At 39.4% G+C, this 60,948-nt stretch overlaps 4 protein-coding genes across 5 annotated transcripts; 2 read left to right on the top strand and 2 right to left on the bottom strand.

Moving 5' to 3' along the window:
* Window positions 1-212: 212 nt before the first annotated feature.
* On the bottom strand, window positions 213-9,346 carry LOC119912049 (ADP-ribosyl cyclase/cyclic ADP-ribose hydrolase 1-like). Its single transcript, XM_038731025.1, has 8 exons — window positions 9,062-9,346; window positions 7,129-7,255; window positions 6,886-7,021; window positions 6,058-6,140; window positions 2,267-2,340; window positions 1,055-1,141; window positions 765-848; window positions 213-668 (listed from the first exon to the last, which is right to left on the bottom strand). The coding sequence occupies exons 1-8, from the start codon at window positions 9,235-9,237 to the stop codon at window positions 611-613; spliced, it is 825 nt and encodes a 274-aa protein (XP_038586953.1). The 5' UTR covers window positions 9,238-9,346; the 3' UTR covers window positions 213-610.
* A 1,290-nt stretch (window positions 9,347-10,636) lies between these two features.
* Window positions 10,637-17,007, bottom strand: LOC119912040 (ADP-ribosyl cyclase/cyclic ADP-ribose hydrolase 1-like). The gene is given in 10 exon segments (XM_038731017.1): window positions 10,637-10,811; window positions 10,986-11,072; window positions 11,933-12,025; window positions 12,113-12,186; window positions 12,329-12,391; window positions 12,393-12,412; window positions 13,949-14,084; window positions 14,207-14,333; window positions 15,087-15,210; window positions 15,316-17,007. Coding segments are annotated over 10 exon segments (933 nt in total). The 5' UTR covers window positions 15,425-17,007; the 3' UTR covers window positions 10,637-10,711.
* Window positions 17,008-24,899: 7,892 nt separating this feature from the next.
* LOC119912023 (inositol monophosphatase 1-like) lies at window positions 24,900-30,701 on the top strand. 2 transcript variants are annotated; one of them, XM_038731006.1, is made up of 9 exons: window positions 24,900-24,943; window positions 25,265-25,378; window positions 26,352-26,485; window positions 27,149-27,253; window positions 27,493-27,538; window positions 27,729-27,837; window positions 28,021-28,129; window positions 28,770-28,921; window positions 29,896-30,701. In XM_038731006.1, the coding sequence occupies exons 2-9, from the start codon at window positions 25,316-25,318 to the stop codon at window positions 30,012-30,014; spliced, it is 837 nt and encodes a 278-aa protein (XP_038586934.1). In that variant the 5' UTR covers window positions 24,900-24,943; window positions 25,265-25,315; the 3' UTR covers window positions 30,015-30,701. The 2 variants fall into 2 exon arrangements, with proteins under 2 accessions (XP_038586934.1, XP_038586926.1); XM_038730998.1 differs by lacking the exon at window positions 24,900-24,943 and having other exon boundaries at window positions 24,953-25,378.
* A 2,965-nt stretch (window positions 30,702-33,666) lies between these two features.
* On the top strand, window positions 33,667-41,783 carry LOC119912014 (inositol monophosphatase 1-like). The gene is made up of 10 exons (XM_038730989.1): window positions 33,667-33,798; window positions 34,864-35,031; window positions 36,045-36,139; window positions 36,316-36,455; window positions 36,627-36,731; window positions 37,250-37,295; window positions 37,392-37,500; window positions 37,844-37,952; window positions 41,237-41,388; window positions 41,569-41,783. Exons 3-10 carry the CDS (start codon window positions 36,077-36,079, stop codon window positions 41,694-41,696), a joined length of 852 nt encoding a protein of 283 aa, XP_038586917.1. The 5' UTR covers window positions 33,667-33,798; window positions 34,864-35,031; window positions 36,045-36,076; the 3' UTR covers window positions 41,697-41,783.
* Window positions 41,784-60,948: the final 19,165 nt, after the last annotated feature.

Below are 60,948 nucleotides of genomic sequence, written 5' to 3'. Positions count from 1 at the left end.
TGATCACTAACCAATCACTGCTTGTCATCACGTGAACTAAACGTGGAATATTGGTCACATGATAACATGTCTTTGTATAATGGGGGTGATCATAAATCCCTGTCTCTTTTCGAGTTTAACTTAATTGTATTTATTTTGATGTCTTTTTGGTATGGGTGATAAAATATGTTGATTTCACTCAGGCAGTCGTTATCACACTGTAGAATCCAAAGAAAATTTCACAAGCTATTAAACATTTTATTAAAAATCGTTTAAAATTCTGCCACCAGGTAGGAGTGAGATTGTCAGCTGAACGTGATTAGATAGCAGCACTGCAATTTTACCCTATGTACATGACAATCAACCGAAACTCTTTTTACACTTCCCCATCACATCCCGAACATTTTCAATAAAGATACAAAGGTGCATTATCATGTTTTTTAAAAATGATTCTGTGACATTTATATATAAAGACGCATTTCACATTATGTCAAACTGGCCCACAGGTAGAACATAACATTTCCAAAATACTTGATGATTTGCAAAGACTGAACAAAAACGAAAACGAATAGCTAGTTATAGCTAGTTGGTGTTGTGTCTCGTCTTTTCAGACAGTTTCATCTTCATATCTTCACCAACAGGCTCCACAGGGTTTCTCTGGGTGGGAGCTGCACTCCTGGATCTGAGCTCTGCAGAGAGAGTCAAACATCATACAGTCTAGAAACTGTGTGAGGACAGAAACATACACGTGATCATGTCCACTTACACAAACATGTTGTACTTACTCAGTCACTTCCTTGCAGTTGTATTTAATTCCTTTCTTCATCTCTTTCTGTAAATCTTTTAAAGATGCATTTGTGCAGTTTGTCCTGAAGAGGATACAGAAAACACAACTTTGGGATCAATTATCAGAGTATAAGCTTGTCTTTGTGTGTCATACCCTATACAGTCTATGGTCATACCCCAAAATTGAGCCACTGTGGAAGAACTTGCAGAACATTTATGTGATATCACATTCAAAATCAACAAGGACAATAGTGTGTCAGTAGTCTTGTTTATACAAAGAAAATCTTACCCAGTGTCCTTCTGTGTGACCAGAATAACATTCAGACTTGTCATCCTGGTGGAGTTGAACCTCTTCACCTCAATGCTTCCAAAAATACTGGCAACAAAAATAGAGTACAATTCAGAGAGTTTAAAGTTGATAAACAGCAGATATGGTTCTAAACTATACATTTATATTTCTAAAGTGCACAAGTTCTTTCATGTAATTTCCTTGCTGCAGAGCGCCTTAAAATGGGAAATTGGTCAGAGAACTAAATCCCAATGAAATCTGCATACATCTAAATGATTCAGAAACATGATGATTAAAGGGTAAATTGATACAAGAGTCACTCACTTGTTTTCTCATGTAATAGTTGTTTGATTTTTGTAGCTTTTGGGGTGTTTGTCTGACATAACAAGCTTTCTGCTGACATCAACTTGTGCTTTAGGAAAATTGTGATAGGCATTTCATAAAATGTTCGGACATTTTATTGACTCAGTGATTAATCAAGCAAATAATCTACAGATTAACTGATAATGAAAATAATCAGACCTCAACAGAAATAGTTTTGTTTTTACTAAATGGGTCAAAATGACCCTTACGTGTGGTCGTCTTGTGCTCTTTGTTACCAGATTACAACACAGATGACACAAAGGAACAAGATGCATAAGATGTTTTTATATTACGGCCCTATCCTGTCCGGTCCTGTAGTTCTCCAGGTACTGCCCTTCCCCCTCCTGCCTGGCAGCTGCAACTAGTGATTGGCAGCAGCTTCCCCTGATTCCCCAATCAGTACATAGAGGATAAGAGAACAAGGCTATGTGGCTGGTCTTGAGAGGGCGGCGTGGGAGGCTGGTATTGTGGGGCCAGCCTGTGTGGCTGCCGACCAGTGGGTTAGATGGTAGTAGTAGTAGTGGTGGTGGTGGTGGTGTTTGGGAGCACAGGAGTAGAGCTGCGTGGAGCTGTGTGCTTGCATACTCCCTCGGTAAAGTCTTTTGTTTGAGGTTTGTTATCTTGTTTGCACATAATCTGTATCCTGTTTCTTTTGGCTTGGCTTTCATTTATATTTGTTACTCCTCTCTTCACCTCTGGGCTTGAGCCACATGAAGATGTAACAGTGTCAAGATCTGATTAGCGTGTCTGTCACTGTCAACCTTTTTTCTTGCGTTCAGTAACCTCATGAAAGGGATATTTCTTCTACTGTTCTCACTAAAGCCGTGAAAGAGGTGCAGAGCAACTTACCTGACAGGACTGAACGGTGTGGCAATGGATCCATTTAGCATTGCTGTGACATCACCACATGCATTGTCTGCAAACTACAGACATGGAGATGATGTTAAAGAAAGTGCACTTTAGGTTTAGACTACAGACTCCCTTCAGAATGCTAAAATAAGCAAGATACTGTGGGAATCCCCATATGTAGAATAATCTGTTATTACATAAGAGAAAGAGGCTGTGTTAATATTAAAGTTACACTGACATATGGGATGGATCCACATCCCTTCTCCACGCTTTACATGTCTACTTTTTTTTGTTGTTGCCATAATTTTAGCCATCACTTTATTAAAGCAGCTATGGGACTCCAGTGAATAATCTTCTTATTTGCTATGATCCACCCTGCGCTGTGCTCCAGCTTTCTCCCACCGTCCAAAGAAAGGCAGGTTAATGGGTTAATTGCTGACTCTAAATTGCCCTCAGGTGTAAATGTGAGTGGTTGGTTGTTTCTGTGCCCTGCAACCGACTGGCTACCTGTCCAGCGTGTACCCCGCCTCTCGCCTGGGAAAGAGTGCTGAGATTAAATAAAAACATAAAACGATAGACAGAGGATTCAGGGCTGGTATTTATCAAGCTTCTCAAAGTGCCATTTTAGTCTTAAGTGCTGAGAATTCATGAAATTTACTCCTACTTTTAAACTTAAGAATAAAAGCAAGTTATCAAATTTCTCAAAGCTAAGAATCACTCTTATTCTCCCAGTTATTTAAGACAGCTTGAGAGGTCTCTCAAGTGGTTAGGAGTAGCCAGTAGGGCCTGTGATGGCACTGAGGAGACACAGACATGCGGAGAGGAGAGGAAGAATTCTGACAACGCGCAGTTAATAAGACGGGGTCGGAGCGCGCAGGCATAAACTTTGTCAGCGAGTTGGTGAAGGACGTCATCTCACCACTGACTTCACGCAGTAATGCTTTTCAGTTAAATTGAAGGTGGAGATGACTCTGTTTATTTGCCACAGGACAAATGCAGCAATGCTGACGATTTCACAACCATCAACAAGCCAAATAACTTTGGAAACAATTTTAGCACTTACAGCTCCACACACTGTCACACGTTTCATCGACTTCCCAACAACAGTGACCGTAACAACAGTAACCTCATGAAAGGGATATTTCTTCTACTGTTCTCACTAAAGCCGTGAAAGAGGTGCAGAGCAACTTACCTGACAGGACTGAACGGTTACAACACCGCCCGTAATCCGACAGAAGCAAACACAGTTCATATAGCCGGCAATACAGAAGAGAATTTGATGGCGCTCCAATAAAGATAAACCTTTTATCTTTCACTTATTAATGTGTAGGCCTATATCATAATGTATTATGTTAAATGTGTGTTGAATATAAACTATAAACTCCTCTTAGGAATTTCACCATTCAATGTGAATTTATCTGACAATATTCTTAGAGAAGGAAATCTATATAGTGATTGGTCCTTGGCGACATCATCATCCAAAATCCTGTTTGCGTGATACTTGAATTTGTGAAACTTTTTGGAAAACATGATCTCCTGTTGCCAAGCATGGTTTGCTTACCTCGCTATTTTAATCATGTCAACCAAACGTTTAAATCAAGGTGAAAAATAAATAAGATAATGGTCTGGTATGAAACATTGAGATATGTATGAACCCAAACTCTGTGGCTTCTGATAATGACTGAAAGATGAGGAAGAGATGCACTGATTGCTCTTTTATTGTTGTTGCACTCAAGTTTCATGCTTGCAGAGAAGAAACCCAAGAGGGAACAATACAGTAATATTTGTTTCTTAGTCTGTTTTTTTTCTCCTTCCCTTTTTGTTTTAAGGGAATACATTTTTTTTGTCCTCCACAGGCATATGTGTGTTATGCAAGGTTATTCAGTTCAGATTTTGTTTTTTAATAAATAATTAAACTTAAAATACTCTGTTTTGTTTGAGTCTGACACTCAGATTCTTAAATCTCTAACTTCTCTGTTTTTCTCAGCCTGTGTGCACCATAATCTTTGATGTGAAGTGGTGGGGTTTTTTTTTGTTCTTTGCCAGTCAGAGTGAAACTGTCAATTATAATATGGGTATGTTCAGACAAACACATGTAGGTAAAGGCTACAGGAAATCCACATCAATAAAAATAGTAACGTCTGCAAAAAAAAAAACATTGACACTTGAGATTTAGTCCTACACTTCACTCAAATTAGGACTATGATGCTTGATAACTAACTTTTAAGCACAGCTTTGAGCCAAGAATTGTTTTACTCTTAAGTCAGTTCTTCGCAGTGTTCTGAGTAATCCTGAGAAGCTTGATAAATACGGGCACAGTCCCAACAACCAACCTTAAAAACAGGAACAAGGAGAGATGAGAAAATAATTAAAAGGCAGACAAGAAACATGATAACAGACCAGACATAAGATAATCTACAGAGTAGACGATAAAACAAATGGCACAATAATTGAATAATAAAAACAATCTTGATAGTAGCAGAGCTACTCAGCAACTAAAAGTCTTGTTCTTGCTGACCTCCAGTGGTTGAAGCTGGCATCCTGCTGCAGGGATGAAGAAGCCAACCAGAAGCCTACACCCTGACATCCCTGTTTTGTGTGGTTACCGATGGTGCTGGAAAATTGGTTTTAAATTGAGCAATTTAAAAAAGTTCTACTATGCACCCTGGGCATGGAATAATTTGCAATAAGATCTCAAATTAGATTTTTGTTTTATTGTGAATTTTGTCATGTTGTATATGTAGCATTTTATTATGTTGTGTTTATGTATGGCTGCTACTTTGGCCAAGTTTCTCTTGTAAAAGAGATTTTTGATCTCAATGGGACTTCCTGAATAAAATAAAAAAATGTTTCCTGCTGTTCCTTTTGTGTGTAATTATGTTCACTCCCACTGGTTTTATTTAGTTTTACCCTCTCAGTCGTTGCTTGTTCATTGTTGCCCGAGTTTCATGTCTCTTGTTTTTTGGATTAATCCCAATGTTTCCCTCTGTATGCTTGGATTTATACTTTCTGTTGGATTTATGGACTAAGCACCAGTTTCATTGATTTGAAGTCATATTGCTATTGACCTGGTGAATGTTAGGGTTAGGCTTTTGGTCTCTACCAACTCCTGAGAGAAATAATTGGTACTCCGTAATTTTATACATTGTTATAATTAAAATATGAATAATAATAATATTATTGCATTTGCTTTAGGCATCTGTAATCTGCTGCATAATTTGCTGAAGAAAAAAACTAACCAAGATTTTAGACTTTTTGTTTCAGCTGCACTTTAAACTTTTCCTTATCACCAACTGTGTAGCTCAGTACTTGCTGTGAACACTGTGAATCTGTGTGTGAAGACATTTTAACTTTTAGTGTTTTTATCCTGTGCCATGCTTCAGTTTTATGCAGAACACTCTGTTTCACATGCTGTTTGTTTAAGATGGGTCATTTTGTGTTTCTACATGTCCATGTCCTTGAATCTGTGTGCGTCTTGTTTTTATTGAATATGTGGAAAAAACTGTTGGTAGTTTACAGAATAAAACCCAGTCAAACCAAACCAGGGCTCTGAATGTGTGGGTTGCTGCTGCTCGCCCAGGAGAGAGCACCACAATGTGCCTCCATGGAGACCAACACAAAGCCTCATTGATGAACAACCAGGCTGAGCGACCTTTTTCTTTTTCTCCTCTGCATCACAATCACATATATTGAGGATAGATTTACTTAATCTATGCTCTATGTTTTATTTTAAGCACTGCTTGATCCCAGGACTGTCATGTTTAACAAGTGATTTCTTATTACTAACTTACAGCTGCGGAGGCTTTGTTCCAGAATGAGCGAACAGTGTTGTTCTCACAGTCTGTCCATCCTGGGCAGCCGGTAGTGAATGTTTCTGGAACAACACACACAGATTCAACACTTTTCCTTTCTGCCAATTCAATGTGGTTGATAAGAATTTGCTTTGGTGGGCTGCTCACGTAAAACAAACTGAAACCTCAAGACGTCGCATATCCACACTGAGATAGAAAGTAAATGATGAATGACACTAGAGACATGCTATTAGCACCATGAACCAACTATAATGTGTACTATTGTGTACATACAACTACAGTGTCCTAAGGATGAGAATAATAATGCCTATGATGTTTTGAGAGTTAAAGGAGTTCAACATTTTGAGAAATACACATATTCATTTTATCACAGAGGATCAATAGCTGTCTTGAAGCTACAGCCAGTCGCTAGTTAGCTTAGCTTAGAACGATGACTGGAAACGGGAAAACAAATAGCCAACGTATACAAAATCCGGCTACCAGCACCTCTAAAACTCACTAATAAATTAATGTTTTATCTTGTTTGTTAAACCTGAACAAAAACCAAAGTGTAACACCAACTCGGAGTAACATGGTCAGGCAGAATGTTACTACGCCTGCAAGCTAACCATCTGTTTCTGCACATTTCCAGTCTTTGTGCTAAGCTAAGCTTAACTTGACGTGACTTCAGCTGCTTTAGGCGTGTGAGGTCTTTTGCTTAAGGGGTGAAAAACTAGTTATTTCCACTGATCACTGAAAATATGTTTTTAGATGTAGAACAGTAACTTTGACCAATTATGAGGTTGTCTCTTTCTTTAAGAGTCTTACCACTGCTGCCCTCCTTTCCACACCAGGTCAGACCATTCAGCACAGATCCCAACAGAGTGTCCTCCAGGGTGACAAAACAATCTCTCTTCTCAGTGAAGTCGTGGACCACATTCTTCGTTTTGCTCCAGAACATCATCTAACCCCCCCAAAAGTTCAAATCACATTGTTAAATGAGTTATTCTGCATTTTAACAGAAGTCTGGATAATGTGCACACAGACAGTCTTGTGTTGAGTGATGTTTACTCTGTTGCATGCAGGTTTGAAGGGGGCCGCTGCAATGAGAGGGTCATAGTCTTCCATAGGAACTTTACAAGGGTCCCGCCCTACATAGGCTTGTTCAAACGCACCCCATAACTTTTGACAGCTGTATCTGAAAAATAAATGACAGTGCTGCTTAGTCTCAGGAATGTGGATCAGCGTCATCCTGGTGGAAAAAGTGTTGGTGCCAGGCTGTGTTGAAGTAGTTCATTTACTAGATTACTGACAAACTTGCTAGTTTGCAGCAGCGGGGCATTTTCTCCAACCCTTGAAAAAAGAGAAACTATTTCAAGTAGGGATTTATGGTCAAGAAGCACCAGTCCATATTATTCGTTAATATTGGCCTAATTATGATTCATAATGCATAGAAATATTATAGTGCTTGTGGATCAGCCTCATTCTGATGGAAACCCTTTACTGACAAACTAGCTAGTTTGCATTTAACAGAAAGGGAAACAGGGTGTGTACTCCCTCACTTGAACATAAAATTGCTGTGCATTTCAATCTTAATTACTTTTAATTTACTCTGTAATCTTTAATCTGTTGGTTTTATTTATTATGTGAAGCACTTGTTTTTGTGAAAGTGATTTCTAAATAGTTGACAGGAGTAGCTACTCATGGTTGAAATGAACAGTTGCCCTATATGTCCTATTATATTTCCAGTCATTAGTGGCACAATTAAAATGAATAAAACTGTAAAGTGCTTTAGGTAGAGCTGGGAAATAAAACAATAATTAGAATTACTACAATATAATTTTTGTCAATAACAATCAAACAAATGTTCAATAAATGTTGATTTGAATCATGAACACATAGCACTTCATTTTTCTATTAAGATATTTATTTTGTTCAGGAAAAGTGAAAGATTTAACTTTATTTAACACATGCATATTTTTGGAAAAAAGATTTTATCACAGTTGTTTTGAATGTTCTACCTCAGATTTGTTAAGTGATCCACTGTTTGGCATAAGGTGTTTGTCATGTTTTGACCATTAAGAATAGTTTAAAACCACAAGTAACCATCTGGTTACTTCAAATTTCACTCAGGAGAAAAAAAAACTTCAAACTGAAAGAAATACTGACATTTATGGTGATAATTTTGTTTTTTATTATTATTAGCTGTAGGTAGTGGACAGACACTAACAATGTACAAACCTGTAAGAGTGCAGAAAAGAGGCCAGTCAATTAATAATCACTGACTGATACCAGACAGACCAACTCCAGACAGAACTTCAACTTTAGCATTAAATTTACATTCAGACATTTCTATTCAATTTAATTGGACTTTATTTGCATGGGCACAAAACCAAAGCAACTCTGTCTGCATGACTCTGCACTATTGTTACACCCCTCACACTGTTTCAATAAAGAAGTGAATCACAGGTACCTGCCAAGATTACTGAAGCTTGCAAGTGAGTACACACTGTAGCTCCCATTCAGTGAATCACAACTTCTGCATTTTGCTTTCTAGAGGTTGTGAGTTAACATGCACTCAGTTTCCAATTCATTAGGCATAGCTCAAAGTAACACGCTCTAATGTAAGTGTCTTAGAGAGGTGTTCATTCAACGTTTGGGGGGATGTAGTGAAGGTGCAGCTGTACTGCATAATACAGAGAGGTGTTCCTGTTATTTAGTCTACCATCTTTGACAAAATAATAAAACACCTGTTAGTATAAAACAGTACAGCTCAACAGCAGCACAAACTATTCCCTTTCATAATCATCATGAAGTTTATTGAATTAACACCAGAGTGTTTATGCTAACTTACTGCAACATGTATTTATTATTTCACATAGTCTATCTTAAATTACAATATTACTAATGTAATTCTTTTCAGTCTTCAAGTTGTGAGAGGAAGCTCTGTCGCTTTGGTATAGGCTACATGACATTCCCTTAATACAAAAATAGAAACGCTTACCCTTTGAACTTCTCACACCTAGAAATAAACGTTGTTTTGAGATGGTCTGTTCCCTGGTGGAGTGCCAGTCCCAAAGCAACGGCGACGACAGCAGTTATAAGAAAGACAGCGACACTTAAAATAAGGTAGCATCTCCTCCGTTTCTTCTGCGGAGGACGATCCTCTCCAGTCTCCATGTGAAAGCAGAAAAACTGAAACCAGTCAGCGGACGTGTGGGTGCCCAACTGTTGTTGATGTCGCTGGCTCCTCACACGTGCTCGGACGTCTATTTATGGAGGGGCGAGATCACTGTGCGCTCGTGCACTGGCTCATGGACTAGTAGGCTCGGCTCCAATAAGGACTCTTATCGGTTGTGGTGAAGCTGCCCAAACTGAGGTCCGAGGACCGCAACAAGGCCGGTAAGCAGCGGTGGAAAGTTGGCCTACAATAGGCCTACATTCAGTGTCAACAAAAACTCAACTAAAGGTAATTATTAATAGGTTAGTCAACTGTCTGCCATTAGGATAAAACACCATCACTTTGTTGTGTGTAACAGTGTGTAAATCATGAAGTTATACAATTTAATTAATTGTATTAATTTCATCAGGTGCCTATCACGTCTGTCTGCCTGACCGCTGGCTGCCAGCAGCTACACTTCCCCTTTGTCCTTGCAACTATAACTTCCACTGTCTTCATCTGCACTAGAAAAACAAAAAGGGCAAAAAAAGCGAGCACACCTGTTACTTTGTGGTGATAACAAGCTGTTGACCAGATTTCCTGTAGTCTCCCTGCTGTGTGCACCTCCAAAAGAAAGATCGAAGGATCAATATTTGATGTTTTATTAAGTTGTAATCAAAACTCAGCTTAAATCAAATTTTCAAACAGGACAAATGTTACAATTGTGTAGGCCTACTTGTACTGAGAATTGATGTTTTAGGAAGTAGGCCTTTTCAGTTCTCAGTAATATCCTGGGAACATACACGGAAAATTATATCATTATGATTACTCATGCATTAATATAATTGAATAAGCAAGGATTTGCCAGAGCCATTGTTTGTGGTGTTTAAAGTTGACTGCTCCTATTATTTAATCTTTTTGTATCAGGAATGTAGGTCAATGGATATTTAAACTAAGGGCATGTTGGGTAAAGGCCATGCAATTAAATGCTAATCAGCTACTGAAAGATGGTGGTGGGTGATAATTTAAATTAAGGTCATGGAATAGCCATCAATATTAAACATGTTGAAAAATGCTACAGACTTTTGAGAAGAAAGCAGAAGAATCAAAAAGCTTAACCACTGAAGAGGTTCCTCATATCTGTTTCGCAGGATGTGTAATGACATAATGATCCAATAACACAGGTAACAAATTCAAGTACTGTACTTAACTGCAGATTTTGATTAATAATATAAAAATGTTTACTTCCTGTCATCTCTACAGTAACATTACCTTGGCCTCCAAACTCATTGATCACCTTACCGTGTAATTTGTACAGTTTTACCTTGAAACAAAAGGAAATGTTGGAAACATAAGGGAGGAAGGGGGTGTATGTAAGGGTCATTAAGAAAACACTCCGTGCTTTAATTCAGGAAATCTTTTTGAGCAGCCAGTTTTATTTAATGCACTTCACTGACATACCAGGTCTGACTACATGGAAGGTCTGTGGGTGATTTAGTTAAGTGTGAGGCTCCTTCTGCGTAAGAGGCTGTCTGAACATATTTGGCAGGAGGACTCTGTGGGGTTGTGGATGCACTGAAGGATCATCAGGGTCCTGTGGACAGTTATAATCTCTGTTACTCCAGGGTACTTTTGTCAAGAAGTAGAGGTTCATCACGTCTGTATCAAGTCTCACACTTAATCTGTCAGCATCTGGTCACAAAACACTTCTACGTGCAAACAACCTACTGTGGCATTTAATTTGGAGGACTCGTTGAATATCACTTACTGGTCGTTGTCTGTGCAAGTCCAGCGGAAACCTCTTGAATGGAGGATCTGGATCAAATCTACAATGGATCCTTCACTACATGATTCTCTATAGAAGAAAAAACAAGGTACTTGATTTGTGGATATACATGTTAACCACTTTCCAATAAGTTACCATTTATAAAGGGTTTACAAGCTGTAGTTTATAACAATATTATCAATGGCTGATAATGATACTTTACAGCAATTATTTAAAACAACTCTTGGGTTGCCAGGGCAGAGTTCAGCCCAGACAAAACATAAGAAAACATTTATTTCAACAGAAACAGTGGTGCCTTCAACACCCTGTTGTGTATGCAAGCGCAATGCACTTTAGTTCCTTTTTAATATGGCTGTGTTTATATACACATCGCTGCTGATTGGGTGACACCTCTCTGACACATTCAACAAACATGCCTCAAAGCCCGTTGGGCGCCGCTGCATACCGTTTCGAGGAGACATGTCGTTCAACCTGGAAACAGTAGCAAAACGTTTTGAGATTGAACTTGCCCCAGGTTTAGAAAAATCTCTCAAGCAGGTGTTCGTTCTTCCTTTTGGGTTATAATTTAATTCAGCTCAGCTATATTATCATCATACAGGCATACAATGAAAGATATTGTTATTTAAGGACAGAGAAGTCATAAATGTTAGTAATCTGTTAATGGGTAACTTTGGTGAGTTTGAAGTCATGAATGTTAAAAAAGACACCTTTGCTTTGGAGGAACCTGCCGTTTTTGCAACCTGGCACCCAAAAGTTGTTTTTATTCACCGCTTATAACTGCTCCATAAAGCACTGATATGAAATCATTAGTTAGTGATTAGCTTCATTTACAAACCCTTAATAAAAAGTATCGTCTTGGAAAGTGGTACTGATTTATCTGAAAGCAACATTCTACTGTAAAACCAAGTATCAGCTGTTTTAATCCTCACATGAAGGGTCCCCCTAGATTGGTCACCACCTTTATATTGACATAATCCACCCTGGCTGGGTTCAGACCGTCCAGCTCAACACTCCCAAACATGCTGTAAGATTAAAAAAGATGTTATGCAAAAAAGATTAAACACCATTGATAAAAATATTTGCTTCATTCATAAAATTTTTTTTTTTACCTTTTCCTATTGAAGGCGTTGACAATAGACCCATTCAGTAATACAGTGATGTTGCCACATGCCATTTCTGCAAACTAACAAATGAGCACAGAAAATCACATGAGAGCAATATTCCACTGCTGCTTTAAAATGAGTGTGTTGCACATAAAGGATAAACAACACAGCTGTGTGTTCTTTATGTGCAACAGTGCTGAAACATTTGGACATTAAACTCACGCTTTGTGAGGCTTGCCTCCACAAGGAATACACTGGATGATTTCTACATGCTGACCACTCGGGGACAAGAACTGAAATCAAAACCTGTGTGTCAAATTCACAGCTGTCAGTTAAAATAAGCAGACAAATAGATAATAAAAAAACAAACGTGTTGACAGGCATCACTCAGCACTATAAAGGCAAAACATTTGGGAGTGCAGCTGCCTGGATTTGAATCCCTGTGCTACCAAGTTTCTTAATCGTAATCACTTTTCCCAATGAATACACTTTTTCTTATTAAGATTGTAAAAGAATGGTTCAGGAGATTGGTGTATATTATTGGTAAGTTGGCATATACAGTGTTAACTTTTAAGTTGTTATTGCGAACTTGTTGAGAAACTGTTGCCCTTTTACACATCCATCAAATACTGGGCAACATTAGTATTCATTTGCCAATGAGAATATTTACTCACTTTTAGCTCTGCTTTTATTTTCCACCGACTCCTGAGGGAAATAACTGGCTCTTTAGCTGCTAAATGCTCCACCAACTATAGACGCTACCTGTGTTTGTCTGCCCTGTAAAACTTTTTTAAAGCATTTTCACTGAAAATGGCTGCCTGCTGCTGCTTTATATTAAGTTGTAAGATTGTAAAACCAAAACATTGAGCTGAAAGACGCTAAAACGCTCTGTGGAACTGCAGAGTCAAGTGATCTGTGGGCATTATGAGCGATCCCTGTCATATTGAATTCGATCAATTGTCAATATAAAAATATGGATTAGTGCAGCTTTAAGAAACGGAAATGTTTTTTTCCCAGTGTCTGCATTTTATCATAATTTGGCAACAGCTGTAAATATACAGTATATTCCTGTGCCAACATCTTGTTAACTTTTACAGAGGAGCAATAGAAAGCATCCTGACTGGAAATATCTGGCATGGGATGAGCCAGGTCAGGTCAGGTCAGGTGGGCTCTTCAGCGGGTCATTAAAACCACTCAGAAGGTCAGTGGTACCCATCTACCGAGCATCAGTGATATCGGTGAGGTGAGGGGCCTGTGCAGAGCCCAAAGGACAGTTTTTTCGGTATATAATTTTATAATTTTTGTATCTAACATTTGCTTTGTAGCATAAAGGGAACTACAAACTGGATCTCATTTTACAACCCTGCATGTGGCAAATACATTTACCTTGTGTTCAGATAATGTCATATTTCGTGAATGTGGTTAATTACAACATAAATTAATGTGGGAAAATTTATATCATATGGTCATATGGTAAGAAGTCTATATCAATGATATCTCAAATGAGCTGAAAATAACATATTAAACTTAATAACTCATTAGTTAATGACTCAGTGACAGGAAATGTTATATCAATGAGTTAGTTACTGCAGTGTTTCCCAACCTGGGGGTCAGGACTCCTTCCAGGGTTCACAAAATAAATCAGAGGGTTTGTGTGATAATTAATTGGACTGGAAAGAAGAAAAGTGTTGCTCTGCCCTTTTTTCCTCAGACTTTTCTCTAATCTTTGCTTTTTTTCCTTGTGAATGTCTTTGAGCCAAAGAGCTTGAGAACCACATGGAATTAGTACAACCATGTTTCAATTGTCTCTGTCTTGTTAAAACCAGAAAAGACGTAGCCTACCGGAGTCTTCCTCTTGTCCACACCAGATGAGGTCGTTGAACATGTACCCAGCCAGTGTGTCCTCCAGGGTCCAGAAGTGACGTACAACAGCTGCGTAGCTGTGCATCAGTGTCCTGGTTTTACTCCAGAAGAGGAACTGAACAGAAGGAAAGGGAAATATACAGAAGCTTAACTGAAAGAGTTTTCATCTAATGAGGTATCAGTGAAGAATGCTGAACATATCTCTAATGTGGGAGCTAACATCTCCCTCTTGCTCACCCTATCACAAGGCCGGGTTTGTGGCATTGCAAAAAACATCTGATCGTAATCCTCCACTGTCACATTACACGACGACTGACCGACAACCGCCTCCTCAAACTGTCTCCAGATGTCCTCACAGTCAAACCTGTAAAGATGAAATATATCTTTATGTTTTTTTTTTAAGGAAACAGCGATCAATCAATGAATCAATAGTCAGATAATTAGTTGATTAATTGTTAAATATACCATAATTCAATTGTTTCAGTTTCTCAAATGTGAATATTTCCATTCTTAGATTGTTGAGTTAGTTTTCTGCTATTGTAAACTGAGATATCTTTGTGTTTTGGACTCTTGTGGGACAAAACAAGACATTTAACGAAGTCACCTTGGGCTCTGGGTCAAGTCAGACGTCAAGAACTAAAGCTTGGGTTTCAAGACCTAAACAAGTCATAATATGCTCTTTGCGAAATTCAATGGCATTTCAAAACATGAACACAAATACCATTAGTTGGTAGATTATTGAAATGTAAACCATGAAAGCCTCACAGCCTTTGGGATCCTAGAATTTCCATAAAATAAAACGTGTTTTCATACAAAGCACATTGGTACATGCCCCAGTTCCACAGTAACCATCTTTGTCTCAATTTCTTTCCACAGAACCACAGAAAAGAAAAAAGACTCATTCAACATCACATCAAAATGAGTATTACCGCCCTGCACGTGGGCTTTAATTCTGATTTGCCTGATACTGTGCTTGGTCTTTAATATGCTGCTAGAGCTAAAGTTATTCTGCTTTGGGGTTCAAGTCTTTCACGTTTTGAGGCTGAAGTCGCTGGTTTTAAAGTCAAAGGTCAGTGATTGTGTGTTATGACTCCAGTATAACTCATCAGTACATTACCTCAAGCTTGGGTTAACCAGTGTGATGTAATTGTAACACCTTCCAACCACAATGTGTTTAATGTTGGGGGTAGTCCCAAGCCGCGCTCTCAGTTGACCAGGGCAGACCAGCAGCATAATAAACCCTTTCAAAAGGACACAAAGATAGAAGAAAGAAGTCATTATCTATCTAAATTGGGACGGACACATAAAAAGACAGAAAAAACTGCATGTCAGGTGGAATTACGTACATACTGTCAGGCTGATCGTTACAAAGGGCGCGGATGTTTTTGGCGAGCTCATGATAGTGAGACCCCGCGACGCTTCACTGCACTTCAGAAAACATGCGTGTTTGTACATGCTTTCATCCGGATTACTGTAGATAAACAACGAACAACATTTTCTATCAGTTTTGAATGTTCTACCAGGCCAGCAGATACTTTCCTGGGGTCCTCACAAGGAGTTTGTTTGTTGCTGCGTGACTGAAATCTAATTTTCTTGTGGCATGAACAAAACTTCACCCCGCATTTTAAAAGAGCTGTGAAACCGTGAAGCTTTTCAAACACCCTCCAGGAGATTCTTGCACATGATGACCTTTAGAAAACAATAAATCTCCCGGCATTTCAAGGAGATACACAAAAGATACACTTTCTTTGTTTAATTAGTCTTTAGCACATGCAATCATTAAATACCGTGTGAATAAAGATGCACACATGCCCAGTTTTGTAATTCAGTGACAACATAAGTAAATTCTCACCATTTGCCATGCAGAAGGTTAAATGACAACAAATGGCTTCATAGTCGTGATGTTGAATGCTCTGCTCAGGTCAGATTCCTACTCAAATGGAGTCTCGTTGTGGTGTGATCTGTCCTCAACCATCCCCTCAGGACTAATTGTTGTCATACCCGGTCTTCATAGGTCGACTAACACAGCTCCATCCCAACCCACAGAGACATTCTTACAATGTTTTTTCCAGCCTCCTCTTGGGAAGAGATCCACATGACTCTTATTATGCCGCCATTAAGAATCTCCCGACATAAAGTGTGTGCTGTTCTATGGGACCTGGTGCCATGACAGGCTGAAGGAAGAAGTCTATGTTGCTGTTTTGTGTTACTGGACACAGGGCGATGTGTACGTCTCAAAAGCAGCCTGCAGTATTATGTTGAAGATAGTACATAGATGTTATTATGTGAAGAAGTCGCGGGTGGAAGGCAGCTAGATCAGGTTTTTCTGTCAAACATGAGAACATGAAACTGTTCATCAGTGTGACAGATATGTATCCTGGAGGTTCAAAGCAATTTTCATATCTCATAAAAGGTCGTCTTTCTTCTATTTCCATATCTGTTGCTCATGTTCAATTTACTGCAAATAACTTTACTTTTAATAACTTTAATTATTTTTTGGTAAAATTTTTAATGCAGGACTTCCAATTGGCTATTATTCCATTGTGGTACTGATACTTTCACCTTAAAAAAGAGGACTTGAACACTGACTCCAACTCCTAAATGAACTTACTTATATAATACTTTCTTTTAGCTTACTGTACAGGTTTTACATTTGCTTTGTTCCCTCTAAGCAGACTGTGCATTCTCAATATTAGACCTACCTGAGTGCATTTTGCAGTAACCTGGGAAGATTCATGCATATTATTAGTATGTAAAATAAAGAATCACAGTGACCAGTCTTGTTCCCCTTTACCTGGAACTTCTTGTCAGGTTGTGACACAAAATGAAGAGAGGATGCATCACTAACATCTAGTGTTTTCATAATATCACCAATTTTCCAAAAGGGGCATGCTGAAATTAATGGTGCATTTCCAAACTATAGTAGAGCATGACGTAAACAGACGTCCACAGGAGGTCTGAGTGACCTTTGCTCACTTGTACACTGACTAACATGAAGGACTTTCCATCTTAACACAAGATCAAACACTTCTTTACTTTGGTTTTTTCTTTACTTTGGTTTTGTGCTAATATATGTAGCATCCAAATAAAATCTGTCATGAGTCCAAAAGAGTCTTTAGGCAGTTTCATGTTATGTAATTTGTCAACAAATTGCTCTCAAATTGTGATTGCCTGAGTGTGATTCTCATTATACTGCCTGTTGCCAGACTTCTCATTAACTGCTGAAAGAAAATTAATTTCTGACACCGCTTTGGGACATAAAGACCGTCTGAGGTTAAATCTGAAAGACAGTATGGATGAGATGGCACCCTCGTTTTTAAAGCTAACTTCATGTTGCACAGCAGGACTGAGCGTCTCTGGAATGGTCGAGCGTACAAGCACAAAATGCTGATAGATAGCTGAATAGAGCCTCAAAGAACATGAAGCCAAAATCTGATTCAGACCTTACAGAACCAGCCCTACTGACAAACTGAAATATGCTTATATGGACTTTTTGTGAAATTTACTTTAATAATTACTTTAGTATAATGTACTGACGGTGCAATATCTTGCCATTAGGGGAAGTTTATGCATAATAAATGCAAAATGATTACCTAAACGCTACTTCCTTTTGTGATACATTCACAACTCAAAACTCTAGTTCTAGTTCTAATAGTTCCCATAGATGCAGGTAAGGTGGAGAAAATCTTTCTAATTTCATGACACTGCCAATCTCTATGTCTGCTGTTAAGATACTAAGAGCATTTACCATTTGAAAAACAAGTATATTTAAACAGCAACAATAACTGTCATTAGTTGAAACATGAAGGAAAAATGTATAAGCAGGCCGGACGTAATATTTAATTTGCATTATTATTTTGCAATTTGGTGCTCTTTTGATTTCAGGTGATTTTATTTGCCCAAGAGATGTAGTTTTTAAAAGATATTAAACAGGGGTATTAGTTGCAATCAAAAGAGTTATATGTTGGCTCTGTGTCGAGTTGAAGTACCACAAAGCTTTTGCCCAATGTTGCATTGTTCTCTGACCTGTTCTCATAAACTGAGAGCTGAAGTATTGCCCTTTAGTGGAATCAGTTCCTAGTTCTAAGATAAGGCTGCAACCAACTAGATAATGAAAAATTCCCCTCACAAGTCACCCAGCGCTGCATGATGACTCCTTAAGTGTTTTATGTGACCAGCAGCCACAAACAAAAACAGAATATATGTAATGCAGAAAAGCAACCAATTACTTCAATTTGTGAAGCTGTAACCAAGTAAATGTTTTGAATTTTATTTCACTATAATGAACAAAAGTCCCTTTGTAGTTCTTTGATAAATGTTAACTCAACTTGAAAACAACACTTGAAGTTGCCTGCAGCACTAAAACCCCTTAAACCAGGGATTTTCAAAGTTTGAGACTGTCGGCCTCCCCTCAGACAAAGTTTGGAAAATGGCATCCCCTCACCCCCCTTTGTTTACTTGGTTAGTTTCTCTCAAGTCTTAGATGCCTAAGGGTTCATGACTATGTTATTTGATTATACTCAACAATTGAGCCAAGCTAACCTAATAATGCTGTTTGACATAACTTCAGACTACACCAAATACATAAAAAGAGGTCTTTCCTGAAGCATTTGCTGTTTCTGACTCGGAACAGCTGGGAGCCGCCCTGTGGAGGCCCACCTCCCACTTTCAAAACCTCTGCTCTACACAACATCATGTTTGACTTGTGGCAACACAGTTGTGTATTACAGTGTTGCTGCTGCCACCTTGTGGCCTAAATGTATAAGCAGCGCTTGTATGATTATTATAAGTGCTAGAGGTGGCCAAACTTTTTAAACCAAAGCATCACATCATAGTGATATTTTTTGTCATGGCACCCATCCATGCCCTCTCATACAATATACAAACATACATGCAAAATTCACCTCAAGGATACCTAAAAAACTAACAAGCTTGAGGTAAAGTAGGTTACATGGGTGAATTCATGCAATTATTAAGTGAAATACTACTGGTGTCTGAGAGAAAATTTGCTGCTTTAGACTACGTTGCTGTTTCAATCTGCAGATAAATACTAAACTTAATGTAAAAAATGAATAAAGCGTTGAGGGTTAAGATACATTGTCATTTCTTTGAGGACATAACAGAATCAATACATTGTGATTTTAATGTTTATTTCTTAGTTAGTCCATTTTGATGTTTTAAAAACTTAAAATATAGTTATTGTAAATGATGTGCCATCATTTTTTCTAATGTGGTGAAAGTGGCACCGACTCATCCTTTAAGGCACTACTCTTTGGGAACCATGGAGCTCCACAAAGTTATGAAAGTCCAGCCATGAAACCTGTATTGAAGCCATTCATAATTTCAGACCTTTCAAATGAAAAAGTTTCCATAATTATAAAACTCAAAGGCTGGATAAAGAGCCTCTGTGAATGTAATCTACACTCTGTGGATGACAACTACCCAGTTACAGACGCTGGGGACATGTCCCCACCACATTTTGAAATCGCTGATTTTGTCCCTATCACTTCTTGAAAGCATTTAAATGTTCTGAAAGATAGCTTGCACCAAGAAATGTTAACTAACAAATGAAAATAGATTGGGTCCCAACCCCCAATAACAACAAGACCTTACGGCACAGAATCACTCAACATAAGATCACAACCAAGCTGGACCCCCAAGTACAACGACCAAGACTAAGTGACAAAGTACCCTCTGAAAGTCTGCTAGAAGATGTGAATGCAGGACTACATACTATCCTTACTAAAGCCATAACCGAGAACAATGTACGCCACAGCAACAGTGATCCTAGAGATGCTTGGCTATAAGATGAACACCACAAGCCACAAAGAGCATTATACCCCATGGAGGAGAAGGCTAGAGGCCAAGATCAAGGCAACACAAAGAGAGGTTAGTCAGCTGTCAGAGCTACAGGAAGGTGCAAGGAAAGGGCTACCTAAGAAATACAACAAGATGCCGATACCTGAGGCTCGGGAGAAGCAGAAGCCAGGAGAGTAAACCGGATGTTCTCCACCAAACCATCCAAAGTGTACTCTCAGTGGAAGGGTAATAACACAAGATCAGATCCACCCAGGGCTGAGACTGAACAGTACTGGAAGAACATATGGGAGAAAGAAGCATCCCACAACACCAATGCTCAGTGGCTAGTGGATCTAAGAACAGATCACAGCATCTCCCAGAACAAGATCCAGTAAATGTAAATGCTCCGTATGTGTATAGCGCCTTTCTAGTCTTTTTGACCACTCAAAGCGCTTTTACACTACATCTGCATTCACCATTCACACACATTCATTCACTGAGCCAAAGTGCTCAAACAGTAACTAACATTCACACACATTCATACACTGGCGGAACAGCCTCCAGGGGCAATTCGGGGTTCAGTGCCCAAGGACACTTCGACACGCCGCCTGGAGGATTAAGCTGCCGACCTTCCAATTAACGGGCAACCCGCTCTATCTCCTGAGCCACAGCCGCACCAAGATCAACAGTGACCATTACAACGTCAGACATCCAAGAAAGAGTGGCAGGTATGAAGAGCTGAACAGCACCAGGCCCTGACATGATCCACACCTACTGGCTGAAGAAATTAATTGCACTCCATGAACGCCTGACAGCAGAAATGAACCAACTTCTGATGGATGGGACCCAGCCAGAATGGTTAAGGATCCACAGAAGGGAACAATCCCATCCAACTACCGGCCAATAACCTGCCTCTGCACAACATGGAAGCTCCTGTCAGGTATCATAGCAGCTAAGATGAGTACGCAAATGGCTCAGTACATGGACAGGGCCCAGAAGGGAATGGGCAGTAATACCAGGGGAGCAAAGCACCAGCTACTGGTTGATAGAGCGGTCACTCGAGACTGCAAGACCAGGCAGACCAATCTGTGCACCACCTGGATTGACGACAAGAAAGCCTAAGACTCACTGCCACATACATGGATACTGGAAAGCTTGGAAATGTACAAGATCAACAGGACACTAATAGCCTTCATCAAGAACTCAGTGGGGCTGTGGAAAACAAGTCTGGAAGCCAACTCAAAGCTAATTGCACCAAGTCACTATCAAGTGCGGCATATACCAAGGCAATGTTCTATCCCCACTGCTGTTCTGCATAGGCCTGAACCCCCTCCGCCAGATCATCACAAAGACTGGCTACGGATACCGGTTCCGAAGTGGAACAACCATCAGTCACCTCCTCTACATGGATGACATCAAGCTGTATGCCAGAAATGAGCGAGACATCGACTCACTGATCCACACTACCAGGATCTACAGCGATGACATTGGAATGTCGTTCGGACTGGACAAGTGTGGTCGCATGGTATCAAAAAAAGGGAAAATTATCAGAACTGAGGGGATTGAACTACCAGAAGGCCACATTGCAGATGTTCAGGACAGCTACAAATACCTTGGGGTGCCGCAGGCTAACGGAAAATCCAGGAGTACATCAGGAAGATGGGGCCCAAAGATGAAGGGCTTAGTGAATACCTCAGGCAGCAGAAACCCGAAGGTGAGGACAAGGAAGATGAAGAACCTGGGAGAAACTGGGAGAGTGGCTACAGCAGATTCCAGGTAAAACATCAGAGGTCTCTGTCCAGAAGAGTGCAGTCCTAGGAACAGCTAAGATATTGCGCAGAACCATCAAACTCCCAAGCCTCTGGTGGAGGACCCAAGCTTGAGGATGACACATACCACCCCACAGGGGTGAGAGGGGGATATTTATATTCATATTCATACTGTACATAGCCTATATATAATCTGATGAGTGAAGCTTCTTCCTGGTGATGTGCTGAGCAGTTTTCACCACCCTCGGTAGAGCCATGGGCATTGCAGTGATGCAGCCAGTCAAGATACTCTCAGTGTTGCACCTAGTGGTACATGAGGTATTTAGGTCTTTTACTTAAGTTAAAGCACTAATACCTCACTGTTAAAATACTCTTACAAGTAAAAGTACTACATTGAAAATTTTACTTAAATCAAACTATGTAAGTATGATCAGGAAAATATACTTAAAGTATTAAAAGTGAAAGTAGGCTACAGTGCAGAAAAAAATGTCCCCTGTGACCGTTATACTATTATATATATCACCACTAGATTTCTACTCATGTATTAATGTATGTCTCAAAATGATTAATGCACTAAAATGGGCTAATCCAATGGAAAAGCAGCAAATCTTAACATTGGTGATGCTTGATTATCAAAATATCAAAACAACAAAGTACTAGCTTTACTTGTATAAACTTTTGGGTGGTTTAATTTATAACAAAACATACATTTTTAAACTCTTCATATGTTCTGTGTGTAAATGTGTCTTGCTTGTCGTAGTGGGAACTAAACTAGACTAAAAACTAACACCTGCTAACATCTGGCTTCTGTCTTCACATTCTTAAGCTGTAAAACACTTTTATGTCTTCAGCTGAGAGGTTTATCTGAACTCAGGACTTGTCATAGTCCGTGGTATTGCTCTGATGAAATGCAAATACTTGTAGTTTTAGTTTGAATGACTTCAATTATGTTATATGAATGTGCAATGTTTCTCTCCACGTTTAAGAAAGTAGTGGTGTCAGTGGTTTATGTGTTAACAGGAAATTAGAGTTTCCTAAATCATGTGCACAAATGCGAGACAAATAAAGGCTGATCTTATCTTGTGTATTTCATTATTCTTCACAGACGTCCAGCAGCTGTTGGGAAATAAAGAACAGGTTCCCCCTGAGCAGCAGCAGCAGTACAGCCCAAGTCTAGACCAGGAGGACCCACCAGAGCTGCTACACATTAAAGAGGAAGAGGAGGAACTCTGGACTAGTCAGGAGGGAGAACAGCATCCAGGGCTGGAGGAGGATGATATCACTGAGTTCCCCTTCACTCCTGTCACTGTGACAGAAAATATTTCAATAAAATTGATACGCATGCAACTTGAGTCGTCAAATGTTATTGTTGCTTTACTTCCTCTATCAACGCTAGAGCAGCAAATACGCAACACGCAACACACACACACACACACACACACACACACACACACACACACACAAAAAGCTTACTGAAGAGCAAGGCAGGATTGGGGCTTGTATTTTGTAGTCATGGACATGCTAATGCAGAGGGATTCTACAGCAACGTGCAGCCAATGCTAAAAGCCTTTTCGCTGCAGATTGTGAGTGTCAAAACTCCCTTAGCTACCAGCTGGCCAATAAGAGCCTTAATGCTCCTTTGTGGGTTGAGGTCCAACTACAACTTCACCTAACATTATATGGAGCTGAATCTGCTGCATGTTGTCCTTGTTCACTGTTAATTGTCTGAAAGCATGGGCGTTTTGAGTTGAGAAGTGGTGGGGACACAGGGACTCAGATTAGGCGTATGAAGAGACGCTTAGCTTGCGAGACATCAAGATATGTGATATTAGGTTCATGAAAACGAGACAAAACAGTGTTTTAAAGATATCCTCAATGGCGAGATATATGAGTGGGGGGTCTGGGGGGACCTCCCGCAGAAAAGTTTGATTATTAAACACTTAATTTCCTGCATTCTGTTGAAAATTTCTGCACCAATTTATGGTGGAAATGTTTTTATTTATGTAAAAGGAAACACGTAGCACGTGACATTTAAAATATCTAAATCTAATCTGGAGAATATAAAGCAGTGCAGCTGTCAGGCATTCTGTGCTGCTTTCAGATCTGTTTCTCCTGTAGATCAACTTTTCTCATGTAATGTTATCCCTGCTGAGGCAACACACACATGTAGGCATGATTTAGTCTTCCCTCCTCTTTTGTCATGTTCACAGGGAGAGAACAGAAAATTTGGCCGAAAAGAAACTGTGTCAAGAGGTTGTTAAATTTACTGATTGGTGCATGCACCTCTTATATAATGAGTAGCTTGTTTTTCTTTAGCTTAAGTTCCTTTTTTTGGACAATGCACATTTGTTTCTATATTTCAACTGCATTGCATATTTTCTTAATGTGCAAATTAACCTTTCTAAAGGTTATTTTCCATTTGTTATATAACTGCGAGCTGTATTTCAGAACATTTAACAAATTATGCTTTTAAAAAGTGATGGGGACAAAATCAGCCATTTCAAAAAGTGGTGGGGACATGTCCTCAGTGTCCCCAGTGTAAATGACACCTATGTTTGAAGGTGCAGACAATTACAATATAACTATTCACTCAGATTTAACCCAGCTTTATATTAATTCATTGAGTTTATATACACATTGGTTAAAAACTTTTATTTTGCAGACAGTAACCTACAGCTGCAGCCCACAGTATTTATGAAAAATAAACTACTGTTTAGTCTTTTTTTTTGCAGATACACATTTAACATTTTTTATGTTATCTGTTTTGCAATATCAGTGCAATGAAGGGACAGATGTTGCAAAAGGACAATCAATGCTTTGTGGTCCAGGAAAACTATCCTCAAAGGAGGTGCTTTCATGCCAGTATGTTTATTATTATGTCAGCTGATCTCAGGGTGGGCTGTGTCTGGATCCAGTCTGATGCAAAGAGTAGAATAAAATACCGGTAGGTTACATTCAGACACAACACCCTAACCCTAACGTACACAAACACACTTCTTTCTGTTAGTATAGTAGATTCTGACACTTGTCTTATTTTCCTGTTTTTTTATGTTGCCACCTGTTGCCACCAGGGCATATGGTATATTCACTTCCTGTCTTTTTATGTTTGTGTTGAAGAAAACACACCATTAATTGAACTTGAATGTCATTTAACAGAGGTTTTAGTCCACAATCATCCATTGTCGCTGTCTCTCCTTCAGAGGACATGGAAAGGTAACTTGTACTAAAATCATACTCACCTCCTTTTTTTTTGCAGTAACTTACCAGTTTCCTGTACGGAGGAATGACATTGTTCTAGCCAATGAGAGCGCCGACTTTACATTCATTGACCAATGGGAATGAGAGTTGCCTTTAGTCCCACCCTCATAGCTAAACTGTCAACACTGAGAAGTCAGTACGTCTGGAGGTAGGTTGAGTAGCTATCTTTTCCCCGTTGGAAATCTTACTATTGTAGCTCTTGTAGCAGCCTGTCAAAACCGTAAATTTTATCCGCGTAGCTGCAGTTGTCATAACGCTCATCACCCGTTTATTCGTGCTTTACCCCGTTAAAGCAAACTAGCATAGGGAGCTAAAGAGGAAACCAGCGCGTCGCAAATTGTTACATTATCTAGTTTCTCCAGCCGGAAGCTCATCGGTTGTCTTTTGTAGTTGCTGTCACAACGCGAACGGAAAGCTACTGTGAATGTGAATGAATCTGTGAATGAGTGTAACTTTACCCCCCCAACAGGAATTTCACGCTACAGCCTGTATCTGTGAATAATCCTTCTTACCTGTCAACATGAGTGATCCTTGGCAAGAGTGCATGGATCACTGTGTGGAGGTCACCAAAAATGCTGGTCAGGTAACCTTAAGAACTACTTAAAGTGCTTTTTGAAAATGCTTTGTCCTGGAAATGAATTTATGTTGGGGTTTAGCATGTACCTGCATGATAGAGTAATAAACGTGAGATCCACAATCAGAGACCTGGCCAAAATGGCCCCAATATGTTGTTATCACAAAGAAAATAGTTTACATTCACACATAGCACAGTAATAAAGGACCTGACAGGCTTATAGGGGAGAGTTTGACTATTTACAACATTTGCTTTCCTCAATAAACATGTTCATGAGGAAAGTTTGAATGCTCGGATTGAAGGCAGAGTTTCTAATAAAGTTTGTGTTTTATTCTAAGTCAACTACCAGACTCTGGCCACACTGAAGATTATTATTATCATCATCAAAATGAATAGTCATTTTCTTAAAGAAACATTATTTGATTCCAGATGTAAATATCTTCTGGTTTATTTACCCATCTATGGGTTGTGGACAAAACAAAACATTTGAGGTTGCCAGTTTGAGCTTTGTGAAACACAGATTCAGATTTTTGAAAATGTTCTGACATTTTAGAGATTAGAGATTTTAGAGTCTGATAGTTGTTTGAAACAGGAGAAATCATTTTACAGAATTAGAGGTACACATGCAAGTTTACAGTAAGTTTCTTTTTGTTTTGTGTATGGAAAGTAAAATTTTCATCTAGCTCTAAGGTAGTTGTATAAGACACCTTTACTAATTAAAATCCATATAAGGTTTAAAGAGTGATGTTAGCTACCTACTGTTTGTACAAAATAAACATGAATTCAGGAGAAATTTCAGTAATATGTAATAAAGACAATTAGGTATTTAATTATTTGGCCTTGGAGTGTACACCTAATCACCTCTGAACCATCATTGTATGAAACCATAACACACAACATGTTAGGCTAATTAAAGTAGCAGATGTAGTCAGTCATCCAAAACGTCCCCTTGCTGAGTTTGTCATCGTTGATTTCCTGCCAGATGATCCGCGAGGCGCTCCAGAAGGACATCGCCGTCATGCAGAAGAGCTCACCAGTTGACCTGGTGACCGAGACTGACCAGAAAGTGGAACAGCTCATTATATCTTCCATCAAGGAAAAGTACCCCACTCACAGGTACTTGACTAGCAATTATAGACATGAGAGTGGGTATATGAACTACGTGACAGTACTGTAGCACATGAAAAGAAGAATATTTTATCAGGGTGTTTTTATTCAGTATATCAGTATATAATATTCACTACAATAATATTTAATAGAGGACAATTGACAATCAATGTATTGTGGCAATACATGTACTGTGAATAGTCCCCTATGAAACATGTTATTACTTAATTACTGATCATTTCTTCCCACGGGTCTTCTGCAGGACAGCCTCCATATGCCGCTCAAACACACGGTAATAATTGGGTCTGATGGAGGTTGCTCTTGCGTGGGAAACGCTCCTCCTTATGTGGAGGAGCGGAGCCCCACTCTCTGTGAAACACAAACAGAGAGCAGAGTTTGAATAAATGACACCAAAACATGGCAGTATAGTTTTTCTGTTTGTTTGGCTTAATTGCTGTGGGGGGGGAAAAATGCTTATAATGCCAGAGAAAACCACAATTTTTATAAATTGTTTCTGTGTTTTGGGAGATTCCATGACATTCCACATTTTACAGATGGTTCCCTTTTAATTATCAAATTCCACGATTCACAGACGACATAGGGCCCTACAATAGTATCATTAATGTGACGGTTGAGGTAACAGTAACCATTTGTTTGTCTATGATTTTGAAGCTTCATAGGTGAGGAGTCAGTAGCAGCAGGAGCTCCCAGTGTTCTAACTGAAAATCCTACTTGGATCATCGATCCTATTGATGGCACCACCAACTTTGTTCACAGGTAGTGCCTGCGCTTACATACTATATAGACCTGATACGGCGCTGGGTTCCTTTTATCTGTGTCGCTCCTTAAGTATTTTTATCTTTTAATTAGTTTCTCTCTTGGATTGTCCTCTCTGTCAGGGATAATTAGACAACGTAGATGAAACTGAACTGATAATAGAAATGGATTCCTCTGAGCTTAAACCCAGAGGGAGTTCATTAAATGAATGTTTTATACTGTAAATTTATTTTCTGCAGGTTCCCATTTGTGTCAGTATCAATTGGCTTCACTGTGAAGAAAGAGGTAGGTTTTATTGTATGCTTTTTGACACTGTACATCTACATTTTAAGATACATTAACGTAGTAAATGCCCCAGTAACCCAGTGAATAGTACAGTTGTTTTCTTCTTTTTATGTGGCGGCTGTTCTATTCTTAGCCCTCCACCCACACCACATTAATCACTGCTGTTTTCTGTGCTGCCTCTTTGACTCAGATAGAGTTTGGGATCGTTTACAGCTGCATTGAGGACAAGATGTACACTGCCCGGAAAGGGAAAGGAGCATTCTGCAATGGAGTGCCTATCAAAGTGTCTGGACAAAAAGGTAAATATTGATGATCACATCAGGCTTCAGTGTTGCAGTTTTTAAAATATCCACCAGATGGAGGCAAGATCACAGCAAGTTTCTATGCTTATACCAACAGCTCTAAACCAGTGGAATGTGAAATGTTTTCAGAGATTTAAACCTGCTATAATTTGTTCAGTAATATTTTGTTTTTCATCCAAGATATAAGCCAATCCCTGGTACTGACAGAAATGGGCTTCAAGAAGGATCCTGAGCGTTTCAAAACGATGTTGGCCAATGTCAAGACCATCCTCACCATCCCTGTGCATGGGTAAGTAAATATATACACTTGCACGTACAAGTTGTTATCCTTAACATTTCAGTCCTGGTTGATGTGGTAATTCCCATGGTTACTATTTCAGCAAAACACTCCTTGAGCAGCTACTTTAATAATACCTACAATTCGCAATACAGATATACAGCAGAAGAGCAATGGGTGTATCTGTTTACACAAAGTCATGTTGTTTTAATAGGGTTAATCAAGCATAATTGCAACCGCAGTCTTATTTAATGGACGCAGGGCACTGTAAGTTGGAGATGTTTAGCCCGTCGCTGTCAGCTCTCTGTGGCTGCTCCTTCTTTATTACTCCCTTTAAAAAATATTACAAATGATCCACTAACAAAAATACTGAAAAAAAGTCTCCTTGTTTTGTAGAAACTTTTTTGATGAATGATTGTAGTCAGCACTAACCTCAGTAACAAATACATTTTGTTTCCTGTGGCAGCTTCACAATAAAAGTCACCCTGGTTTTTAATGTGAAGCAGCAGTAGGATTTCCCCCCCAGTAAGTGGTTCATGGAAATCCTAAGGATTATAACTCAAACACACACTAAACTAATACTAAACCATATAGAGGTTAACAATGTGTCACATGCATTTAAATGCAAGCAAATCATCATTTCTATCCACAGTATCCGCTCCCCGGGCAGTGCAGCTGTCAACATGTGTCTGGTGGCGTGCGGATCGGCCGATGCTTACTACCACATGGGCATCCACTGCTGGGACATGGCTGGGGGGGCAGCGGTTGTTACCGAAGCTGGCGGAGTAATCATGGACATTTCAGGTGAGTCGTCCTCAAAAAAACAACTTTCCAGAGGCTGCTGAGTCACTGGATGAAATGAAGGAAGCGGGCAACAGGGTGATTGAACTGCAGGAAGGAGATTGCTTTACAGAGCAAAGCAGTGGGAGAGTGGGCTGCTGTTCTTTCAGCATAAACACAACAGAAGTTATTAATGTTTATGAATTATTTATTGTTACTAATTCTCATTGTTATTGGTTTTTATCTCTATTTCAGCCTGGGAAACATAGATGGGGAGCAGGGCAGCTAGTGGCTTTGTACTTGAAACAGCAGGGTCTGGGAAATTATGATCTTAGATCTGGGCACCGCTGCCACTGACATAACAGCTGGCCTGAGATTTAGGATGATAAGGATGCTGTTTATCTAGTCAAACCTGCACTGTTGACAACATCATGCTTTAACGGAGTTGGCAGATCCCCGACACTCCCTTTTTATATATTTGATCAGTACAGCACATGTGTACAGTACGTGGTGGAGAAAACTTTTAGCATGGTTGCAGACGTCTTTCGGTTCATAAAAAGCTGCGTCCAGCATGATAACAGAAGGTTGTAACTCAGTGATCAGCTCTCACACTTCAATCTGATCCAGCAGTGGTTTAAGTGTGCGAAAAAAATATGAATTCATCCCATTTAAGCCTGCTTACATGACATTTTGTGCAAATAATGTGTAAAAACGCAGGCTAAACAGAGCCACAAATTTGAAAGGCGATAAGAGAAAGACAAACCTCCACTAGTCAGGGAAATGATTCAATGTGAAATTAAAACTTTAAAGAAATGTGGATCTTGGCCACATCAGGAACAGCAGCTTCAGGGGCCATCAGCTTTTTTATTCCGGATAGTACGACATTCATAATTTCACAGTCTTGTATAAAGAGTTACTGCATGCAACATAAACCAAAAAAAAAGTGACGTTCAACTTCATTACAGTAATGCTTATTTATTATTGTCTCTTTCATCCAGGTGGACCATTTGATCTGATGTCTCGGAGGCTGATCATCGCCAGCAGCAGAGCAATAGCAGAACGCATCGCTAAGGAGATAACAGAGTTTGACGTTGGCAGGGATGACACAGATGGCTAGTAAATTTCCATCATCTCCTCAGCCAGTGTGACAGTTATTTAAACAGGCAACTGTTCTGTATTTAGCAGGTCATGATTCCATCTTTGCCTTAAGAACCAAAACGATAAACTTACCTCTGAAGAACAGCTGAGTGGGTCTGATAAATATTCAGCGCTTAGACTTTCAGCATTCTTTCTGCTTTCTTTGTAAGTCATTGTTGTATTTCTGCTCTTCGCCATTCACAGATTCAGACTTTCTACTACACTGTCACGATTAATGATTACGTCTGTGTCTCCTAAAACACACTGGTACTGTATTGTTTTTAATCAGTCAGCCATTTTTATTATTATTTATATTTATGTGAACAATGCAGTAAGAACAAGAACAAGGAATTTCACTGTTAAAATGCACTGAAGTAATTTTACTATACATGTGTTCAGGTTTTGACCAGTAATGTTGCTTTTCCACGTGGGATTTTCGGGCTTGTATTTTGACATTTTAGACATTGTTTATTTTATTCATTTAGTTACATTTTATTTAAAGATACATTTGTTTCTACAGTAAGAAAATGAATTTCACTAGTCTGCACTGCAGTGAAAGGAAGAATCGTATACCAAATACTGTGCACATCCAACTACTGTTGTAATATGAGGTGTTATCTGTAAAGATGTAATGAAGGCTGTGAATAAAAATTACTATAAAAATCTCTTTCTGGTGCCTAACCTCTTTAGATGCACAAGTCAGATGAAATCTGATCTTTTCTTTTTATAACATTTTAAAGTTTTTTATATACATTTTTTGAATTGATTTCATGCCTTGTAAGACAACCAAACAGTAACAAAAATGACTTTGTAGACTGTGTAGGACAAGACAGCTGACATCCAGTGTAGACAGAGCGACTGTCACTGGCCTGAACGGGCCAGCGACTGGCCAGTCAACATGCCCGACATACATTTTTACTGGCCCAGGGCCATTGCTTATGTTGAACCATGGCTAACCTCTGTGGCCTACATGTTTACGTCTGTACAACAGTGTGCTTGCGTTTCATGCATATTATTCTTTTGCACATGCGGGTCACTTTCAGGCCATGGCCAGTTCAAACTGGAGTCTGGTATGGGCCACATAGAAAAAAACCCCATGAACAACTAATAAAAAAAAAAAAACGGGCAATAAATAGGAATTGACCGTTAAGGCCTGCAGTGTGAATGTAGCCTTTCTGACACACCACAGATAAATTCATGTCAGTAAAGCCCTGCAGAGATGGGTGTCAGCATGCATCCATATTTAGCTATACAAGCTATACTGAAGACAGTAACTGGAAACAGAAGTAATCCTGACTATGGACATCTGTGCAGAAAAATGCTGAAATTTTACTTTCTTTGACTAAATATGGGAGTTTAGTGTCACGACTTGTTCCCCCTGAAATAAAACTTTACGCAACACTGTAACGTTCCTGCAAAATGCAGCTCCTTCACTGTGAGGAAACAAAAGCTGCTTTACGAGCCCATATGTTCTGAAATCTGATATTATCTGGAACTACATTGGAGAATGGAAAATCCCTCTATTCAATCTCTAGCAAGGCTCCTAAACACCTTCCTGTCATCCTGCCAGTGACCTGAATCAGCCGTGTGTTCAGAACATAAATAAATGTATTTGCTCTGACCTAGAAAAATTATAAACTGCCTTTTCTCCTTATAAAATCTATAAAGTAAGAATATGAAGAAAAAAAGGGATCTCTGGCTGGCAAACGGGAAACCAAATAAACAGAAAACAGGCCTCTTTAAAACATTGGGGGAAAAAACATGACTGCTACTGTTGTGATTTAGTAGAGAGATAAAAGCATTCACAGCCATTATACCATGTAAAATTCTCTGCTGCATTTCCCCTGCCCTTTCAGCCAGCTCTGCAGACGCCACACATGCAGAGCAGTGGACGGCCACCCGGGTTGATGTACTCTATGAAATAGCCCGGAGTTTTGCTCTCCACGGACTGTTGTCTTGTCTGTGTTTGCTGATGGCTAGCAAATGGTTTTAAAACACTTTACTTGAGCAAACCCGGGTCTTAAACTGCTGTGGCTCCCTCCACAGAAATCAATGGTCCATGTTAGTGTGCAGCAGGGGGTTCAGACAAAATAACTAGGGATTTCTAGAGTCAGACAGCTGAAAGCCGAGTCCTCCTCGGTCAACTCCACCTCCACCGCCAAGCTGCTCAACAAACCTTGTTGGTTTCCCGTCTTTTGATTTTTTAAAGTTTTTTTGAACTTGTTTATAGGGTCATTAATGGCACAGCCAACCAAATCCTTATACCCTTACTGTATGTCCTAGTTTTCATTAGGAAATACCAGCCATTGTTCTTTCAAAAATTGGCACAGTTTTCTGCTACATACCAAAAATGTGCCCCTGGAGATTGGAGATTCAGACCCTGTGGGCATGTATTATAATGTCTGTTCCTTTGTTTCAGTTTTGTTTCTATACCCCAATATGTGTTTTTTGCTCTGCCTTTCCTCTGCCATCTTATTATCATGCATTTCCTTTGTTTATTTTAGCCACACTTGCTAGGTGTGGTTATAGCAATGTTGGTTAAACGGGCAGTCCATATGTTTGGGCCAAACTAAAATATCTAGGGTATGTAACAATTTTAGATGGTTTTTCATGAACAGTGCATTCACATTTATTCACAGCCCACTGGGGATGAAGCTTACTGACCTTTATGATCCTGTCACTTTTTCTACTGCGTCACCATGAGGTTGACATTTTTGTTGTTTGGCGAAATACCCCAAACACCATTAAATAAATGTCATAAAACTTGGTACAGATATCCATGGTGCCCAGAGGATGAAGCCCAAGACTATAATGATCCATAGACTTTTCACCTTGCGCCACCAGCAGGTCAAAGTTTTCTCTCATCTAGTGAAATAGCTCAACATCGACGAGGTGATTTTGCGCAAACATTCCCAAACAATAAATCCTAATGACTGGTGATCCCCTGACTTTGTATGATTTACCATGCCATTTTGTAGAGACAATCATGTTCCCCACAGGGTGAATTAGATTGAACTTTCGCCATCTCCTGACCATCTAATGACCATTTCAATTCCCATCAGCCTCAGCTGTAGGACTTACTCTGTATTTAGTGCTGCTAAGCAAATGTGGCTAACTCGCTAAACTAAGGTGGTTCTAACCTGCTAAACATCAGCATGCTAACATTCATTTTGTGCATGCTGGAATTAGCCTCACTGAGCAGGTAGCACAGCTGTAGACTCCAAAAGAGGTTGATAATGTCTAACAACCTGTCTAAAGCTCATCTTTCAGGGTGCACCATTGACCTTCAGCAACTTCTGCATCATGGCAGGCCTCAGTTACAGCTGTGATTCCTGTGAACATCCAAAACATCCGTCATCCTGGATAAATTATTCATAACAGACCTGCCAGGGAGACAGCAGGACTGATGTATTTGTTTTGCTTGTCCTATCACTTGCCTCCACCTGTCTCCCAACATTTTAGAGAGCGTCTTATATTTAGTGCACAACAGGGACAGCACGGTGACAACTGCTCTCCTGCTGCTCCCGGTCAAACAAAACTTTCAACAATCCCCCCCTTCATGATGCCTCATACTGATCTGTTAAGTTAAACAGAGGTCTGTTTATTTTAGCTGCACAGCTTGTGACTCAGGATATCTAGTCAATCCAGCAAATTGTGTAGTAGGATGGCAGTGTATTCTGCCAGCTTAGTCGCTGTTTAATGAAGCTATTTTCCTATGATGATCGATATCAGATGCCTAACTTGTTTCAGGAGAATCAGATATTGTAAGTAAACATTTGCTTTAGTACTCATGTTATTATTACTAGTACAATAGCAAACAGCAAAAACAGGTTTAGTCTATTAAAACGCACAAGCTGTACGCAAGGTGTGGTGATGTTGAACAACGTCGGAGCAAGCTGTGGAAAAACACTTTTCTGCTTTTTTACTAACACAGACAAAGGGTATCAGACAATGTAGACCTGCAATGTAATAATATGCGCAGCATTCACTACTAATTTAACAATCTGTCTTGTCTTTTATACTCCCTCAGTACTTGAGTGCAGCATGTATTTGAATGGAAGATAGCGTTACAGTGATGTCACTAATGGGGCCAAAACATTCAAGCACACATATCCCCGGTAGTGGCATCCTAGACATAAGAACACTTTAAACCACTATAATAATATTGTCATTTGATAAATGTACTCCGTAGTATCTCTTGATTCTGGGTGTTCTCTCACAGAGGAGGAGAATTAATTTGCATTTCAGTTACCTTACCACAAGATACAAGAAATGCTTTTACATCTCAGAACAATAACTGTTGCAGGAATGAACTGTCATGATAGATAAACATTTCAAGATATAAATGTACATACAGATAGATACATGTAGATCTATGTATCTGCATTATGTGCTTTCATTAATCCGACTTTCAGCATGCTAACATAATCTACTCTGGCTCAACAGGGGGATGAGTATGTTCCACTAGTGGAATATAATAAAACCATAAAGTAAAATCTTAGTAGCTGTGAAACTGTCAGGAAATATAAAACTGACAGGAGCAAATCCCATGTCAGGAGCTAGAATGTACACTTATTTCTCCACAAAAATGTAAAAATTTTCCCCTCAGCATATATGATTTATGTTCTGACATTACCAGTCATGTCAACTGCCGCATGTACATGTGATACAGAAATGTACACAGCAGGGTGTGACACCTTCACAATTTACCTGCGAAGATGCCCAAAAACTTTCCACTTACTGATAGATGCACTCACTGTACAGTAAATTGAGCATTGTGTTGTTGTAAGTATGCCTTCATAAGAACAGAATGTTTTTCTTCCCCTTAGGTTGCTATGAAGAAACACAAGGGGGCGGGGCTAATACTGACTCCCACTCTGTCATGCCAGCTTCTTTTATGTGTCTCTCCAATGAGGCGACTTAAGGTTTGGTTTTTCAAAAGAACGTGCACTAGGATCTAGGAGCTGCTATTTGACAGCCCCACCTGACTTGACAAGGTAAGGTTTTCATTTGTTTTAGCAGTGTATGGATGATATGTGTGTGTGCATAAAAGGTGTACCGGTGTGTGCTTAGAATCATAGTGGATGGATAATTGTCTAATCTTTTTTTTTTTGTCATTATTGTATAACTTATTACCAAAAACTATGAAATATCAAATGCATATAAGGTAAAAAGGATAAATAGGCATAGAAGAGGAGGTAGGCATTGTGTGGATTGCGGGTCCATGGGTCACAAGATTATATGTCTTTGGATTGTGAGACTGAGCATAGGTCATGTATGTGGCAGGGCGGCTGCGTGAAACATTATCGACGACAATACAGTACATAATGTGTAATCAAGTGCTAAATGAAGATTCACATAAAATAGTCAAGGATGAGGTTTCTATCAACAAAAAAAAAAAGAAATGGGAATTGAACTACTGATACAGCAGTTTACACTGGCTCATGTCAAGCATGATATGGCAAATTTCAAAATAATGTGTAAATTTTTTGATTGTTTAATATAAAATGTGGGATAAAACATTCACATGCTTTAAAGTTAGGATGGTTATTTATTTCAGAAGCATTTGTTGTTATATTTGTTGAAATTGCCTTTACATCCCAACTGCCATCAATAAATCAGATGCTCTGACACACACAAAAAAATAAAATTGTGGCTGTTGCAGGACTGTAATAAGCACAACCAATCATCACCTGGTTCACACTCTGCCCGTGAACTGTGCCTAAAACTAAAAAGTAGCTTTAGAGGGAGGCCAGAAGGGAGGGGGTGGGATTTTTTCAGTTGGGTACTTACAAAAACATAACTATCTCTTCCTGGTTTCTCCAACATTACCTACCTTCGCTTTAACTTGTATTAATTTAGAACCTCAGAGTTTTTGTAGCTTCTAAATGTCTTATGTTTATTTAAGTTGCACTTTATTGCATTTCTCAGGTATGACATATGAATAGTTTACACTTTTATATATTTATGAGTCATTGTTGCGCCTTTACAAGCTTTATTCGCTTTTCAGGATCTCCTCAGTAAACGTCCCATAGAAACAAAATGGCTGACCTATGGCAGAAGGCATACGACTTTGCAGTTGCAGTGGCAAGAAAAGCTGGAGCTGTACGTAAAAGCCATCAGTAATAGCCTCTAAATTCTCCTCTGGTGTTTGAAACTTAGGGTAAAACTTGAAACAGACTTGACTTGAGAACTTTGGGAGAGTTTTGTGATAATGAAAACATGCCCCTATTTTAACCTCAAAAAAGCAAGCATGTGCTAATAATATTCCGTTCATTTAGGAAATTAGGAAGGCCGGGGAGAGTGAAATAAGGGTCATGACAAAGAGCTCCAGTGTAGACCTTGTTACCAAGACTGACGAGAGGGTGGAGAAAATCATTATCGGGTCTCTTAAAGAGGAATTCGGAGAAGGCACACACTGGTGAGAGATATGCATGCAGACACACAAAAATATATAAATCTTAATATGCTTGCACTGTTTGTAGCAGAGGCGCAAAATCATCATATTTTTATTATATATCATATATCATATATCATCATATATTACATATTTTATATTCCTCATTGGTCCATTGTTTTTTCTTTGCTGCAGTTTCATTGGAGAGGAGTCAGTTGCTAAGGGGGAGCCATGTATCTTAACTGACATGCCCACATGGATCATAGACCCTGTGGATGGCACCACAAACTTCGTACATGGGTAAGATATCAGTGTTGCTAAAGGACAACTTCCTTCCTGTTGCCAGTAGGTGGTGCCACGACTATGACTGAATATTGGCATCTTCAGGCAGGGACAGAGAAAAACTCAAGCTTTCATTAACTTTGCCCAAATATGAAGTTGATCTGAAATTATTCCTGTTAGGTTAAGGGAATGGGTCCAATAGGCTTTGTTGTATGTTTTGGAGTGATACATCTACTACCCAACTTTTGTACATCTAAGATGGGGAGCTACTCTTGTAGGGGGCACTATGAACCTATTTGAGATGTAAATTTTCATGACTTCTGACACGTCTGCCGTTTTGTAAGAAAAATAAATAATTTAATGGACAATACGCACATTCTTCTCATCTTAGCAAGAAAGTTAATAAAGCATATTTCCTGGAATCAAAGAATTAACCGATCCTTGCTAATAAAAGAACTTGGTAAGAAAAAGTACCTTCTTCCGGCTATGTAATAACACTAAACTGATCTCATGTGCGTGAAACTGCTTATTCACAGATTCCCATTTGTTGCTGTGTCTATTGCCTTTGCTGTTAATAAGCAGGTATGTCGAATCAAACAAGAGAGAGTTTTACAGTCAATAAAAGTAGTTCATCCATACCTTGCAAGTGAAAGCTGAAAAAATGACTTCTGTTTTCAGTTGGAGTTTGGTGTGGTGTACAGCTGCTTGGAAGACAAGATGTATAAAGCAAGGAAGGGGAAGGGAGCTTTCTGCAATGATGAACCAATCCAAGTGTCCGATGTCAATGGTAATATGGTCATATTTCAGTTTTTGCATATTTGAAAATCAAAATTGAAAAAAAAAAAAAAAAAAAAAAGTCATGACAACTAGGGAATAACACAAATTGATCTTTGCAGTCACCACACATAGGTTGCCTTGCTTTTGAAATTTAAATGTAACATCTTGAAACATTTCCATATATAAGAACAAATGAATAAAGCAATCAAGCAGAATCCTCTAGATCAAAAAGGTTACATACATTCAATCTGGTGGACTTAACTGTTACTATGTGAGTGTGAAAATTTTTTACCGTCACTGTCACACCTTTAATTGTACATAGTAGTAACCCTTTTGGCATGCTGTCATTGCAGATATCAATAAGTCCATTATCATCTCTGAGCATGGAACTGACAGGAGCAAGGAAAAAGTTACCAAGATCTTCTCCACCATGCAGAAGATCCTCCGCATCCCAGTGCATGGGTAAGTGTTCTTGAAACGCATTATTATTATGCCATGTAGCCTGGCTTACTGACCTACAGAGCCAAAATGATTATGCATTTACAGGTGCTGGTTATATAATTAGAATATCATCAAAAAGTTGATTTATTTCAGTAATTCCCTTCAAAAAGTGAAACTTGTATAATGTATACATTCACAGACTGATATATTTCAAGTGTTCATTCCTTTTAATTTTGATGATTATAACTGACAACTAATGAAAACCCCAAAATCAGTATCTCAGAAAATTAGAATATTGTGAAAAGGTTCAATTTTGAATTAACTCAAAACACCTGCAAAGGCCTTTAAATGGTCTCTCAGCCTAGTTCTGTAGGCTACACAATCATGGGGAAGACTGCTGACTTGACAGCTGTCCAAAAGACGACCATTGACACCTTGCACAAGGAGGGCAAGACACAAAAGGTCATCGCTAAAGAGGCTGGCTGTTCACAGAGCTCACAGAATCCACATTGCTCCAAGTCCAATGTAAAGTTTCCACAGTCTGTGATGGTTTGGGGTGCCATGTCATCTGCTGGTGTTGGTCCACTGTGTTTTCTGAGGTCCATGGTCAACGCAGTCTACCGGGAAGTTTTAGAGCACTTGATGCTTCCTGCTGCTGACCAACTTTATGGAGATGCAGATTTCATTTTCCAACAGGACTTGGCACCTGCACACAGTGCCAAAGCTACCAGTACCTGGTTTAAGGACCATGATATCCCTGTTCTTAATTGGCCAACTTAACTTAACTCGCCTGACCTTAACCCTATAGAAAATCTATGGGGTATTGTGAAGAGGAAGATGCGATACGCCAGACCCAACAATACGAAGAGCTGAAGGCCACTATCAGAGCAACCTGGGCTCTCATAACACCTGAGCAGTGCCACAGACTGATCGACTCCATGCCACGCCGCATTGCTGCAGTAATTCAGGCAAAAGGAGCCCCAACTAAGTATAGAGTGCTGTACATGCTCATACTTTTCATGTTCATACTTTTCAGTTGGCCAACACTTCTAAAAATCCTTTTTTTGTATTGGTCTTAAGTAATATTCTAATTTTCGGAGATACTGAATTTGGATTTTTCATTAGTTGTCAGTTTTAATCATCACAATTAAATGAAATAAACATTTCTACAGGTGCTGGTGATATAATTAGAATATCATCAAAAAGATGATTTATTTCAGTAATTCCATTGAAAAAGTGAAACTTGGATATTATATTCATTCATTACACACAGACTGATATATTTCAAATGTTTATTTCATTTAATTGTGATGATTAAAACTGACAACTAATGAAAAATCCAAATTCAGTATCTCCGAAAATTAGAATATTACTTAAGACCAATACAAAAAAAGGATTTTTAGAAGTGTTGGCCAACTGAAAAGTATGAACATGAAAAGTATGAGCATGTACAGCACTCTATACTTAGTTGGGGCTCCTTTTGCCTGAATTACTGCAGCAATGCGGCGTGGCATGGAGTCGATCAGTCTGTGGCACTGTTCAGGTGTTATGAGAGCCCATGTTGCTCTGATAGAGGCTTTCAGCTCTTCTGCATTGTTGGGTCTGGCGTATCGCATCTTCCTCTTCACAATACCCCATAGATTTTCTATAGGGTTAAGGTCAGGCGAGTTAAGTTAAGTTGGCCAATTAAGAACAGGGATATCATGGTCCTTAAACCAGGTACTGGTAGCTTTGGCACTGTGTGCAGGTGCCAAGTCCTGTTGGAAAAATCTGCATCTCCATAAAGTTGGTCAGCAGCAGGAAGCATGAAGTGCTCTAAAACTTCCTGGTAGACGGTTGCGTTGACCTTGGACCTCAGAAAACACAGTGGACCAACACCAGCAGATGACATGGCACCCCAAACCATCACGGACTGTGGAAACTTTGCACTGGACTTCAAGCAACGTGGATTCTGTGCATCTCCTCTCTTCCTCCAGACTCTGGGACCTTGATTTTTTCAAATTTTCAAAATTTACTCTTATCAGAATTTAACTTTGGACCACTCAGCAGCAGTCCAGTCCTTTTTGTCTTTAGCCCAGGCGAGATGCTTCTGACGCTGTGTCTTGTTCAAGAGTGGCTTGACACAACGAATGCGACAGCTGAAACCCATGTCTTGCATACGTCTGTGCGTGGTGGTTCTTGAAGATCTGACTCCAGCTACAGTCTAGTCTTTGTGAATCTCCCCCACATTTTTGAATGGGTTTTGTTTCACAATACTCTCCAGGGTGCGGTTATCCCTATTGCTTGTACACTTTTTTCTACCACATCTTTTCCTTCCCTTCGCCTCTCTATTAATGTGCTTGGACACAGCTCTGTGAACAGCCAGCCTCTTTAGCAATGTCTTGCCCTCCTTGTGCAAGGTGTCAATGGTCGTCTTTTGGAATACATAAAATGTAAAGTGCAAATGTTTTACTTTTGAAGCAACAAAATAATAAAATTGTGCTCACCTCAGATTAGAGTGACCTTGACCACATGTGAACAGAAAGTTGAACATAGAAAAAGAAGTCACACAAAATGGCAAAATGATTTTTGACATAGAGCCTCTAGTGTTGGAGTTATGAGCAGTGTGACAACTTACACACGAGACAACTTACCCCGCTCTCCCCTATGCATAAAATGACATTTCCATATTCTAAATTAATTAATTATGAGTAAATATTATATTATGAGTAAATATTAGAAATTGACCGACAACTCGCAAAGCAGGCTACATTTCTATAAACTATAGTATTTTTCTCAACAAACCAGTATACATTTGAGACATTGGCCTCTCTAGCTGAAAAAACCATAGACTGTATAAACAAACACTTTACGATGTCAGTTTTTGAAACTTGTGGAATTTATGAAATTTTGGTCAAGATTTAGCTACCTTGAAGTTGCATACATGTATTAAATTGTAGATGTATTGATTATATTGATTTGAATATAAATATTAGACACAAGATATATATTGTTACTGCAAATGATCAAAATTACTATTACTTAAAAGTAATACTGCATTTCTCCTTGTTTACCTGGAGGAATTTTCAAAGCGCAGTATGTGCTTTTTTTTTAGGTATCATGTAGGTTTTATATGGGCAGTTATTTATTTAGCATTATATATTTAAATTAACAGCCTAAATAGCATTAAATTAAGACATTTTCCTATCTGTCAGCCAGCTTGAAAATTTTAAACCTTTTTTTCTTATCTTTACTGCATCTGTAGTAGACTGTTGTAGAGCAGTGAAGCTTACTTTCATTCAACTCCAATTGATCTGTCCTGACAGGCTCCGTGGGTCAGGGACAGCTGCCACCAACATGTGTCTGGTGGCGACGGGGGCTGTTGAGGCCTTCTTTGAAATTGGGATCCACTGCTGGGACATTGCTGCTGGAGCGGTTATAGTCAAAGAAGCTGGAGGAATACTACTGGATGTTGATGGTGTGTATGCTTTCAAATCTGATCACAGAGCATCTGGTGATTATGCAGCACTGAACTGCATGCAAAGTCTTAGAAACTAAAATAAGTGAATAAGAAGATGTTAAGTGAACACTGTGGCTAAACGCAGGATATATTTTTTGGTTAAATCCCTCTTAATGAAGGCTTTGTTTGACAATTTAGGGGGATCGTTCGATTTGATGTCTCGAAGGATGGTTTCAGCAAACAACAAGGTTATTGCTGAGCGGATCATCAAGGAAATTGAAGTATTCCCAGTGGTGAGGGACGACGCTCCAAATCAGAAGAAATGACAATTTCCAAATGCATTTCAAAATGAGTACATGAGCAAAAGCTCTCTCTATTTTTGTATGTCGCAAATAAAGTCACTGTGCTGGAACCACTTATTGTCTTTATTTGCATACTGGGTGTGTTTCATTGGCTGCACATTTTTCAATCAAAGGAAATAATTGCAATTCAGTCATCATTAGATTACCCCTCTGTGATTTGCCTATCATCAATATTGATTGAAGTGGGAAACAGCTGTAATTTTGCACTTAGCATTTTTGTATACCAGCATATTGTAATTTGCATACGTCTTTGTCTGTATTTGATCTTACATTAAACCTGAATTGTTAAGTATGTAGACCCACATCCACAAAGATATTTGTTTTGGTTTTTATTTCTCGCAATACCACAACAGATTGCAGGAGAAGCCGGTCTAGTCTGAGACTGATGGTGATTTTGACTTGATCTCCTATTACTGAATTTCTCCTCCCTTCTCATGTGACTCTAATGTGTAATTAACTGATGGAAATGAGTGATATTCTGCCAGGGCGATTACCCTTATTAGAGGCAACAGTCCTTATCACTGAGTGAAGTCAATGCTGAGGACACTTTATAAACACTAATCTTCACAATCATATAATTTACTTACATTTAACATCACCTCTGTTTCAGCATCATTGCTGTTTACACAATTTATTACGCTGGTATTACTGTTCACCACTAGAGGCCAGTAATGCATCAGCAATTGGATGGGATCTTCATGACGCTCTCATTTTACTTTGGTGGTTGAACCTGCAGTACTTTTTCTATAATCATTAGAAGTTTGTATGATGGACTCAACTTAGGTTGAGATTGACAGCATGATCTGGAGTCTCCCTTGTGGTTCATCAACACCTTCTCTAGCCTCACAATGAGAAAAATAATGATCCCACCTAAGAGATGAGCTAATTTCTTTCTGTTCTGCTGTCTTACACTATATCCTAATCTGTAAATTAACAGTTATACACACCGGAAGAACACAAAGGTGACATGTGGAAACTAACAGCAATGATGAATGGGGCAGCAGCAACACAAACAGCAGGAGCAGCAATGGCAGCGTCAACAACAATGGCAGCAGCAGCAGCAACAATAACAGCAGGGGGTTAGCTAGGAGGGGGTGAGGAGTCTATGAACATGTTTGAACTGCTGCCTTTGAAACATAAATAACTGCAATTTCTTTGTATAATTATACTACTATATATCTACCACTGCTGTAGTGTATGATAAGGTGATGTGTGATGTTCTAACAGAGATGTTGTTTGTCTGTCTTTCAAATGGCAAAATCTAATTCCATAGCACTTTGAGCATAAGATGTGTAATATGAAGCTCTTTTTTTGTAATCATGGGGGGTTGGGGGGGTTTGGGGGGATGGAGGTGAAATTATGTGCTGCAGTGGAGCGGGCCGGATAATAGTTGTAAATACACTATGTGTTAACATTTGCTTGAACTCGCCCGAAGTACCAGATGGCTGGAATTTGCCTTGTAGGACAATACAGTAAATGCCACAGAGGTCAGAGAACCACACACAAGTTCATAAAAGTCAATTTAGCATATTTACTTGAAATTCAGTGTTTTCTCCGTCCTAAATCTAATTGTAATTCTAAGTATATTATTTCCAAGTGTTGTAATGCATTTTCCTTCCTGTGAAGCATCTCTAACTAATGTTTAAACAGATAATGGCTGACAATATAACAGATGAAATTAAATAAAAAAATATTAAAATATGAACACAGAATTTGAAGCACTTGTGAATTATATTTGTTAATTAGGTATTTATTTATGTATAAACACTTTTTACTTACTATGACAACTGAGCAAACTGAGTTGAAGAAGTCCATGGATATGGGGCTGAAGCACCAGAAGAAATCTAGTAAGTGGTCCCAAATAATAATTCTTTTTTTTTGTGCAAACTGCAAGGTCAAGAATCAAACTTCCAGTCCAACATGTCATGATGAGTTTTAAACATATTTAGAAGCAGTTGATAAATATTTTATAACACATTGTAAGGTTCTGGTCATGTCTGCAATTATATATCATTAATTATGATTATGTTGATGCAGCCTATTGCGTTATTGATGAAGTAATAAGTGTCGACCTCGTTATCTGCACTAATGGTCTGTAAAGGTAAGATAAAGAGAACCGTTACAAAACATAACAATCAACCTTTGTTGCTCTACAATCCAAATTGCCTTATCGTATTTACATCTGGTGTGAGATCAATTATTTGTGTTTGCAGAGCATCAGGTTTCCAATGGCTAATTTAGAAGAGCATTAGCACAGAAATAAAACAGCAGGAATAAGGCAACTACAGAGAAGTGAAAATGAGCGCCTGACCCAAACGATGCTTAAAAATACTCAAACTAAAATCTGAATACACCTAATAGACACTACACACAAACCCAAGCAGACTCTAAGGACATGAGACCAGAAAATTCCCCCATTTGTGACAAACAACAGCTTTACAGTTTTTCAGCCCTTGCAGAACGGTTGAGTTCATTGCATTCAAAATTCCCATTGTCAAACTCGCTTCATTATTTCAAGAATTTTCTTTTTTCTCAGCCACAAGTCATTAGTGGTCCACTGAGGCTGGCTAACTCAGAGGGGAAAAAATCAATAGCCAGCATGGCTGTCTCATGGCCCAAACACTACAATAGGTACAATCTTTACCAAGACTGAGTCGAGTAAGTAATTTGTTGGTGTTTGATTGCCTGACTGAAGAGTGGAGTTTTTATCAGGTCTTGTTGGATCAAAATCTTGCACATACGTAAAAACCTTTACCAGTTTAAGCTGCACCACGTGAAGAACAGGGGCGTACAGAGGTGATAGTGCTGACCAAATATTTACTTTATATATAGTTTTGAAGATGCTGCATCTGCTTGAATGCTTTTATCTCCAAAATCTGCCTCTCTATATTAAGGCTGCAAATGACAGTTTTTATCATTATTGATTAAACTCACAAATTCCACTGTGATGTCTTACAACCCTGTCTCCTAGAAAGTAGATGACAAATGTAACGTGACTGAATTAAGAGCTATATTAATTTACTGCCGCGTAGTCATAAGAAGGTTTTTGAGGTGGATGGTGAGTCTACGGATCTCAAGACTTTATAAATAGAGCCCAGGGGTCACGTCCCCATCTACCATTAGCTTTAGGTAACAAAAGCACTTTGGTTAAGGTTAGGAAAGGATCGTGGGTTTGATTAAATGTTAATAAACATGTTGGGTCTCAAGTCACTGCAGACATTTCTGTATTAAACCAGACCATGATTTGTCCCTGTTGACAGATCCTCCATCATTTTTTTGTTAAAGTTGTAGCAGGCCTTGACAAAGGGAACTGTGTGCAGACGGTGTTAGGGGGAATGTGAAATGGAGAAGTTACTGTTAAAACTTTGTGAGCTGAAACCTTGAAATAACAATACGCTCGCTATGGCTGTTATTCTCATTACGTGTACAGCAGGTGTTACAATTGAAGCAGTTTTAAGTTAAGTGCAGCAGTGATTGTAGGTTCCAGGACCATGTGGAACTTGAAGTAAAATTATTCAAATAACCTTTCCTTCTTGTTCATGAAAAGGAGGACGCAATCATCCAGTCTGTAGAAATGATATATGGTGTAGCAGTTAGATTATAATGTATATACTCTGCAATCAATAATGGTGGGAGTTTAAGAGCGCAAACCAAAGGTCTGAGATGGCATTGCTTTTGATTTCCTAATTTCAAATAGCTCATGTCTAGAGGTGTGTCAGTCAGTAAGTGTAATGAAATTGAACACATGGGGGTGGGGGGGGGAGACCATCACAAGCAGGAAAGCCCCCAGATATCCACTAAGAGTCCATCTTTTCTGGTTCAGTAGAGCCAGAAACAAAGCAGGCTGCAGGAGATTGAGTCTGCAGATCCTGTGGGTCCAGCAAATAAAACCACAGCAAACAACAATAACCATAATCAAAATGGAAAAGGCAGGAATCCTTTCATTTGTGCTTGTTACCATTAGCTTAGTCATCATTAGGTAGCTGAGGCCTGTGGTTGCTATAAATGCACAACAGAAAATACACAGCACTGTACATCTGGTAATATACTGTACAGTTCACTTCCCTTTTGCAGGGATTTTTACACACAGTAAGCTCTACTTCCATTCCTGCTTGTATCTGTGCTTTTTCCCCCTTGTTCTTTTTGTCAGTCAGTTTAAGTCATGTTATGCAAAACATTTGAAGCAAAGCCAAAGAAATTAGCTTGTCCTGGCCGGCAGCCATATTGACTTGGGGGCTCCCAGTCCTAGTTGTTTTTGATGCACTATTACGCTAATAAAAAAAAATTATAAAATGCTGAGACACAATTCATCCAAGCATGTGCTGAACTTTGAGCTTTCTATCTGGAACGGATCAATATTCGTAACCCTCCTTGAGGAAATGACGCGGACAATGTAATGAAATCTGGAACTGCTAGTTTTATGAGATGCAACGTGTGAGTGGTGTCTATCAAAAGCTGCTCAAAAGTGGTGAATCAATAGGGATATTAACATCAAACTCACACACAGATATAGACAAAATCAATGGTGATAATCCTAAGTAATAGCCCTTGAAGCCATTCTTACATTTATTTTAACGGATTTTTTGTCCCTGCGAGGTTTCCTTGACATATTAATTGCTTGCCTAAGTGCTCTATTTTCTGAGCACTTTGATTAATCTTCTTTGTCTTGTCTGTCCATCATTATTGATCCATTAAACACACACTTATCTTTACTTTGTGATACCCAAGATTTAATTACATCTGCTGATGCTGTACTTTTTGCCTAAGTGAGCACATTTTCTCACACTCTCCTTCCTCGCCAACCACCTGTCCTCACGTGTTACAGTTAAAGGAGTTTTTAAGTGTGAGCGCAGCGGTACGTGCCTGTGTGTACACAGTCCCAGTAAATTACCCTCTTTCAGCAGCATGATGCCCCGTAATGCGCCGGTCTATTGCCACTGGTTTCTCAGTGTCACTCAAGATGTTTGCCATGTAAGGATGAGGAATCAATATCCCTCCCTGGTGCTTGTGTAGGTGTTAGCAATTAGCTGTTACAGCCTTAGGCGGTGGCAGATGGATCAAACTGCAGTGGGGGAGGGTTTCCTATTAGTTGCTAATTTGACAAATGCAAAATGTACCAGGCTCACCTTGCACTTTGGCACTTTTTATCAACAGGAGTGTTGGATCATAGGAAAGTTAAATGAGAAATCTGGTGATATTGTTTTTGTTATTGTGAACAAATCCCATGAAAAGAGCAAAACCAAAAATGATTTGATCCAACGAATAATTAGTAGTGTAGTCCAGATAAAGCATACTGCTCTGTGCCATAAACCTACACTGCTGTAAAAAAAACGCCAACAGAAACCCCCAGCACAAAGATGATTGAGAGTGCATGGAAACTAGCTAGCAAGGGAGCAGGGAGGTCATGTATAAAACATTTATTTTAGGCCAACAATGTCAACTTGAGTTCACCTGATAGGGCTGTGGTCCACCACTGAAAATAGTAAACATGAAAAAATTAAAGTTGTTTTTAGGAACCAATGGGCTTTGGGCTGGGCACCACAGATGACCAGAGATGATGGGAGCAGTTTCCAGGCAATCAGCAGAGGCTCCAGGAAGTTACTGGTATGAATTTGCCACAAAATAGTCCGGAAAAAATTGTTTATTGTACTCTTTATTTTTTGTATGGATTAAACAAACAAGATCAAATGCAATAATAAGTGAGTTTTAAAGCTACCAATAGGGAGATTTTTCAGTCTTTGTGCTAAGCTAAGTTGACCAGCTGCATATTTACTCTACAAACATGTGAGTTGTATCAATCTTCTCACCATTGTCTGTATGTTAATTCAACTTTAATAACTTAAATTTAATAAACTTAAGATACATATTCAATGGAAGGAAAACAAAGGAAAAGTGCTTTGCAGTTCAGGTGGACCTTTAACATACGCCTGTCTGCATGTATGTTTCTGTCTGAAGGCTGGTGGATGAAACCTTGGACGAGGTGAGGGAGACGCTGGACGGGCTGCAGGTGGTGGTGCGTGGGGAGGTGGAGATGAAGCTCATCTAGCTGTTGGCAAGAAAGCAAATAAGCACATTTCTCAAAATGTCAAACTGTTTTTTTAAAAGCACAATTGCTCCAAAGTTTTATACAATCACAAGTTTCTAACCTCCCTTCAACAAACCGGTCTTGCAATTTAAAAATGAGAGACTGTCATCCAGAGATGTTTCTGATTCTTCGTATTGGGAATAATAACCAACACGATGACGCATCTGCAGGGTCGGCAAATGGTTTTAACTTTATTACTTAAACCACGTCCTCGATACTGCAGTTGTTGTTGCAGTTCTGACAAACCACACTGCATTTAATGCCAAGGCAGCTTATTTTATGCCAAAATGGGTTTGCGCATGTTTTATTTCCAATAAGCTAGGTGTCTTGTGAAATTCTAAAAAAGGATGTCAAGCAGCCATTCATCCATTCGTCTCCTGTGTGGGTGGCGTACAAGGCCACAAGCTAGACCATGTCACCTTCTGTCACCCTGAAAACAGTCACCACTCTCCTCTCCCCACCCGACTCTGCAGAGGAAACACAGCACAAGGGGATTATTACGCACGGGCAGTGACCACGGCTCGGCAGCAGGGCGACCCCAAAGGCAAAGCATCTATGCATTTGAATAATCTATCGCACCAACTCACACATTTGCATGTCTGGGCACTTCCAAGTCACTAGGGCACTATGATTCACTTCCCTCTGCCACACTGTGTTGTTACTACTATGAAACAGGATGGATATTAAGCGTGTTTGAATGCAAGTCCCCCTCATGAATCTTTAAAGCTGCTGCGTAATAATAAAAAAACAAAAGACAGCAGAAAGCGATGCCATCAGACTGCAGCGTTACTTTTCTGTTCCATTCTTAGACACCAGTTTTGTCCACAAGGAGATACCTGACAAGGCTCTAAATTGTGAAGAAGACTGACGTGAGTGTGAATTTAACAATTGCCAGTTAGAGTGTAAAGACTGTGTGGTGTGCAGTGAAGCAGCCCCTCAATCATGCTCTCTGCCTCTTACCCACCTCTCATGGATCTTGTAATGGATACAGCCTCTGAAGGATTTAAGGATGGCCAGTGCTGCTCACCTGTTAAAATAGAGCTCGTACATAAGTCTATCCTCTGGCAAACTTCGACAAAGCATGACTTTTCTGCTGCAAGCAAATGATCTTGGGGTTAGCGTGGATATCTGTTGTTATTCAGTGTTGTACACATGCACAATAAAAAGTAATTAAATCTGTTACTCTGACCTTTTGTGATGTTTTGACAGTGCTCTGCTGTGTATTGCACACATTTTTTAAATGAATGTGGAGTGTTGGAGCGCTGATATCCACCAGTGCGCTGCACTGAATCAACAGCAAGCAACGGGGAACATTGTGTAGTCATGCACTCACCACCGAGGTTATTGCGAGGATTGTCTAGGAATGAGAAGAAGCGCGCAGAGGAGCTACAGGAATGAAAGATTTTAGTCTGCCAGTTTGTCACAAAAGCAGTGTGCTCCTGTGTGATAGACTGGCAGACCGTGCTAGCTCAGTATCCTTGGGGACACACAGGCTACTGTTATAGTCACATTTTTTGAGAAACTCCTCTCATTTTCTGAAGCAGAGCAACAGAGAGAGAGGGGGAGAGAGAAGCCACTGGTTCGGTGTCTTGAAGCAGACATGCTTAAGTCTTGTTAGTCAACTTGTGTCTGTGGAGGTTTATGGCCTGTGTCGAGCAGAAAGCCCACAATCAACTATCATGACACGGAGGATAACAAAAAAATATTACACTGGATGGATCCTCTCAGCAGCGTTTGAAGAGCTGCCCAAAACATTTGTATAATGACATCGAGCATCAGGACAGTGCTGCAGGTGAGAGTAAGAGCTGGGCCTCCAAATTTTCACTTGACACTGTGGGTAGTCAAAATCATTTCCAGTCTAGTCAAGTTTATTTGTATAGCCCAGAATCAAAAGTGTGTCCCAGAGGGTTTGAGGTCAGGGCTCTGTGCAGGCCAGTCAAGTTCTTCCACATCAAAATGGGAAATTTTTTTTTTTTTCTGGGACTGCCACAAAGTTGGAAGCACACCTTTGTCTAAAATATGTTTTAAGCGTTAAGATTTTCCTCCATTACAACTGACGTGTCCGGCTCAAACAATGAAAATCAACCAAAGACCAAACGTACACAAATGTGCAGTATGTGAATGGGGTGGTCCACAATCAAGATTCAACATTTAAAGATCTTAAGGTTTTACTTGTCACATGCTGATATGTTATGTGCTGTGAAATGTAGGGTGCCATTAAGTTGCATACTAAAATGGTTAGTGTGCAATAAAGAATAATTATTACAGTAAGGGTAAAATAGTAAATATATAAATAAAAAATATGTATATATACATATGTCATATTAATATAAAAATGTGCGGAATGGCTATATACGTGGCCTGTACAATTTGCACATATGAAAAATGTAAAATTATCACTGTTGCAAATATGCAAATGACAGGGCATTGTTATGGATTCACAGAGAACAATGTACTTTTGTACTTTTTTCTTCACAATTACGATGTTCAGCAAAGTACTTACATAGGCAAAATGTCACAAACTGTATATTCATGTTGTTTAAGATGTTAAAAGGGGGATGTTTTATATTTGTGTGAAAACTCTTTGTATTAGTGTTTGTAATAGTGTTTTGTCAGTCGTATGTAACTAACTTATTGAGAAACAAATAATTAAATAATCAAACAGCAAAGGAAAAAATCAGTTGTCATTTCTTGTATAGCCATTCACACATCGCCCACGCAATGCATCATGCTGTAGCATCATGGTTTCAGTATCTGGCAGTAAAACATTATGGGCACAGAGTAAGTGTCCGGGGCAGAGGTCAACCGGAGAGCCAGCAGGAGCAGGACGGTGCCCCATCAAACAGTTAATTTCACTCTGTGCCCTATTACTGTTGCTTGGATACTGTGTGATTCTAATTAACAGTTTTGTGATTCACATGCTCTCTTGTTAACCTTAGTTTCACACACTTGCTACGCTATTACAGTTTATGAGCTTCATTCGGTGTTGTGATGGACACTAAACTAACGATAAAATTCAATTTCTCAAATCATTGCAAGTAAATTGCAAAAACCGAATGTGCGCTTTCTTGTGGATAGAAGCTCAGCTTGTGGGTGGATCTGCCTTTTAGGGTCATGGACTAACAACCTCTCTGTAGATACCTCTTGCTTAGCCTACTTGTTATTTTTCATATTATAATACCACATGATTATATAAAATCACAATGGTGCATTATTTCAGACAATAAAAACTCCTTTATATTTCCTGAAAGCCTGAATGGTACCCCTGGGACTTGAGCTCTTTTAGCGATTAGGATAACTGAACTCTCACAGAGTCTGCTCTTTGAATTAAGTCCCCCTCCCCTTTCCAGCAGGCCTCTCACTAGGCTGATCTTGCAGGCTAATTGGCCTCGGGTTTGACGTGCAGTGTTTACCAGCGGTCCGCTGGGAGCTGGATGAACCAGCAGAGGGGAAGGGGTGCTGCTGCTCCCCTACCATCAGTGTTAGTTCAAGGCATGGACCGCTAGTCCTTATAACTGTCCCCCGCAGTGTCTGGTCAGGGCCCAGACTTTAGCCTTAAGATAAAGTAACTCTTCTGAGTTCATGTTAGGTAACTTAAACAACTCAGTACTGGAAAATGGAAAACTCTGCAGAACAACTGCAGACATGAATAATTTGAAGTTTGAATTTCTATCTACATGATAGTAGCGTTATAAGATGTGACGTTAGCGGGTAGAAGAGCAGGAAAGACCATACAGCTGGCTACCACGCTTGAGGAAAACTGGCAGCTTTTTCTTTTCAACAAGAAGTAAAAGGCAAGCACATTTATTTGTAGAGCACATTTCATACACAAAATCAATCAAAGAGCTTTACAAAATGCATTTTAAACATTAAACACAAAATACAGTATTATGCTAGCACAGTCACAAGAGCTCTCCAAGCTAGCTAGCTTGCTAACAGCTAAAAAGGCAGATAAAAGGATAAATTCCCTCAATTTATTCCCAGAAATTTACTTGTTCTGCTCTCATAACTGTCTACAAACCATGTCTCTTTGCAGAGCAGTTTACTCTGGCAGAGAGTTTTAAATGTTGCTGGTGCAACACAGCTAATAAGCAACAATAGCATCCTCCATGTTGGAGCCAGCACTGTCAAGACAGTTTATTACTGGCCACAAATTTGTGTGTCAAAATTCAAGTTGAACTTGATGTGAAAATATTATGCGACTTTCATTGCCTTTGAAATCCATTTACTTTTATGGATAAATCTTTCCATTTTAAAGACTTTAAAAGCAAAGACTTAAAAATATTTAAAAAAGAATTTTAAAAGATGATGGATAAAGAAGATATAAATACCAGATAGTGACAATGAAAATGCCAGCTTTTTGTCACATTTATCTAATATAAACATTAACAAAATAAAACTTAATTTGCAGTAGAAGCGTTAAGTTGAGCAACTCCTAATCACCCATCTCTCTACATTACCCCAAACCACAATCACCATACCAATACTTTCTACCATCAATGTCTAACTACAGCTTGTTTTTGATAACTGTTTTCTGTTTATTTGTCAACTTCTCAGGAACATTATGCTCTCTTCTCGTTTCAGACTGGCGTCGTATGTAGAGTTTATGATTGCGATATACTGATGGAAAGTTGTTGCCACCAAACGTGGTCCAGAATCACATTGTCTGTAAATTAAGTAGACGCTCTTGGTTTCAAACGGGCATTTGTTTCAATTATCTAGATAGAGCGAGAAGCTGTGCAACTCTGTGCTTTCCTTTTTTCTGATTGAATGGGAAGCCAGATGGGAAGCACAGCATACAGAGCGAGTGAGAGAGAGAGAGAGAGAGGAATGCACTCATGGTAGGCCTATATGGCATTCACAGTGGCTCAGACAAATCAATTACACATTAAATGCCATGTCCACCAAAAGAATGCAAAGCCCTGTCAGTAGTTTTGGAGTCAATTGAAGAGGTGCAGCAGCAGCTTGAGTGTCACTGACCTTGTGAATAGGAAATATGAAAAATACCAACCTTTTTTTTATATTTTATTTCATGTTGACACCATAAATCATTTAGGTTACGCAATGTAATGTTTATTGCTACTGCAGTTGATTTTTTGTTCCAGAAATGGCATGTCTTCGACATTCAAACATTTCCCAAACAGATCTCCATAGAAGAAAGTCTGCAAATTAATGACAAGCACCTCCATTCTGGGGGATTTGTACCATTTTTCAGCCCTGGATTATTATATTTTATAGAAAACAAAAACTCCATGTCCTTAACAGTAATAGCACTCTCATTTCAAATTAAAGGTTTTAGAGCAAGCTTCGGATGAATAACGGCTGCCTCCAGATGCTGAATTTTTAACTGTTCTTCCCTTGTTTGTGTGACAAGTGAGTCCACTTTCTTGTTGCTAATACCCAATTAGGGAGATGATTATTGATTGAGGTGTTAAAAGTTGACCACTAATCTCCCATCTCTCGGGATGAGGCGATCAATAAGTGAGTCTAATGAGTGACCTGGTTTTTCCAGTGGTAATAAATAGAATTAGATTTAGACTGGATACATATTTGTAAAACAATTGGTAGAGGATTTGAGGTTCAGATAGACAGATAAGTATTTTTTTGTTTTAGCAGTTAGCACAAAGAAAGTTTTTTGCCAGGAGCAGTGCTAATGTCAGTCTCAATCTCATTTCTGCCGAAAGCCATTTAAGGACCCTCTGTTCTCTTGCTTAAAATGTTCCATACATATCCATTAAACCACTTCTGAAGTTTTAGTCCTGTGCTTATATTTAAATTTTCAAGACCCTTGGGTGCTTATAAACAAACAGTGATTAAGATAGGTAAGCTAATGCCACCAATAGCTACAGCAACAGCATGATTATGGCTAATTACATCCAGAAGGCAATTTCCCCCCTCCACTTTGTTTTACCAACTTTGTTCTGATGAAAGTGGCTCATGGATGAATGATGTTTGTTGTTGACCCATCAAGGGCAGCTAAACAATCAAACAGTGCAATTGCAGGGCCATTATTATAAAGAGGAATTTGCCTTTCAAGGACAATACAATTGTTCTTGACATATGGGGCCTATCCCATCCTTGCCTTGATTAGAGTTAATACCTCAGTGAGGCATCTCTTTTGATATTTACTTGCTATATTGAATTCGTTTCTTGAAACCAGTCTTTCAGTGTCCTGTAAGATACACTCTACATACAACCCAGGAACATCACCTACTCTAGTGCAGAGAAAATGTCATGTTTGCCTCCTGGTTGTCACTTTCTTCCAAAAGGATGCTACAGGGTGCCATGATGCAGTCTCTGTGGGCCAAGTTCTGGTTTCAGACATTGTATTAAAATGCAGGAAAACTTCAGGAAACAAGACACATACCCAGGCACATTAAATCTCAGAATTTGGGCTTCCAAATGTACAAAGATTTGTGCAAAAATTCTCTACTAAATGTCACAGTGATAAATAAAGCCAAAGAAGACAGCATGAAAAACTACAATGTAATTGTAATATTGTTTACCATAACAAATTTAGTTTAAGGCAGAAAATAAATGGTTGAAACTGTAAAGATATTAAAAGCTAAATCTCAATAATCTAAATATGTATCTCACTATGTAGCTGCACTTGTCTGTATGTTATAAAAATGGATCAAAGCTGTCGCTTATAGTGATAAACCCACAAAGATTTCCCAACTTTGCAGTTCACCTCAGAGTGTTTTAATGTCTTTCAACTGATTCTTATGTTTGTATGGCCTGCAGATTTACCTGGTTTTAGTTTACTCTTGTTGCTCTCGTCAACCTGTTTTAAGGTAATGGCACACTACCTGTCAATCACTGAACAGACAGACAAAGTTAACAAGGAGACAGATATTTCCCTCAGGAGTTGGTAGAGACCCAAACAGAGCTAAAAGAAGAGTGACTATATTGGACTTAGTTTGTCAGGTCACCTGAACACGTTATAAGGTGAAAAATTATTAATCTAGTAATCATTTCAACTATAATTCAATGGATGAAATAAACTCCTGGTTTACATGTACCAGACCTCATTCAAATTCAAACTTCAATTCAATTTCAACAGTTGTCACACAGTAGCCTATGTAACAATGTAACAATGAAATTCTTATTCTGTGAATTCTCCCAGCAACATCAGACATTAATTAAACACCCTAAGACATAAATAACAAGTGACACCAATCATAATGTGCACAATGTAAGCATGCAAAGTCCATGAAGGTAGGTTGTCAGTAGTCGTTCGTGTCCATGCTCAAGTGCATGTGTTGCTTGTGTGTGCGTGTGCGCGCAAGATTGGGTGTATCATTGCACCTCTCAAGATCAGAGGGCAGTCTGTAGTGTTGGGGCAAGGGTCAGTGGGTGAGTGTATTTCACAAGTCTGATGGCCTATGGGTAAAAACAGATTTTCTTGTTGTCCTTGTTTTCACACTCCTGTAGAGTCTTCCTGCAGGTAGACGTGTGAATAAATTATGCTGGGGGTGACTACTGTCCTTAATGATGTTGTGGGCCCTCTGTGCTCACTTTCTCCACCGTAGTCACTCCAATGTGCAGTGGTGGGTGCTGCTCCCCCCTCCTCCGTGGATCAACAATGATTTGTTTTACTAACGTTTAAGGAGAGATTGTTGTCCTGACACCACTTCACAAGGCCAGCTACCTCCCGCCTGTATGCTGACTCTTCACCCCCAGATATCCTACCAATTTAGTATTGGTTTCTTAACTATGACAACCAACTCAGCCTAGCCGAAAACCAGGCGTCAGATCAGAAAACATTGTAGTAATGTCCATTTGTAACCATTTTGGAAGACAAACAGACAAACAATGTAGGCTGGTGAAAACAATAATACCGGTCCATTTAGAAGGTAATGTCTAGAGTCATGCTTGATATATTTTAAATTTAGCTTGAACCAGTGTTCAAAGTGGGCTGGTACTCACCAATACACAGTTGCCACAGCCCACAGCTGGGCGGCTGTGGCTCAAGCGATAGAACGGGTTCCCTGTTAATCGAAAGATCGGCAGTTCAATCCCCAGCTCCTCCAAGCAGCATGTTGAAGTGTCCTTGGGCAAGATACTGAACCCTGTTTGAGTGTGTGTGAATGTTAGTTTCATACACTCAGGCTCGTGTATGAATGTGTGTAAATGGGGAATGCGATGTAGTGTAAAAGACTAGAAAGGCGCTATACAAATATAGAGCATTACTGGTACCAGCTAAAATCGACTCATCTTGTCTCGATTTTGGCCCACCGTCATAGACTGTATATAAGAAATGGACGTAGTCATGGTGACGTCACCCGTTTGTTTGTGGACTGCCGTTTTGAAGCCTCGAGTTTGGCTGATAGGGCGCCGCTATGTCGAGTTTTTGCAACCAGGAAGTGCCCGGAAGTGACGATACGGCAGAGCTAACGGCCGTGTGTGGAGCTAGCTAGCTTGCTTAGCTAGGTGCAACTGTAACTCACGTTAACTGTCATTTTAACAGGGCTGATAACTTTGTCTAGCGAACAACAGTCTTAAAACTAAATGCACTCACCAGAGAAAGTGGACAGCCAACTCCTAATAAGCTTTTTCAGTGGTGCTGGTTAAATTTACACAGTGCTGAGGGTACGAGTCGGCTCTAGCCTGATTGACAGGTCGCCATGGTAACGACCTGCCAATCATAGATAATCCCACCCTGAAACATACTCTGCTTTGTGGTCTATTTTAAAATAAATAGGACCATAATTTACTAAATGAACATCATTTTGTATTGAAGAAGACTTGAAACTAGTGCCTGAGACTATAAACTCATTAGGAAAGTGTTTACTGGGGTAATTATTCAGCAGAGAAATAGGGTCATTTTCCCATTATTTCTAATGGAGCCGGACTTCTTTTTGCAGCCAGAAGAGTCGCCCCCTGCTGGATTTTCAATAGAATGCAGGTTTCAGGGACTTCCGCATCGGCTTCATATTGTAGACTGGAAACTTCCCGCTTGCCCACCATCCTCCGTTTTCCATTGCAGATAGTACCCCCTACAGCTGTCTCTTGATTGAAATTAAAACGTTTCAACATTACTCAGCATGTAAGGACAGAAAATGAAAATCGGTATGAAAGTGATATGAAAATCTTACAGCTCTGCCGTTGTTGCTGCAGCGGTCTGTGTGACTGTGGGACCAGAGGGCTCTGTGAGCGGGTGGCCAGCCGGCCTCACAAGCTCCTCCTGCGGGTTGGCGGGAGCATCCCCCGCCGCCACTTGTGGAGCTCCTCAACTCCGAAAACGTTCAAGTACATTTTGTGATCCACCGTCACTTTTTGAAAAACTGTCAATATTCAGAATCTACACCGTTGATTTCTCACCTCAAATCTTCTCAGAAGTGGATTTAGTGATGAAATAACATACGAAAATTGTAAAATATATAACTTTCTATTGCTGGCCTCTGTCTGGCATGCGCAATGATGATGCAGTGACGAAGTGACAGCAAAAGTGACGATTCTCTCTGACCAATCAGTGGTTTGCATTGTTTTCACGTCACATTTTAGTATCGCCTTTTTTGTGCACTATGACTTTTTCTTGTGCAACGGCACTTCTTACAAGCTCTCGGTGCTATTTCATGCCCACTCCATATCAGAGAGCCCACTACCAAGTTGCATTTGGCCCTGCAAATTACAGAAGGCCCTCGTGTCCTTGAAGAGAGGATGAAGCGGAGGTATGGATCTGGTCACGAAAATGCTTGATTCCTGCTTGCTTGCCAGCCACTTCGAGGCAGTGTTCTGTGACTTTGTGCCTGACAAAAGTGAGAGTGAAATACAACTATGTATTACGATTGATAAACGGCAACGGAGCTCGGATATCCAGCAGCAACCTCCGTGGGGGCCAGTCCACACAATATATGGGTCTGATGGCACTCCTCAAAGGCGGAGAGAATTTTTAAACAAGACAAGGATTATCTAGCCTCTCAGTCAAGGTTTAGTTACAACTCTGGACTAATGCAACTCAGAAAGCAATGGACTGACAGTGACTGTTGATTAATTACATTTTAATTGCTGATTAGCCTGACTTACTGAGTAATATTGATGGACTTCTCTCAGTAAATATTAACCTTCAAGTATTAAGCCAAGCCCAAGTATAAATAATATTTTACATTATTTTATATATTTAAAATGTATAAAATTAAATCTGGGGGAGCCAGTTAGAACTGGCCTTATGCATTTTTTTCCTTAAAGGGGATGCTGGATCATTAGCAAAGTCCTTATAGGTAATCCTGCCACTTGGCAGCCATCTTGGCAACACCTCCAGGCAGCTATATGGACTAACGAGACCAGGCTCCTATCTGAATGAATGGGGAAAGAGCCAGAACTGCACTTTTACTGGTCACCGGGACATAAAAACTACATGAATAGAATCAGAAGTAAAAATAAAAATCGGTGAAAAAGTTTGTCGACTTTGCCTCAAAATAAGGCATAAAAAGCGTTTTTCCCGTCTGGTTATACTTCTACTATGCATGCATCACCAATACCACGCATGCACACTAGAAATAAAACAGACCCTTATGTCAGTGAAACCTCACGATTGGCTGAAATATGTTTCTTGCTTTGGCTGTTAAAAGCAGACGATTGGCTTTCTTGCGGGAGGGGCAGGATATCCGCCATCTTTGCCGTTACGGTCTTTCCATATAGAGTTGTATTGAGGATGTGATTGAGTGGCGTGTCTCCTCTAAAAACGTCTCTATCATTACTCAGTAAAGACTCCGTTAAGTTGAGTTAATATTTACATATCCAATTCACTAAATATTGTTTGTTAAATCTCTTCTGTCGAGGTCTACTTATTCTTAGACCCACAGATAAGGAGGACTGTAGTGGGAGCACTGGGGTGTCGGGTCTCATGGGTTGGGTAGGAGGGCCCCTTAGCAGAATTTTGCTTAGGGCGCCAGGGTGGTGATGAACGGCTCTGGTGGCTGGTCTAGATAACGTTAGATTACCCGTACAATAATAATAATTTTAATAATTAATAATTAAAAAAATTGAACTCTAATAATTGAAATGGTTGTCCTCTTTGTTAAATAAATGTATCTTATGAATCAGCAATATATCTCCCAGTATATTTTATTCACTGCAGGATTTCAGAACATAATACTTAATGAGCTGCTGATACCATCGGATGCACACGCCAACATAAGGGGAGCACTGACACTTATTTTTTTCCACTTCAAGCACTGGTTTGTGGGACTTGTAATTAAGGACACTTGCACATGATGTCTAGCCGTTCAGGGCTCATGTAGAAATCCATATCTAGCGGTCTTTTCAAATTATGATGCCCTTCTCTTTAGATTGTTTTTATTCACTATGTTATGCAACAGAAATGTGCATTAAGAAAATATATTCAGATTTCATTGCTGTAAACAAATACTTACAAGTCAACACTTTCAACTGGGTTAGCTTGCACTTTCCCTCCCTTTAAAGTTTGGACTTTCATCACTTGCCAACATCAGTGGAGAGTTTTTACAGGTACACTCCTGCAAAACTTTGCCTGCTCATTTGCAAAGCTAGGTTAAGCTTATGTAAAAGAGATGCATTCTGAATACGTTGGAGGCCCGGAAACAAACATTTTCCCCTCCTCCCCTCCCCTTGACAGACGAGTGGCAGCTATTTAAATGCAAACTGTCATTAACAAACACAACCCTGCGCGACACCTGCTTTAATCACGGCAACAAAGGCGCAGCAAGTGGCCGAGTAGGAGCCCCCTCTCTGTGTGATATTCAAATGATGGGGCGGTGCAACAAACAAAAACAACAACATCAAAGAATAGGCTGTGCAGGGAGAGGAATATGCTGCACTATGTGCCTCCCACCACCACCACTGTTAATCAGCTTCATTTTTAAAGTGATTAAAGTAAGAAGGGCTGAAAGTCACTAAATCGCTTACCCTTAGAATTGTGTGAAATTGTAGTGCTTACTTCAAGTCTATTTTTTCATTTTTATTTTTTTTTACCACATTTCCTGCTGAGACGTATGCAGCCCTCTTTCACCTTCTTTTCATGCAACATTCAGGGTGGCTTCGGGTGATTGTAAAAGCGAAATATAGAACTCCCCGTGATCACTACTAATCAAACCATCAAATCTGCTGTGACATGAGTCATGTTAGCAAGAAACTAGTACTACTGTAGTTAGTTAAAGCAGCATATTCTGTGAGCTGTTCTGCCTTGGACTGTGGCCTGATGCGTCTTGGTTGTGGTCCTGTCTTTGGTTGTTGTTGTTCTGCCCGGTCATAATTTAAATGAGGAAGTCATTGGGCTGTAACATCCTGCATGCCCGCCAAGACCTAGGCACTTGTAACTAATGCATGGCATTTGTTTTGATTAGTTTTTGTCCTTTTTTAGTAACTGCTGCAGAGCTTCCAGCTGCATTTGCAACAAATTCACTTTGTTGATTTGTACAATTCGAGTTTAGCAAATTATGATTTTCCAGTGTATTCTTTCGTTCATTTATTCCTCAGTGGTGTGTAGCTACTGTACATAAGCCATAAAATCTGCTGCCACTCACAATAATCAAGGGACCAAGTCACTATATAACCATGTGTTTGTTTTTTTCTGCATTTGTCTTTTTCCTCACGTACAAGCGCCTTTTAAAGGTTACCATTTGGATCATATAATCCAACAAAAGCTCTCCTGTATACAACATATTGAGTTCATCCCGTTACAATTTGTGCACATCTGGCAATAACATAAGGAAGAAATGTGAGATATTCCACCTTAGTTATTTATTTATTTACTTTTGCAGTTCCCCTTCCTGATGCATTACCCAGAATAATGCAAACTGCACCTGCATCAGCCATATTTTAACCCCCTCAAATGCTATTTTGTCGCATCTAGTTAGTAATCCTGGGAATTTAAACCTCGATATGTTTACATGCTGAGAAGTAGGCTATATATCAGTAGAAATCCACACAGTCTCTTCTGCTATGTGCCACATTTGAGTCAGATGTGTCACTTATTAGACTAATTCCTGAAGTGAATCATGCATCTGGGAAGAAGATCTAGTAGCAGGAGAGCGTGCATGGGTGTCACTTGTATCATAACAACTTTTCAACCAATGTAACTGCAGTTATTAGACATCTGCTGCTTGAACGAGAAAGAATAAATCAGGAGGCACTCTAACTAATCAAATT

Source organism: Micropterus salmoides, unplaced genomic scaffold (assembly GCF_014851395.1).
Source record: "Micropterus salmoides isolate LMB-PRFRI ecotype aquatic unplaced genomic scaffold, ASM1485139v1 Ms_hic_scaffold_1, whole genome shotgun sequence".
NCBI classification, from domain to species: Eukaryota; Metazoa; Chordata; class Actinopteri; order Centrarchiformes; family Centrarchidae; genus Micropterus; species Micropterus salmoides.
Note: the sequence above shows the minus strand (reverse complement) of the source record. Positions and strands in the feature narration are given on the sequence as shown.

Bases quoted from the DNA above. Each gene is read 5' to 3' on its own strand.
- LOC119912023 (XM_038731006.1), top strand. From the start codon at position 25,316: ATGAGTGATCCTTGGCAAGAGTGCATGGATCACTGTGTGGAGGTCACC. The intron at 26,486-27,148 runs GTACTTGACTAG...ATGATTTTGAAG, and splicing joins GAAAAGTACCCCACTCACAG to CTTCATAGGTGAGGAGTCAG. The intron at 28,130-28,769 runs GTAAGTAAATAT...TTCTATCCACAG, and splicing joins CTCACCATCCCTGTGCATGG to TATCCGCTCCCCGGGCAGTG.
- LOC119912014 (XM_038730989.1), top strand. From the start codon at position 36,077: ATGGCTGACCTATGGCAGAAGGCATACGACTTTGCAGTTGCAGTGGCA. The intron at 37,296-37,391 runs GTATGTCGAATC...TTCTGTTTTCAG, and splicing joins CCTTTGCTGTTAATAAGCAG to TTGGAGTTTGGTGTGGTGTA. The intron at 37,501-37,843 runs GTAATATGGTCA...CTGTCATTGCAG, and splicing joins CCAAGTGTCCGATGTCAATG to ATATCAATAAGTCCATTATC.
- LOC119912049 (XM_038731025.1), bottom strand. From the start codon at position 9,237: ATGGAGACTGGAGAGGATCGTCCTCCGCAGAAGAAACGGAGGAGATGC. The intron at 2,341-6,057 runs GTAAGTTAGTAA...CCATGTCTGTAG, and splicing joins GGAACAAAGCCTCCGCAGCT to TTTGCAGACAATGCATGTGG. The intron at 1,142-2,266 runs GTAAGTTGCTCT...TTTTGTTGCCAG, and splicing joins ACACCGTTCAGTCCTGTCAG to TATTTTTGGAAGCATTGAGG.